The 72089-nt window shown below is 37.4% G+C and overlaps 2 protein-coding genes across 2 annotated transcripts; both read left to right on the top strand.

The window, feature by feature from the left end:
- The first annotated feature begins 20898 nt into the window (after positions 1 to 20898).
- On the top strand, positions 20899 to 22521 carry LOC138870317 (uncharacterized). Its single transcript, XM_070148110.1, has one exon. It carries the CDS (start codon positions 20899 to 20901, stop codon positions 22519 to 22521), a length of 1623 nt encoding a protein of 540 aa, XP_070004211.1.
- Positions 22522 to 23406: 885 nt separating this feature from the next.
- Positions 23407 to 23898, top strand: LOC138870316 (uncharacterized). Its single transcript, XM_070148109.1, has one exon. The coding sequence runs from the start codon at positions 23407 to 23409 to the stop codon at positions 23896 to 23898; it is 492 nt and encodes a 163-aa protein (XP_070004210.1).
- The last annotated feature ends 48191 nt before the right edge of the window (positions 23899 to 72089 follow it).

Raw genomic sequence — 72089 nt, 5'->3', positions numbered from 1 at the left:
CCGCCCATAGAACAGAGGCATACATTTCAGTCTTTAATTTTCAAGCATTGAACTTGGGAGCCCGCCCAGATAACAGAGGCATACATTTCAAGTCTTTAATTTTCAAGTATTGAAGTTGGGAGCCCGCCCAGATAACAGAGGCATACATTTCAAGATCAAGTCAGAGAACAATAAAACAGAGGGTTACAATAGGAATCCCCAGCAGGAAACAATAAAATTCCCCGGCACCGGGAAGCAGAAGGTTGCAACAAGAGGTCACAGCACAAACTCAAGTGCATGTGTCAAAAGAAGAAAAGCACCGGAAAAAATGCAAGCAGACAAGAAAGCAAGGCAACAAGAAAAATTGCAGTATAGCTTAGCTTCTTGTTTTCTTTTAAGCACGGTGTAACAAGGAGATCAGTAAGCAGTAGTAATAGCATGCAACAACAGTAACATTGCAGTCCAACGGTAGTCCCAGCTACCAAAATTTCCCGAACTACATTGACCTGATTCCTGTTTAGCCCAGGATATGTAGGAAACCTTTGAAGCAAAGGTTCGGTCAAATCTTTTTCAAAAAAAAAATGCTTCACACGGAGTACTCGGATGGGCAAAAATCGCTCGCTTTATCTTTGCACGAAAACCCTTCGTGTCTTCGGGCAAAGAGGGGCAGCTGTAAGCACGTGATTTTTGCCCAATATGAGAATTACTCCCAAAAAATCCAAAAATAAAATGATTTTTCTTTGGTGTGCAATTTTGTGATATTTTGTGATATTTTGAATAATTATTTGTATTTGTCTGTGCGTGTTTATTTGATAAATTAATAAAAAATACAAAAATATGTCGCATTTTGCATGTAGGATTTAATTCTATAGTTGTTAGTAATTAAATTTGTTTTACAAAAATTAAAAATTACAAAAATAGGCATCGTTTGCATTTTTAGCATTTAATGTCCAAATATACAATTTTATGCTTAATTATTACTTAATTGTGCGTTAATTGTTATTGGGAGTTAATTTGCGCTTTTATAACTTAATTTAATTCTTAATAATAGTTTAAGTATTTTTATAATTTAGTTTTAGAGAAATAAAAGAAGAAAAAAGAGCGAAAATATAAAGAAAGTCGGAATTGGGCCTCTTCTTCGATTTCAAGCCATAGGCCCAAAAAATGGCCCAATCTTCCCTACGACCCAGTCCATTTCGAACTGGGTCGACCCAGTCCATAACCCAAAAGACCCAAACCCTTTTTGTCTTACATTTTACAAAACAAAACAAAAACAAAATGAAGAAAACCCTAAAAATTGCAAAACTCACCCGCCCCCCCTTTCTATCTTGCTTCTTCTTCTTCCTCAAGAAAGACAAGCTCCATCAATGGCTACTTCACCATCTCCACCACAACCACCCCTTCACCACATAACCATGGCTGCCCTCAAGCTTCACCATTGTCGTTTTTGTTTTTGCGCCATAGCTGCCCGCGTTTGCTTTCATCTTCTTCGTCGAGCTCAAGCTTGAGCTCGACATCCATGGACGACCACTGCTTCTCTAGCAGCCATGGCTGCATTCCTCAAGCACCCGAACCACCACCAAACGACCATCGTTGTCATGCCCGCTACTACTGTGCCATGCTACTGCTTTTGCTTCCTCCGTCGAGTTGATGCCGCCCGTTTCTGCCACTGCTGGGTCGTCGCCGCTGCTGCCTCGTCGCAACAGTGACGCTGCCGCTGCTACTCCTTCCTCCGCCGCTGCTTCTGCTTCTCGACGTCGTGCTGCTGCTCGTCACGGCAGTAGCTGCGGCTGCTTCTACTTCTTCTTCGTCTTCGTCGTCCTTCGTTCGAGCTTTGGTCGAGGCTCGGACAGATTTGCTTAAAATAAAAGTGCGTCGTTGATTCATCTCCGGTTAGTTGTTTTTGAGTTTTATTTTTGTCCATATTTTGTTTGATATTTTCCGGATTCAAATCGTTAAATGATTTAATCCTTGTTTTGTTCGTTGTTCGTCGTTGAAATAAATTTTAGTTTGTTCATATGTTTCGTTAAATTAATTTTCAGATTTCAAAATAGAAGTTTAATTAGTTGTTTTCATGTTTATTTCATGTTTGTATTATTGTTTAAGTAAGTATTTGTTAGTTTGATGTTTGTTAGATTCAAATTGAAATTTAATCAACTATTTCTTCAATTTGTTTCATGTGTTTATGTATTGTTAGAAATTGTTAATATTGTTAAGTTCAAGTTTAAGTTCATAATTGTTTCTTCGTCGATCTTGTTATTTGTTTAAAGAATTTAGTTGTATTAAAGGAATATATTGTTTTAATCGTTTAATCCGTCATGTTTGTTGTCTTAAAATAGATTCATTCATGTTCATACTTTGTTTGGATGATCTTGAATCCGAATTTTGTATAGTTTGATTTCTTGTTTACCATTTATGATTATTGCTTGAATTGTTCTCATAATCTTGTTTAAAGTTTAATATAAGAATTGTTTGTTGTAATGTTGTTAGAGTTGATTTTAAGTTCAATATGATTGAATTTAGAAATCTTCATACTTTGTTTGTTGTTGTTGTTGAATCCGAAAATAGGATTGTTTGTTGCTAAAATATTGTTCAATCAAATTTTAGTTGTTCTTTGTTGTTCAATTCGTGTTCATGTGATTTGTTGTTGAAATGTTGTTAAAATCGTGTTCATGTGATATTGTTGTTATGATGTTCATCCATGTTCATATTGTTGTTTGAACATTGTTAGAAATTGATCATATTGTCTATATTTTGGTTAAGTTTGATTAATTGATGTGTTATAGCTGATGAGTAGTTTGGTAAATTTGTAATACGTTCAGGGGTAGTTTGGTAATTTCAGTAAGGTCGTGAGGGGTAGTTTAGGAATTGTACATTTTGAAATTGTTTATTTGAAGCATGGGGGACAAAATGAAATGGGGTGGTGTGATATGTTTATTTAATGTAATGGGGATGAGTGGAAAGATAATGGGTTGGGTAGAGAAAAAGTATTGATTTAATTGATTAAAAGATTTATGGGATGAGATTATATATATGTGAAGTCTTGAACACAAGACATAACAGAAATAGAGAGAGAGACAGAGAGAAAAAAAATACACACACAGATAGAGAAAAAAAACGGACAGAGAATAGAAGAGAGAAAAATTCCGAAAAATATTTAAGCTTTCAAAATAAAAATAAAAGCTAAAAAATCTACTGCTTTCTTTCTTTGTTTGAAATTAGTATTAATGGTTGTTGTTTCATTTAAAGCTTAAAGCTTTTGTTTTTGGGATTACTACTCCACCGGTCTGTTACCGGTTTGTTACTGTTGCTGGGCAGTTGTTGCTGTTGCACTGTTATTACTGTTGCTGATTTTCATCTTCATTTTCTTTTGCTTTCAATATCAGGTACATATCTTTTAAACTCATGTTGTGAAGAGCTTCAACATGGCAAGTAAATGAAGTTTGGAATTATAAGGATGTCTTCTACTCATTTAAATTTTATTAGTTTAAATTTCAGTTTTGTTTTAGTTGGTTAATATAGTATTAAATCAATTAGTAGATTAGTTCTCTTTCTTAATAACTAATGGCTTAGTTATTTTAGGAACGCGATCAACTCATTTCTTTTAATATATGAAATAATGTCAATGATTTTTTTTACAAAATATAGAGTTAAGTGTTTGCAAATAGTCGCATAGGCAGAGAATAAGAATTGGTTTATTTATCTCAAACTCAATCTTTGTAAACAAATTAACCAAACAATTATAACTTTGGACTAAAAACAAGTATATGAGAAGGATATGGGATTTACAAGCACGAATTGCAACATTTTATGTCAAGGATATGTAGAAATAGAATTCGCATTAAATATAACAATAAAAATTCTTCAGAAACTATTAATTTGTTTATCAAATTAATTCTTTTTCCAGTTTTATATGCGATTCGATTTTTGGATATGTTAATGTTGTATCCACGATAAAAATGGTAGTATTTTTAGTTACATGTTGTTTGTTTCTTTTTCATATCATTAATTCTTTAAAATTTGAATAGTTTTGAGGTATATAATTCATACGCGTAAAATAAGACTTGTAGCAACGCCTAATAAATTTTGAATTCTTTGTCAAGAAATTTGGTGGCATCCCAATCGGTAATTCTCCATGATTCTTACATTTAAAAATAGATGGATGCAATAAACATTTATGGAAAATCTATACTACTATTAAGAATCTTTTGCGTGATTAGGGATGCGTTCGCGTAACCTGATTATATTTCTAAAAGCAATTCGGATTATGCGTTCGCGCAACTTCGAACGAACATTTAATAAAAAGGGGGCTCTTCGGAGAATATCAATATTAATTTCATATAACTCGAGATGTGCGGTTCAATATTTAATTATACAAGAGCGACGAACGTTCTTAATTTTATTTTTAGCACAATTTCGAACTTAAGTCTTCTTTTTTTATATATAATAAAAAATTTCGAAAAAGAAAAAATAATAATTATTATATTATCATTGTGTATACGTACGCGTGACACGATTTTCACGTTAAAAAATATTAATATATAAAACGAATACACGTACGCGTGATTCGATTCGAAGAAGGGTCTTTAATTATAAACAATCTAAATAGAAGCGGTAACAATAAAATCATGCAATAAAAATGTATTTAACAAATCAAAATAATCAAGCCGAATATAACAGTTGAGCGACCGTGCTAGAACCACGGAACTCGGGAATGCCTAACACCTTCTCCCGGGTTAACAGAATTCCTTATCCGGATTTCTGGTTCGCAGAATAATAAACAGAGTCATATTCTCCTCGATTCAGGGATTAAAATTGGTGACTTGGGACGCCTTAAAATTCCCAGGTGGCGACTCTGAAACAAACAAACAAATCCCGTTTCGACTGTCCTTTAATTGGAGAAAACTCCCTTGCACCCTCGCGGGGGCGGAAAAAGGAGGTGCGACAGCAGTAGAGGGATGATATTAGGGTGCAAGGAGCATGTAATGAGGAAGGGTAAGGAGATAGGCAGAAAAAGAGAATATACTCCAAAAGAAGATGAGGAACAAAGATGCTACTATGATGAACATCATGCTCAAATCCTGTTGGAAGAGAGCATGATGAAGCTTATTTCTAACAAAGTGTTCTTTTTTGCAGGAATAGTCTCTAGGCCCTATTGTTCACTGAAGTTCTTACTAGTGGTATTGGTGATTTTCACCCAACCTAGTGGAATGAAGGTAGAAATAGGATACAACCTAGAGGAACCAAGGTACAAAATTCAGACATCAAGCAACAGGACATATAGATCATTATGGCACATTAAGCCAGGGGTGCACAACATAAAAAAATTCACAAGGAAAGGAAAACTACAAGCAATCGAGAAAAGAAACATTCAAATGGTTAGGGTCACACCTGAACACACATTGTGGACAGTTGAGGTACATAAGCTCAACTGGATGAAACAATCGTGGACATCATACAGTGGGAATTGGTTAGCAGATCTTCAGTTTACATGGATTTTACACGACCTTATGAGGAGCTTGCTGCTGGTGGTATTAGTACTTTGTACTCAGTCCAACACAAGTGAATTATGGGGGAGTGTAATTACAGTTCAGGAAGTCATAGGTACTCAGTCATTAAGCTGGTACTGTTCGCGACTTTTGGACTACAGCAGAAGAAACATTTAGGAAATGGAGCTCATGCAATGCTCGCTGCAACTGGAATGGACAAGGCAAGGCACAGGACAACCTTGGTTAGGTTTTTCAAACAGGAGGGGATCAACAAGGAACAAGAATACAACACATCAACACAACAGAAAATGCAAAGAAGGAATTCAGAAGTGGAAATCAAGCAGACATATCATAATGGCGGAGGAAAACTACAACAAAGTAGAGGCAGATGGATGCGAAAAGCTGGAACACTGTTACATTGGTAATGATCTCAGAAGGACATTTTGGCACTCACCCTTGATCTGGATATCATTTACAAATATGGCTAGATTAGTTACACATTTTGTGATGCCAATGTTGAATTCACTACTCAATATTGGTAATAGGATTAATGTAATCTTCATTTGTTATTATTTTCATAACTTAAGACCTCCTGACATAATGACACAGACGCAAAAACAATGTATAAATATATGGAGACATTCTTAGAAGAATCAACAAAGGGCTTATGGGAAGCCTATAAGTCGGAATTTCCACAAGACTTTCAAATGTAAATAGCAATGGGACCAAATCCTTATAATTTTACAAATAAAATACATAGCTTGATTACAGGCGAAGATCCAAATAGTGGATTAGTAGTATTACAAAAGAACGCTTTGATAAAATTAGAACATCTAAGTATAAGCAGTTGGTTTCATATAAAAAAAAATTCAATGATTATTTTTATTACTATACTATTAGTGGAAATGCTTTTGATCAAGATCTAGGTAAAAAGTTATTTAATAAACTACGAGGAGTCTTAGGAAGAGAAATAGAAGAACGATGGTATAAAAGAGAAGGTGTAATACAAAATCCACATGCAAAACGGTCTATAAGGCACAAAGTACAACATATAATAGAAATACTACAAGAAAAATGTACCAATTTACAGATACAAAAACAACTAAAACAGAATAATATGAGTTTCAGTAGATCAACTGTGTATACAACACAAAGCTATGACAAAAATGAATATAGAAAGAAGAAATATAGAAAATATAGACCTCAATACAACAAGGGATACAATAGAAAAAATTATTATCTTAGAAAATCATCAGCTAGAAAACCCTACCTAGATAGGAATAGACATGTTAGAAAGTATAGAACAGATAAAAACTATAAAAATAAACTAGAATGTTTTACTTGCGGTAGTGTAGAACACTTAGCAAATACATGCCCAAAAAGAATTAATAATAAAACAAGAAATTCACAGTTAATAGAAGATTTTCAAGAAACCCTAATAAATGTAAATGAATATATGTCAGATAACGAAAGTACATACTCTATAGTAAGCGTAGATATAGAAGAAAAAGCTCAAATAGATACCTCAGAATCAGAAGAGGAAGAATTAATAACTGAAATAGGATTAGAAAAATTAGATTTAGAAAAAAATACCTTTGTAAATATATCAGAAGAATGTAACCATAATTTTGAAAGAAATAAAGGATTAGATAGTAATCAGTATTTTATATGCAAATGGTACCCTAGTAGAAATAAAAGAGCTAAATGTAAATTATGCTATCTAGAAGGATGTATTTCATGTATAGAAAAAGATTTTGAAACAAAAATAAATAAAGAAGAAAAATACCAAGAAATAAATGACCATACCATGAATTTGAGAACAATGACATTAGAAGCTAGAATAAATGAACTAGAAAAAAGAATACAGAAAATGGAAAAAGGAAAAGAGAAATTAGAAGATATAAAAGAAAATATAACAACAGTAGAAGAAGAACTAATGAGTACAGAAAATTATGATAGACTAATATGTAGTGAAGATAAAAAATTAAGTACAATAATTTTTTTAGCAAGAATCGAAATAGAAGATTATGAAATAGAAACGTTAGCTCTAGTAGATTCCGGGTGCACAAGATGTATAATAAATAAAAAGATAGTTCCCCCAAATCTAATCAAAACCTTAGAAAAGCCAGTTGCAGCTATGCAGATGGATGGAACTCATAATATATACAGACATTATATAGATAAATCACAAATTAGCTTTATAAATACATGTTTAGATTTCTATAAACCCAGCTACAAGGTGGATAAAATCTGGGTAAGAGACTGAAACATAAATGTAGATTTTGTACTAGGATTAAGTTTTATATTACATAATAATGGTAGCTATCTACTCAGTAGAGATGGAGTAATATTCTTTAAAAATATTACACAAACACCAGTACAGACAATAGAAACTGCAACCAGGATAAGAACACGACTGAACGCGAGCTTGCAAGAAAATTAAAAAGAATGTTGTAAAGAGTGTAAAGATAAAAATACATGTTGTAAGATTAAAGAAGAATCTAAAACCTTAATACTAGAAGAAAATGAAGATAGAGATATATTAGAAAAGGACTATACTTTAATAGATATTGAAACAGAATTATACAATTTTAAAACAGGACTACAAAAAATAGGAATAATAAAGAACGAAAAGGATCTAGATAATATAATAAAAATATTAGATGAAATAGAAATAATAGGGAAAAAACCTTTAAAACATTGGGAAAACAATAAAGTTATGTGTAAACTAGATATAATTAATCCAGAATATATAATTAAAACAGCTTCAATAGAAGCTACAAATCAAGATCTAGAAGACGTCAAAAGTCAAATTAAAGAACTTATAAATTTAGGAGTAATAAGAAGATCCACTTCTAAACACATGTCAACAGCCTTTACGGTTAGAAACCATAGTGAGATAGTAAGAGGAAAAGCGAGAATAGTAATAAACTACAAAAGACTTAATGATAACACTAGAACAGATGGATATAAATTACCTGATAAAACAGAATTAATAAATAGAATACAAGGAAAAAGGATATTCAGCAAGTTTGACTGTAAATCAGGGTATTGACAAGTAAAGATGCATGAAGAAAGCATTAAGTGGACTGCATTCACTTGTCCAGAAGGACACTTCGAATGGCTAGAAATGTCATTCGGACTAAAAACAGCTCCACCAATTTTTCAACGAAAAATGGATAATATATTTGGAGAATATAAGAGGTTTGTTTTAGTATATGTAGATGATATACTGGTATTTAGTAAAGATATTAAAGAATATTTATGACATTTACAGACAATATTTAGATTATTTGTAGATAATGGAATAATAATTAGTAAAAAGAAGATGGAACTATGCAAGAATTATATAAATTTTCTAGGAGTAATCTTAGGGGATGGAAAAATTAAATTACAACCCCATATAGCTAAAAAGGCCCGAGAAATGCCAGATAAATTAGATAGTACCAAAGAGCTACAAAAGTTTTTGGGAATAGTAAATTTTGCGAGAAACTTTATTAAAGACTTAGGAAAAATAGCAGGACCATTATATGCTAAAACAGGAGCTACAGGACAAAAACATTTTAACATAGAAGACATTAAATTAGTACAAAAAATTACAGAAAAAATAAAAAATATTCTTGATTTAAATATGCCACTAGAAACAGACTACTTGATAATAGAAACAGATGGTAGTTTTGAAGGATGGGGAGCAATTTTAAAAGTAAAACCAAATAAATATAGGGATAAGGGCACGGAAAAAATATGTGCTTATCAAAGTGGTAAATATAAAGAAAAAGGAAATATGAGTAGTATAGATGCAGGGATATTAGCCGTAATTTACGGATTAAATAGTTTTAGATTATATATATTAAATAAACAAGAAGTAACAATTAGAACTGATTGTGAAACCATAGTTAAATTTCACCTAGAAGATAAATACAAAGAATAGTAGTAGAAGAAGATGGTTAAATTTTATGGATACTATATCAATATATAATATGGTTTTTGAACATATTAAAGGAAAAGATAATAATTTAGCAGATCAGTTAAGTAGGCTTAAAATTACTGTTAATTAATAAACAAGTATTTTACATGTACAGCATGAGACCAACAGTTTCCAAGACTGAAGACAAAGGGAAGGGCATTGCCTCACCCTCAGACAGATACTCGTAGACAGTATTAGGTAATCTTCATTTTAAGCCACATCCTTTGGGAGAACAGACCAATATGGAAAGAATAAATTTTGGAAAACATAATTTAATATTTTTCCACCATCAAATATGTCATTTAGAGTCCTACCAGAATGTGTCATAGATAGACATCAACGGTGTTTAATTGATAATTTATGGATAGCATACAATAAGAAAGACACAAAATATTTTATAGCATCTCTTAATGCCTTAGGACAATATTTTACAGATAAAAACCAAGACAAAAGATTTAAGTATTATGTGGTTATACATGGTAAGACAAATGGTATTTTTCAGACATGGTTAGAAATACTAGATTCCATTAAAGATATAGAAAAACCACTTTTTAAAGGTTTTAATGATTTTACTGAAGCATTAGATTATGCAAGAGGAATACTAGGACAAAACTACTATATCTCCCCGGCACTCAGACAAAACCCGAAAAAAATCCCTCAATACAATATCAGAAGACAATGACAAGATAATATTCTGTGATCATTGCTCATCAATGACAGAAGCCTTTAAAAGAATAAACCAGAAAAATGAAACTCTGGCACAAGAAAAGACAAAACTTATGGAGCAGGTAAAGGTATTGGAGCACAGGGTACAAGCGTTGAGATTTGAATTATCCCAGACTCAAGCTATTTCTCAACAAGATACAGAGATGAACAGTCCAAAACAGAGTTCTCCATCTCAAACAAAAATGGATGAGAAAGATGTGCATTCCCTAATGAATGCAGCAAAATCCATTGTATCAGATAATGATACAGCTAGTCCGGTTCAAACGGTAGCCGGTAAAGGCACATCAAATCCATTTATGGCTGTCACTTTTCCAAAAAGTGAAGATGAAGGTTCATCGAGAAGAAGACTACCGAGAACATTAACACAGGGAAAAGTGTTAAAAAAGAAGAGTGTAATTTCAAAAAAGAAAAAATGAAAAAATAGAAAATATAATAAAACAGACATTAGAAAACTTTTTTCAAGACAAAGAAGAACAAGACAAACACATGGTTAAGAATTCAAGTCCAAGACTAAGTCCAAATCTAAGTCCAAATCCAGAAAGGACCCAAAGTTCAGGAGAAGATGATAACTATGAAGACAACCTAAATTATCAGGATGCTCAAGATCCATATGAAGATGAGTCAGAAATGAGTTTCGATTCAATAGCTATACATAATTTAGACACATAAAAACAAAGTCCCAGTTAAAACAGCAATTAAAGAGCACCAAAGACAAAGGAAACAAGGCTAGTATACAGAGCAATAATGACAGCATACGAATGAGAAAAACAAGAAGGAAAAGAAGATGTGACAGAGAAATACTAGCTGTGCTAAAAGACAAAAGTGACGAGTGACATAAAGTAAAGAATATGTGACAAGAGGTAAAGTTAGTTGTGCTAAAAGACAAGTTAAAATTTTGAGTGGAAGAAAAAGTTACAAACACGGAAGGAATCTCCGACCAAGCCATGTGAAGATGGGGCCCAATGAAGTACCCTGCAAGGCTGGACAAGATAGATTTCGGAAGAGTTTGGAATCCGTTCCAAAATTTAGCTATAAAAAGGAGAAGGAAGCAGAAGAAAATAAAAATCGAAGAGAAAAAACACTCTGAAGAAAACCCATCCAACCAACTCCCCTTTCCATCATCAACCCCCTTTCCAAAACCCTTTGTAAAATATTTCCTTATGAATACTTTAGTTGTTCCTCCTGTTCCTCCTCTAAGTTTGTAAAATAAATAAGGCCTTATGCTCATGTGTGATCGTTTTTAATTACCAAAGCTCAGTAGACTTTTTCGGGTTTCCCGAAAGGGAAATCTCTCTCCTATAAGCATGTAAGTTACTCATGTTTTATCTAAATTATGTTCCTATTACCCCTGTTTATTTTAAAAAATTTCTTATCCTGTATAGTTTTATGTTTCATGTTCATATGATCGATTATTAGATATCACTCTAAGTATATGGTTAGCTTCCCAATTTCTTAACAATTATGATGGATTAACCTGTAAATTCCTAGGAGAAACTGGTTAAGTAAAACCCGAAAACAATTAAGAAGGGTATAAGTGTTTAACCATGGCCGGGGTGAAGTTAAAGAAATAAGAGTTAAGAAAGTATTAAAATCTTTAAAAGATTGGGAAGAAGAGATGAGCAGAGTGGATTAAAAAAAAGTAGTAAAGGGGTAATTTCAGTTCATAATTTAGATAATATGGTAACTATACAAGTCTATAGAATAAAAGAGAGAGAGTACCGAGTAGGATTTTCACAACATAAGAGTTCAATCGCAAAAAAATAATTTTATTGTTAATGTCCAACAATCGTAATAACTATACAAATCCAGAAAGCTTTGCTAGGAGCCTTACTCAAAGTTTGGAAGAATTTATAATAGACGTAGAAAACGGGTTTTATTCATTAGTAGATTTGGCCGTACATTTTATATATCTACAAGACAATAGTAGTATCTGTTCAGATATATATAGAAAACAACTACATCTGATATTGTTAATATTATCATACCATCAGTCATATCATCTATATCATCTAAGAAGACGATTTAGACGATTTTAATTTCGACTTAAGACGATTTTAATTTCGACTTTATACAATCTACCCCTCTTATATTGGTATATATGAATTTGAAGTACTGACTCTTGAACACTTCATGGAACACATAGATATGTCAATCTCGATCAGATTGTCCTCCTCATTCACTTCATTGATATGTATCTGTCAAGAAATTAATCACCTAGGCTAGGCTACTGAAAGATAGATTCTGGGGGCTAAACCTTTTGCGTGGTGCTGAAAATATATCTTGGAGTCTTGTTGAGCCAACAAATTGGCACACTTGGAAGGTATATCTTTTTTGTATTCGTTGCAAAAAAGAGTAGAAATCATAGAAAATAAGTTGTATAAAGATAGAAAATAAGAAGAATTAACCTGAAAAATCGTTCACCTAACTGCTTAAATTAAGAATAGTCCCAAAATATATAATAATGCATATATAATTCATATGTACTATGAGGTCGTTTGGTAGCCGGTTAGAGAGGAGTTATCCATGTATTAAAACTAGAATAACTTTATACATTGTTTGGTTAAAAGAAGGGGAAAAAATAAGCTCCACATAGAAGCTAGCATAAGTTATATAATATTTGGTTGTTTTTTCCTCTTTTCCACATAAAATGTAGCATTGTTAATACAATATTTGGTTCATGTTTTTCTTTCCCGCATAACTAATACATGTATAAGTTATGAGGGAATCTATGTATTATTTATGCAGGGTAGAAGGTGGAATAATTAACTCATACATGTATTAGTAATACTTGTATTAAAGCACGAAATAACAAGAATACCCTTTATTCAAACTTGAATTTTTTTGTTTAAAAAAATATATTTAAACTATACTAACAATTTTAATAAAATAAAGTAAGCTAATAATAAATAACACTCAGATCCCAACATAATTCAACCTTGCATAACTTATCCATGCATAACTAATACATGCATAACTAATCCCTGCATTACTTATTCCTGCATAACTAATACATACATAACTAATACATGCATAACTAATACATTTATAACTAATACCTGCATAACTCTAATCGGCAACCAAACGACCCCTATGTGTATAACAGTATATATTCAATATATAATTTATGTACACTGATTAAAAAAGTAAACAGTAAATCGGTCGGCTATTTATGTAAAGATCCCTATAAATAATTGGCCTTTTTTAAAGGAATTTTTACCTCCTATAACAAAGGTTAACACCTTATTTATTTTAAATAAATACCATTTAAAAAAAATTATATTCTATAGATATCTTTTAATGTTTATAGCAAAATATCTAATTTTGGTTATTTCCTACCCCTAAGCCACTAAATACGCTATTTAGTTACACTATTTTCTTTCTCTCTCTACTTTGATACATGCCATTCTCTTTATATTTAATTTGTGCAGTCATGATTCTTCCGGTGTTCAGGAAAAAACTGTTCTTCTCAACGTCGAAAAAAAATCCAAAAAGAACACTTTTACGGATTCATTCATGCTCAGAGATACATATTCTGAAACTTCTTTCGCTATTTGGACGAGTGATATGAGAACAATTTCGCAACTTTTAAATCTCATTTTTGGTTAAATCTTTATTCTCTTTTTGAGTCAAATCTTGTCTGATAGGGTATAGATTAGAGAAAGAAGAGTCCTTATTCTGCCACCATTGCTCGACGACGTCATCTTCTCGAGGTTCATCTTCTGGAGAAAGAAGAGCCCTAATATTGGATAAATTCGAGGTTCTCAACTTCCGTCTGTAGATATGTAATTTTGACCTGCGCATTAGAATTACTTTTAATATTCCTAGTATTTTTAGGATATTTATTTGAACTTATTTCTATAGGATTTCACTTTATTATTAAATTTAATTATATTTTATAAAGCACAATAAAATTCAAAAATACAAAAATAGTTTCATGTTTTATCCTATTTCTATTTAGTTTAGATTATTAATATTTTTATAACAATATATTTTATTTTTACTATGATTTTTACCTTTATTTTTGAATAATAATAATTTATAATATATATATATATATATATATATATATATATATATATATATATATAGTGCATTGTATGATATATTTTACTTTAATCATAATTAATTTTAAATCATTTTTTATAAAGAAAAGGTTTAAGTTTCTAAAATTGATGGATTTAAAGGGTTAGAGTCCCAAATTTTGGCCCAATTTCGGGCAAGAAGAGGCCCAAATCTGGGCAGCCCATCCCTTTCCCCTTAACCCGACTGAGACCCGCCCAAACGACCCAGTAACCCGCCTACTTCCCACACTAAATCCTAGTCCTTCACCCTTTTGATCCAACAGCCCAAATTAATTCCCCACACCACATATAAGAACCTTATTTCCCCAAAAAAAAAACCCTAACCCTAATCTTCAAGACCTAAGCAGTCGCACCACACCCCTTTCCCAGCCTTCAGCCCGCCTCCAACTCGCCAGTTTTCCGGCGAGTTCACTCAACGAGTCCCATGGTCCCCCCCCTCATCTTTTCCTTCTTCCACGTCATCCCTTTCGTACCAAATCTCATCATTTCAATCCGATTCACGCGGATTTTTTCTTTTATTTCTTTTGTTTAAACAAAAAATCCGAGTCCTTGAAATAAATGTTGGAAAATGGGAGCCGTTGGATTAAATTTTGATCCAAGACTTTCATTTTCTATTTTTTGTTAAAAATGGGATTTTCGGATCTTGTTGGGGGCCACACATGATTTCTTGCTGAAGAAGGAGAAGCTTCGAGCGAGAGTTATATATTGGAGGATTTTCGGACAAAAATAGGGAGGAGAAAAAAAGAAAAAAAGGCGGAGAAAAGGTCTAGGGTTCTTTGAGTCCTGAGATTTTTTTAGTGTTTGCTTTGCATTCCAGAAAAATGAAAACAAAAAGAAGTTTAAGTTTGATTTTTATTCTGAGTTTTGTTTCATTTCGAAAAATTAGAAACATATTAAAAATCTTAATTCATTTTTTGGATTTCGCTTCAAATATGGACCTTGATTGAGGTTGGTTGAAGCTCGTCGGAGTTGAAGTTCATTTGCCGTTCGGGTTCCTATTCGAAGTTCTTGTTCTTGTTTGCGATTCACTTCAGTTCCTCATCGCTGAACTTTCTTGTCCTCGCTTCTGGAATTAATTGAAATTCTGAATCTGTCTCCCCTGTCACGTTTGATTTTAGTTAGATTTGATCCCCCTCCGTTACTTGCATTTTGCTTTACTTCTGTGTTGAAATGTTTATGGTTTCGAACCTGTTTAATTTGGACTGCAATATGACTTAACTTTGTAATCGCTGATTTGGTACTCGATTGTGTCGAGTTTTACATAAATGGGCAGTGTATTCAATTGGCCTTCTTGCTTAAATTCCAGCTGATTTGTCTGCTCGGCCAGTTTATGGTTGGTTTTGTTCGCCATTGCTTCGATGTTACTAATCTTGATTAGATCAGTTTGAATTCATGACTAAATAATTAACGTTTTGTTGAAGTTTAGCAGATTCGCCTTTGAACTTAAACCAACTTGATTTCCTTTTACCTTGGGATTGAATTGACAACTCTATCTTTCCTGGATAATGATCTGAAAGTGCAACTTTTGTTTTGTCTATTGTCTGTAAATGCTATTCCCCTCATATGTTAAGTGAGTCACTGGATTATCTTGTCGTCTCGGACAGTTTGGGACAAAATCGATCCTTGAAGCCAAAGAAAAATCAAAAATCAGTTTTCTCATGAGATGAGTTGCTTGTTCTTGTTTGTAGACCCATCCTCTGTGCTGATATATAGTGAAACATGTTTTTTGAATGTTGTCTAAGCTAGTTGTGTTTTGGGTTTACTTTTGTCCTCTTAGAATAGTTTAAGTATTTGGCAGAAGCCTGGTCATTATTTGCATTACATTTCATCCATGTTCACTCCTAAAATTGTTCAAATTAGCGTATATGATTTTTGAAAGTCACGTAATAACAATATCTAGGAAGATGGCATACTAACTCCTAAACTGTTCGTATAAGACTTAACTCACGTTGTCCTCTTCTCTCTGTGTGTATTGGAATGTTATATTGGGATAGGCTTTTACTATTTTTGTTACTTTTTCAACGCTGAATGCTTACTGCCTTAGACGTCTATTTGTATGTGCTTGTTTTGGTTGATTGGATGAATGTTTGGTTCACGCACGGGCTGCGAGAAGTTGGGTTGGTCGGACAAATGCATGAAAGAAGAAACTCAAAAGGGAATGAGCATGAAATTAATTTCTATTGCTTTTAGTTTTATTTTGTTACTTTTATTACATCTTCCGCTAGGAGCATGCTTGGGCCGACAACATTTTGGTATGCAAGCCTTAGGATTTTTATTAGTTCTAAGGCGAGAGGTCGTTCCTTTAGTTAAATTTATCCAGGGAATGCCCTGAAGGATTTGTATATATTTTATTCTGGGAATGCCCCGTAGTACTATGTAATTGGGGGTCATGGCGAACATCGTAGAAGAAATAGCATAGGATAATTTAGAACTTTAGTTTTTCTTCTTGTTTTAATTTTCTATCATTTAGGTGGGGACGACCTCGAGCCTCTTTTGTGTTTATTTTTCTTTTCTGTGATTTTACCTCAACTTGAATATTTTAAAAGCCGACTAGATCAAGTATGCAACCGTACTAGTTACGGGACTTGGGGAGTGCCTAACACCTTCTTCCCGAGTTAAATGAATCCCCTTACCCAAACCTCTGGTGCGGACTTAGTTCTGAGTCCAAGTGTTTTAAAGGAAAAATCTTTTCTAAAAAAACGGTGACCTGACACACCGATATCAAATGTCAGGTGGCGACTCTGAGTTAATTCTTTTGAACACTATCTTTTGTCACTTTCAAAATTGGAAAACCCTTTTGAGCTTCACATAATCCTTTTATTATTTTTTAAGAGGGTTAGTGAGGTTTGGAATGAAAAAGGGGTGTGACATCTCTGACGACTCTGCTGGGGACACTTGCGGGTTTGAGCTAGTACTTGATTTTGTTGGCTTTTAGAATATTTGGTTGAGGTTTTTATGCTTTTTCATTAGCTTTACTTAATTTTTATTATGTTTTTATATCTTGTTATTTGCTAATTGTTTATGTGTTTACAGTTTTTACTTTATGTGTTTACTGCTTTATAACTGTCATCATATGCACTACTCAGTCAATTCTTTCTGCAACAGGTCTCGGAGCACGCGTCGCGTGCACGAACTCTTTGTTGAGTCACCCTTGATTTAGGAGGTGGGGGGGCGTCAGACATATGGAGTGGGTGGAAAGCTTGAGCAGCCACCATCGACCATACACTCCCCCGAATTGCCTTGTTAGTGAACCCCAAACTTAGGTTAGCCTTTAGGTCATTTTTATTTGCATCATGTCATTTAGACCTAGTAGGGCTCGGTCCCAGGTACCGTGTCCCTTTGTAGGAAGCCTGTCCAAATTTTGTCAAAATGGGTTCGTGGCCCAAAATGAAATTTAATCATCCTATGTGCTAAATGTTGCATATGTGAGGGTAAAAAGGTCATTTGGCGGACCGATGCTTGGGAAAGAAGGGTGAAAATGAAGAAAGTAGGGTCCACTCACATTTCTTTTCATAGTTTTCCAAAAATCAAAATGAAAATGAAAAATCCAAAAAAAGATTTTACACTTTTCCATTATTTTCCAAAAAATAAATAAATTTAAAAATAGAAAATCCAAAAAGATTTTACATTTTCCATCATTTTCCAAAAATTCAAAATTCAAAAAAAAGAAAATCCAAAAATATTTTACATTTTCCATCATTTTCCCAAAATTCAAAAAGGGAGAAAAAGAAAAATCCAAATAAATATTTTTCAATTTTCATCAAAAATACAAAAAAAAATAATTGGTTTTTCCAAATTAGTTGACTTTTTTAAAGGCTTCCTCCCATGTTTAATCTTCCCGAACTACGCGAACCTGATTCTCGTCTTCCGGGGAGGGATACGTAGGCAACCCACATAGGGCCCGGTCTTCCTAGTAGGTCCTAGGTTCTTGGCTTCCGGGATCGTAGCCAAATCTTGCATGTATGACCATATTTGGCCACATTGGTCGTTTTGAAAAAATAGGAGTATTTTCTCAAAGTAGTTTGTTATCTCATGTTTTAGAGCCCTGAGTCTACAATAAAGTGTCCTCTCGATTCTAAGGTCCACACCCTGTTAAATTTGCGTGTCTAGCCACTTTTGGCCATATCAGCCATTCTTGCAAAATAGGGTTATTTTCGCAAGAGTTGCTCAATTATCCATGTCTTAGGATTTTGAGTTTATAACTCGGTGTCATATCACTTTAAGGTCCGTCCATGTCGTGTTTACGTCCCTAGCCACATTTGGCCACATCGTCCATTTTTGCAAAAAAAAAGGGTCCATTTCCGCAAAGTAATTTTTAAGACCATAATTGTCGGGATATTAGAGTCATGTAAGCTTTAAATGGAGTGTTTCTCATGCATTAGGGGTCAACTTTGTCAAGTTTGCGCTAATAGCCACTTTCAACCACTTAGGCCATTTTGCAAATATAGCCAAGTTGTGTCCTGCATTTGTCCACTAGGAAATGTGGTGGGGTCACGTACTGTCCCGAGTCGCTAACCATGTTTGCTTCATTCAGGTATGGACCCGCTGATTCAATCCAAAGTGCTTATGGTAGTAAAGATTCCTAGGAAGTTGATCAAGTGGTGGAAAATGTTTTCATCGTTAGAGAAGCATGAGTTAATGTAGAAATTGGGCACCCTAACTTCCCTTCTTGATATCACACCCCGCCCGGACTTAGTGGAGGCGATGCTGACTTATTGGGATTCGCAAAATTTGATTTTCAGATTTGGAGAGTGTGAGATGACTCCTACCTTGGCGGAAATGTCTGGCCTCACTCGTTTAAGCTATATAGGCAAGGACATGATACTTCCCCGAGACCACTCTAGGACAGGATTCCTCAGCGACCTGGGCCTGAAAGATAATAAGCATTTAAAATGTCTCGAGCAGTCCTGGATATCCTTGGATTATTTGTTTGCTAGATTTGGACCACAAGATAGTTTTGACGTCTTTTGGGATGAGTTCTGCACAACCAATGCAAAGTGGCAAAGACGTCGCCTCGAAGCTTTCAGCCTTGCTTTGTTGGGATTATTGGTTTTTCCATTAGATGAGAGGCACATTAGCACCCATCTGCAGTCAGTGGTAATGACATTATTTCATGAGAAGCAACGCAAAACCGTTACTGTTGTGCCGATGATCTTAGCAGAGTTGTACCGAGCCCTGAGTGAGGTTAGGGGATGTGTCAGATATTTTGAGGGATGTAACCTTTTGTTACAGCTGTGGATGATGGAGCATTTGCACACCACTTCCTTACTTTGTCCCATCGACCATGCCTTGAGGGATCGGGTGGTATGCATCGAACGTAGGACGAAATCTCCTAAGTTTACGTACCCAGTAGGCGTCACGGCTTGGATTGAGTCCCTTGGTTTGAGGACAAATGGGAATGTTTTGTGGGCTTACCTTTGGCTACCTTTGGATGATATCTTGGTAGGGTGCCTCATGCAGCCTTTCCTGATGCTGATAGGACTCAAGTGTATCAGGCCGTACACTCCCATTAGGGTAATGCGGCAATTGGGCAGAAGACAAGAGGAGCCTCCAACTTTGAATCTTCGGCGGCACATCATAAATTTTAGCAAAAAGGCGGCTGATGAAATCAGGTATGTGCAATACTAGAACAATGCAAAGAGGATGAAGAAAAATACATTAGTAGAGGACGTTGGCAGGCCCGAGTGTACTCAGGAGTACTTGATTTGGTTACAGTCCGTCCCGCCAGGGGTCAGCACCCCATTGCCAGCACAACTTAGGGGTCGGGCAGTTCAGACAGATGATTTTGAGGAGGCATCGGACCAAGATCCTTGGGATAAGCTTGAGTTGATAAAGTCTCAGTTAGCGGGATTGGCAGCAAACGTGGAGCAGCATGGCCAGTATTTGTTTAGGGTCGGCCTTCAGGATGCGGGGGCACACGCTAGGGCCTTTATTCTAAGCATCAATGTTTCTTTACGAGGAATTTTACAGAGTTTGAGCATGACAGACAACCCAGGATCATCCCAGCCAGGACCGTCGCATTTAGGAGAAGCTTGATGAGTCATTCTATTTAGGTGTTTTGAGATTGTCGTATGTTGTCTTTTACTTTTGTGTCTTGTCTAGAAGTACTGAGTCCTTTAGGTAGTGTCAAAGTCTGTCGTAGTGTAGTTGAGTCTGTCAGGTCTTTTATTATCGCACTTCCTGTTGCATTTTAATATCGAAAAGTTTTTAAATGAAAAATCCCAAAAAGATTTTGTTTTTAATTTATTTTCCATCACTTTTCCTGAACTACACTTGGTCTGATTCATGAGGGACATGATACGTAGGCAACCTACAACGGGTTCGATCAAATCATTTTTGGTTCAAAATAAAAAGAGAAAGAAAAAGAAGAGGGTGATAAGAGGTGTTGGAAAAGAAAGAGAAGGAAGGATTGAAATGAGCAAATCAGAATGATGCCATATGACCCTGCGACCCTTAAAGCCATTTTAGAACCGTTAATTGTTGCTAGGTGCATTGTACGTAATATGATATTATTATTTGATGAATGCCCTAACTCTAACTTGGTGGTTTTATGTTGTTGTCCTCTGTTGTCTCTATTAAGTTTCAGGAAGGTGGTTAGTTTGTTGGCATCTTGGCAAGTCATCCATACAACACCCGATCAAAGCGTCAAATAGTCATGGCTAGCAAGGAAACAAACACTGGAGTTGTAGACCCACCAAGGGAGATTGTTGAGTTGGAATCGGAACTGCAAGAGGAGGTCCGAAGGTTGAAGCATCAGATGGCAAAAATGTATCAAGCCTGGATTAAGGGACACCCTCCACCCTCGTTCCCTACCAACTACACAAAAAACTCTGCTTTCATTCCACCACTCTCTCAATACCAGATGCCCAATATCATTGATCTTTCCCCACAACACGCACCTGGCTTTACCCTTTACCACAACTACCTCGGTACTTTAGCCCAAACTGTTCATGCTCTGCCATCCAAAACAACCTCGTACCCTGCTCTGACATCTGCTCATATTTTTGTACCCCCTCCACAAGCTACCCTGCACCGATCCTCTAGTGAGCCCGCATTCCCCGCTAAAGATGCCTACTACTATGCATCGGAGCCCACCTTCAAAGTCCCAGATCCTTACTCTTACACTCCCCAATTTGAGCCTCATGTTGAAACTGACAAACCACCCAAGAACGCAGAGCAAGAAGACATGTTTAGGAAGGTACATAGTCTGGAGAAATCATTGAGAAATATGCAAGGGTTGGGAAACCAAGTGAGTGTGGCCTATAAAGATTTGTGTGTGTTCCCCGATGTCCAATTGCATGCCGGGTTCAAGATGCCCAAGTTTGACTTGTATGACGGATATGGGGATCCTGTAGCGCATCTGAGAGGTTATTGCAGTAAAATGAGAGGCGACGGGGGAAAAGACGAATTACTGATGGCGTACTTCAGCCAAAGTCTGAGTGGGGTAGCTTTAGAATGGTACACCCGCCAGGACGCCAGCAGGTCGTACACCTGGGATGATATGGCTCAGACCTTTGCCCGGCACTTTCAGTACAATATAGACATTGTTCTAGACCGACTATCTCTGACCAAGGTGGAAAAGAAACCCAGTGAAAGCTTTAGAGAATATGGGTTCCGATGGAGGGAGCAAGCTGCACGAGTCAATCCTCCGATGGAAGAGGACGAGATGGTTAAATACATTCTTCAAGCCCTGGAGCCCACTTACTATGGCCACTTGATCTCAGCCATTTGTAAGTCTTTCAATGATGTGGTGAAGATGGGAGAAATGATGAAAGAGGGGCTGAAGTCGAGTAAGATCATGAGCTATTCTGCTATAAAAGCAACCAACCAGGCAATCCAGAGTGGTACCAGAAGTTTGCTAGGCAAGAAGAAGAAGGAATATGTCGCTATGGTTGTCTCTGGATCATGGCATGGCCAGAGGGGTTCACCTCATCAATACACCCATCCTCGACCCCGACCTCAAGCCTACACCCAAGCTCCATATAATCCACCTCAAAATTACTTTTCCCTGCAAAACCCCCAATACTTAGCCAGGCCATCCCAATACCTTGTTCACCATGCACAATTATATCCTCAACCCCCTCCTTACCCGCAATGGCATGCTCCAGCTCTGCAGAATATCTACCCAACTCCACAAAATACCTATCCACCCCCACAACCCTATCAAAACCCCACTGGTTCAAATTTTCGATCAAGGCCAGAGTATAGGAGAGAGAGGAAGCAGCGGAAACAAACTTTTACCCCGCTTGGAGAGTCCTATGCTAGTTTGTTTCAATGATTAAGGCAGTTGGACGTCTTGAGGCCGATTGAGTCAAAGATACCGAATCCCCCTCCAAAGAACCTCGACTATTCCCTAAGATGTGCCTATTGTTCTGATGCTCCAGGGCATGACATAGAGAAGTGCTGTCGTTTGAAAACGGCAATCCAGGAGCTTATTGATACCAACCAAATTGTAGTCCAAAATCCAGACGCACCGAACATCAACCAAAGCCCTTTGCCAGCCCATGTATAGACGGATATGATTGAAATAGTTCACAAGGATGAGGAGCCCAGGAAGTCTTCTAAGTTCGTCATGATGATTCGGGCCAGTGAAAGTAATTTGGTTAAAGCTCCTGACTCTACCAAAGCGAAGCCCTTGATAGTTGAAGGGGTGACAGAAAAGCCGAGCTCACTCAATTTGAAACCACCAGTGTTGGTCGTGAAAGGGCTGTCAAAAGATGTTAGGGCAAGTCCGGAAAGTTCAAAAGTGGTAGTACCAGGGATTCCAAGTAAGCCTATCATAGTTGTGAAGGGGGCTCCTGCTACCCCTATCATCATTAAACCAGTAACCCAGCTTCCAGTGGTGGATGCCAAGGCTGTTCCGTGGAATTATAAACAAGTGATAGTGACATACAAAGGAAAAGAAATAGAGGAAGAAGTTAATGAAATTGGAGGATTGACTCGTTCTAGGAGATGTTTCACCCAAGAAGAATTAAGGAAAGCCAAGCTATTCAAGGATAACCCAATGCCAGTAAAGAAATCGGTCACCGAGGAAGAGGCTGAGGAGTTCCTGAAAAAGATGAAAGTGCAAGATTATTCCATTGTGGAGTAGTTATGGAAAACACCAACTCAGATTTCTCTTTTGTCTTTGTTGATACATTCAGATGAACATCGCAAGGTCTTGATGAAGATTTTAAATGAGGCACACGTTCCTGTTAAAATCACAGTGATTCACTTGGAAAAGATAGCTGGCAAGATCTTCGAAGCAAATAGGATCACTTTCTCGGACGATGAAATTCCTATGGAGAGTACAAAACACAACCGAGCTCTTTATCTCACCGTGAAGTATGAAGATTCTGTTGTCTCAAGGGTTTTGGTTGATAATGGATCTAGTGCGAATATTTATCCCCTGTCTACTCTGCAAAAACTAAAGATTGTCACCGAAATAATCCACTTGAACAGTGTGTGTGTTCGAGGCTTTGATGGGGGAGGTAAAGATTCTGTTGGAGATATAATGCTCGAATTGTCAATAGGGCCAGTTGAGTTTACCATGGAATTCCAAGTGTTAGATGTGGTTGTCTCATACAATTTTTTGTTGGGCAGGCCCTGGATACATGCTGCTAAGGCAGTTCCGTCTTCTCTGCACCAAATGGTGAAGTTCGAATGCGACAGGTAGGAAATAGTTGTGCACGATAATGAGGACTTGTCAGCTTATAACGACACAATTATTCCATTTATCGAAGCTAAAGATAATAAGGGACCTTGGGTCTATCAGAATTTTGAAACAATGTCTGTTGTGAAAATTCCTGAAGGAAAATGCATTCTAGGTCCTAAGCTATCCTTCGCGTCCGTCATGGTTGCGAATGAAATGTTGAAGAATGGTTTTCTGCCGGGCAAGGGTTTGGGCTCATCTCTGCAGGGTATTGTGCATCCAGTGCGCCCTAGTGGGAATCTTGGTACATTTGGTTTGGGATTCATGCCCACAGAGAAGAATGTGAAAAGGGTTAAAAATCTGAAACAGAAGGTATGGTCGCTCTCCAAGCCCGTCCCACACATCTCTAAGTCTTTTGACAAGCTAGGGACCGAAAAACCTCCAACCTCCTCAATCCCAAAACCTGTGGTCGATGTTGATGAAGAGCTGATCAAGAGGTTCCAAAGTCTGTTCGAAGAAGTCAATATGGTAGAAATTGGTGAAGGCTCTAGTAAAGTAAATGTGCAGCTCGTCGGCCCAAACGTGAAGCTTAGAAATTGGGAAGCTACTCCTCTCCCCACCAGGAAGGAGTTTTGGTAGTTTGCTTTGTTTTCCTTTCTGTTATCTGGGTTATTCCAGGGTTGTAATCCAGATTTTCAGTTTTTGCTTGTTTTGATGTTCAAACCCTTCTATCCTTTTAATTTTAATGAAATGCAGTTTTCCATTTTCCGTTATTCTTAATAGTGTTTTATTTTGTTCTTTTTTCTTTTGTACAGTTCTTTTTATGCTGGTTGTAGTGACATGACATACATGAAGAGTTTTCAGCAGAGTCTAAAAGCCAATCTAATTCTGAAATAACAATCCAAGAAGTAGAATATGATGATGAAATAGAATATGATGAAGAAGCAGCATTTGAGGAAATTAGTAAAGAGCTAAAACAATTTGAAGAAAACCCAAAGACTAATTTGAGTGAGACTGAAGCAATCAATTTAGGGGACCAGGATGATGTTTGGGAAACCAAGATAAATGTGCATTTAGAATCGCAAGTTAAGGAGGAAATAATCAAAACATTGTTTGAGTACAAAAATGTCTTTACATGGTCATATGACGATATGCCGGGCCTGAGCACTAATCTGGTAGTTCATAAATTGCTAACTGATCCATCATTCCCTCCTGTCAAGCAAAAGTTGCGAAACTTCAAGACCGATATGAGTGTGAAGATCAAAGAAGAAATCACAAAGCAGCTTACTGCAAAGGTCATTCGAGTCACTCGATATCTCACTTGGTTAGCCAATGTTGTGACAGTACCAAAGAAGGATGGTAAGACCAGGGTCTGTGTTGATTACTGTGATCTTAACAAAGCAAGCCCAAAGGATGATTTTCCATTGCTGAACATTCATATTCTGATCGATAATTGTGCCAAGCATGAGATTGGGTCTTTTGTGGATTGTTACGCGTGATATCACCAGATCTTGATGGATGAGGAAGATGCAGAAAAGACAGAATTCATCACGCAATGGGGAACAAACTGTTATCGGGTAATGCCATTTGGTTTGAAAAATGCTGGGGCAACTTATATGAGGGCGATGACCATCATATTTCATGACATGATACATAGGGAGATCGAGGTTTATGTAGATGATGTGATCATAAAGTCAAAGAAGCAGTCTGACCATGTCAAGAACCTGAGGAAGTTTTTCCAAAGGCTTCGCAAATACAACCTCAAGCTCAATCCAGCGAAATGTGCATTTGGTGTCCCATATGGGAAATTGCTAGGATTCGTAGTCAGTCGATGCGGTATTGAGTTAGACCCGTCGAAGATCAAAGCCATTCAAGAGTTACCATCGCCAAAGAACAAAACAGAGGTGATGAGTTTGCTTGGAATGTTAAATTACATCAGCAGGTTCATTGCTCAGCTCACGACAACCTATGAGCCCATCTTTAAGCTGCTGAAGAAGAATGTTGCGGTCAAGTGGACTGACGAATGTCAAGAAGCATTTGATAAGATTAAGAGGTACCTGTCAAATCCACCTGTTCTGGTCCCACCAGAGACTGGAAGACCTTTAGTTCTCAATTTGACAGTCTTGGATAATTCTTTTGGCTGTGTATTGGGTCAACATGACGTCACGGGAAAGAAGGAGCAAGCAATCTATTACCTCAGTAAGAAGTTCACTCCCTATGAGGTTAAGTACACTCTGCTTGAGAGGACATTTTGCGCCCTGACTTGGGTGGCGCAAAAGTTGAAGCATTATCTATCATCCTACACTACTTACCTCATTTCCCGCATGGATCATCTAAAGTATATCTTTCAGAAGCCTATGCCCATGGAAAGACTGGCAAAGTGGTAGATTTTAGTTACGGATTTTGACATCATCTATATGACTCGGACCACGATGAAATCCCAAGCCTTGGCAGACTACTTGGCCGAGAATCCGGTGGATGATGAATATGAGCCATTGAAGACTTATTTTCCTGCTGAAGAGGTCATGTGTGTTGACGAGGATGACCATGATGAAAAGCCAGGTTGGAAACTCTTCTTTGATGGAGCTGCTAACATGAAAAGTGTCAGAATAGGGGTTGTACTTATCTCTGAAACAGGGCAACACTACCCTGTAACAGCCCAGTTTCGATTTTATTGCACCAACAACATGGCTGAGTACGAAGCGTGCATTCTGGGTTTGAGGTTAGCTATAAACATGGGAGTCCAGGAAATACTTGTTTTGGGAGATTCAGATTTGTTGGTTCACCAGATTCAAGGAGAATGGGAAACTCGAGATTTATAGCTCATACCATACCGACAGTGCCTGCATGATCTTTGTCAACGATTCAGGTCGGTTGAATTTAGACATATTCCCAGGATTCATAATGAGATTTATGATGCCTTGGCTACTCTGGAGTCAATGTTACATCATCCGGACAAGGCTTATGTTGACCCCGTGCATATACAAGTTCATGATCAACATGCTTATTTGTCACGACCCGGATTTCCCACCATCGGGTGTCGTTATGGCGCCTACTATCAGAGCTAGGTAAGCCAAATATATAAAGCAATTTTCCTGCTTTCTTCCAAACAATATAATAAACGAGATAAAATTTAAACGGAAGACTTTAAATCTAAAGCAACTGAGAACCAAAAGTGCGGAAGTTTGAACCAAAATGCTACCCAGAATCTGGTGTCACTAGCTCACGGACTACTACAGAATACTACAATCAATGTCTGAAAGGAAAATACATCATGTTTTTCTGATACAAGATAAACAAACGAAAAAAATGGAAAGGGACTTCGGCCTGCGAACGCCAGCTAGGCTACCTTGAGAGTCCCTGGACTGAAGATAGCTCCCAGAAGTCCTACTGCTGCGGTCCGTAAGCTGCTCCCTGATCTGTGCACAAAAATGCACAGAGTGTAGCATCAGCACAACCGACCGCATGTGTTGGTAAGTGTCTGGCCTAACCCCGGCGAAGTAGTGGCGATACTAGACAGTACCTACCACAATTAACTTGTACAGATATATATACAACAAGTGCAAGAAAACAATAACAAGATAATACAAAATAAAACTGGGAGGTGACATGCTATCGGGGAGTAATAGATAAAAATGAAATATCGGAAATAAATAAAAGAAACTCCGGTTTACATGATATATATATATATATATATATATATATATATATATATATATATTGGACGGCGTGGCACAGGATCCCATAATATCATATATATGTGGATGGCGTGCCACAGGATCCCATAATATCATATATAAGTGGATGGCGTGCCACACGATCCCATAATATCATATATAAGTGGATGGCGTGCCACACGATCCCATAATATAGTATATAAGTGGACGACGTGCCACACGATCCCATAATATAGTATATAAGTGGACGGCGTGGCACACGATCCCTTTTAACAATATATAGATGGATGGCATGCCACACGATCCCTATTTCCATATACCATATGGTAGGCATACCACCCGTTCCCATTTCATCTTTATAACAGTGCACAATATGTCACCGGCAACAGAGGCCAATAACCAAGTGGACGGCGTGCCACACGATCCCAATTCATATCATATATAAGTGGACGGCGTGCCACACGATCCCATAATATCATATATAAGTGGACGACGTGCCACACGATCCCATAATATCATATATAAGTGGGCGGCGTGCCACACGATCCCAATTCATATCATATATAAGTGGACGGCGTGCCACACGATCCCATAATATCATATATAAGTGGACGACGTGCCACACGATCCCAATTCATATCATATATAAGTGGACGGCGTGCCACACGATCCCATAATATCATATATAAGTGGACGGCGTGCCACACGATTCCAATTCATATCATATATAAGTGGACGACGTGCCACACGATCCCATAATATCATATATAAGTGGACAGCGTGCCACACGATCCCATAATATAGTTCATAATATCTGACTTCATATAGTAGACCCCTTCAGGGGAGAATAACAACTCAATACCTTTAACCCGGCAAGGGTACAGCTAACAGCCCAAAATATCCCGACAAGGGAGAATATATATATCAGTCTACACATCCCGGCAAGGGAGTATTCACAACACATTCTCCTTTTAAATCATTCTTCCTCAACCGTTCACATTATATGAAACTTATCAAATAAACAAGGAGCTTGTGTCACATTATTCGAATTAAAAGCAATCAAGACTCACGGTCATGCTAGACTCCGGTGCATAGATAACCGTCACCATGCCTATACACCGTACTCCACATTAGCAAGTAGCAAATAACATCCTAATCCTATTCCCTCAAGCCAAAGTTAGAACAAACACTTACCTCGAATGCTCCAAACTCAACTCACGCTTCTAGTATAGCTTTACCTCTTGATTCCACCACCAATCCGCTCGAATCTAGTCATAAGTTACTTAATCACATTAATAATTACTAAATGAATCATCCCCAATGCATGAAAATAGATTTTTCAAGGTTTTTCCCAAAAAGGTCAAAAATACCCCCGGACCCACGTGGTCGAAACTCGAGGTTCGGACCAAAACCCGGTTACCCATTCCCCCATGAATCCAAATATATGATTTGTTTTTAAATCGGACCCCAAATTGAGGTCCAACTTCTCAATTTGTAGAAAACCTAGGTTCTACCCAAAACACCCAATTTTCCCCATGAAAATCTTTGATTTGAAGTTGAAATTATGTTAAAAGATGTTAAGGAATAAAGAAATTAAGTTAGAAATCACTTACCAATCGTTTTGGAGAAGAAAAGTTGTTTGGAAAATCGCCTCTTAGGTTTTGTGTTTTTGAAAAGTGAAAAATGACTGAGATTTTCCGAACTTGTATACCTTTCTGAGGACCTGGCGCGGACCGCACAAAAATGTGTTGCGGCCGCTCCGAGTGGGAGAAAAATTGGGGCTTCTCTGAACCCTTCTAGCGCGGACCGCACTGTTTTGGTGCGCGGCCGCACTGGTTAACCTGAAATCCTAGCCCTCAGACTCTGCCACGCGGACCGCACAGAAATGCATTGCGGCGGCGCAGCTCTAGCGCAGACCGCGCGGAAATGACCGCGGCCGCGCTGGTGTCTGCAACACCTGAACCTGCATTTTCTTAAGTCTAAAACCTCCCGCGCCCTACTCAAAACTCACCCGAGCTCTCGGGGCTCCAAACCAAACATACATATGATCTTAAAAACATCTTACGGACTCATTCGTGCGATCAAATCGCCAAAATAACATCATATACATAGTATCAAGCCTCAAAACACATGATTTTTCTCTCAACTTTCATAAAACTCAAATTCCCCACTTTAAGTCCGAAACACGTCATAGGACGTCCGTTTTTAGCCAAACTTTATAGATAGTTCTTAAAACATATTTAAGACCTGTACCGGGCGTCAAAACCAAAATACGATCCCAATACCTATATTTTCTAACTCCTTTTCGCTTCAAATTTTCATATCAAATTTCAGAAAAACAATTTCTTTGAAAAATTCATTTCTCGGGCTTGGGACCTCAGAATTTGATTCTGGGCACACGCCCAAGTCCCATATTTTTCTACGGACCCTTCGGGACCGTCGAATCACAGGTCCGGGTCCGTTTACCCAAAATGTTGACCGAAGTCAGTATTATGCATATTAATATCGAAATTCATCAAATTTTTCATATAATTCACATATTCTATCATAAAAACTTTTCGGCTACGCGCCCGAACTGCACATGCCAATCGAGGCGACTAAAAGCGAGGTGTTCAAGGCCTCGGGAGCACGAAACAAGGAAGAATTATGGTGATGACCCCCTTGGGTCATCACATTATTGTAATGTGGTGGAAGAGGAAATCGATGGCGAACCTTGGTTCCACGATATCAATGAATACATCAAGTTGGGGGTATATCCAGTACATGCTACAAGTGACCAAAAGAGAACCATTCGACGTCTAGCTAGTGAATATTTCTTGAGTGGAGGAATCTTGTACAAGAGGACTCCGGATTTAGGACTACTGAGGTGCATAGATGCTAAAGAAACTTCAACTATCATGGCCGAAGTGCATTCTGGAGTTTGCGGGCTGCATATGAACGGGTATGTCTTGGCAAAGAAGATACTTCGAGCAGGTTATTATTGGCTCACCATGGAACGTGATTGTATTAGTTTTGTTCGCAAGTGTCATCAATGCCAGGTACACGATGATTTGATTCATTCTCCCCCATCTGAGTTACATACAATGTCTGTACCTTGGCCCTTTTTTGCTTGGGGCATGGATGTTATTGGACCAATTGAGCCGACAACGTCAAACGGGCATAGGTTTATTCTTGTGGCCATTGATTACTTTACCAAGTGGGTCGAAGCTGTAACTTTCAAATCTGTGACCAAGAAGGTAGTGGTTGATTTTGTTCATTCAAATATCATTTGTCCATTCGGAATTCCCAAGGTGATCATAACAGACAATGCTTCTAATCTCAACAGTCATTTGATGAAAGAGGTATGCCAACAGTTTAAGATCATGCATCGAAACTCCACTCCGTATCGCCCCAAGGCAAATGGAGCTGTTGAGGCTGCTAACAAGAACATAAAGAAGATACTTCGTAAGATGGTGCAAGGTTCTAGGCAATGGCATGAAAAGTTGTCTTTTGCCTTACTAGGTTATCGCACTACTGTCCGCACTTCAGTAGGTGCGACTCCTTATTCACTGGTATATGGAACTAAGGCAGTTATACCTGTAGAAATTGAGATTCCATCCCTTCGGATCATCACGGAAGCCGAAATTAATGATGATGGGTGGGTCAAAACCCGGATCGAGCAGTTGAGTTTGATTGACGAGAAAAGATTGGCTGCAGTATGTCATGGTCAATTGTATCAGAAAATAATGGCAAGATCATACAACAAAAAAGTGCATCCTCGGAAATTCGAAGTGGGCCAGATGGTATTGAAATGCATCCTTCTTCATCAGGTGGAAGCCAAAGGCAAGTTCGCCCCAAACTGGCAGGGGCCATTCGTTGTGACAAGAGTGTTGCCCAATGGTGCTTTGTATTTAACAGACATAGAAGGTAAATGTGTAGATATGGCTATCAATTCTGATGCAGTTAAGAGGTACTATGTATGATTTTTTTGCTTACCTTCAGTTGTATTTTGTACTTGGCATATTCAAAGTTGAAATGACGAAGACATTTTATTCCGCTACCCAGACATTTTCATCCTTTGTTACCCCTTTTGAGCTTTATTTATTTTCTTTCATACCCTTCTTTTGGAATCAGTAGTAGAAGTAGAGAATGAAAAAAAAATGATGACGAATGAGTGAAAATAAGAAAAACTAAAAAAGGAAAAAGAAAAGAAAAAAAGAGGAAGAAAAGAAGGAAAAGAAAAAAAAAAAAAAAAAAAAAAAGAAAAGAAAAAGGGAAACAAAAACAAACAACTTTATTTTTGAACTACATTCGACCTGATTCCTTTTAAGGAGACGTAGGCAACCTCACAGTTTGGTCCCATCAAAATAAAAATTAAAACTCCCTGGACCCAAAGAAACTGGGGCAGAAGTTTTGATTTTGAAAAGATCTGATTCCAAAAGTTATAATTTTGACCCCTTTTCATCATAAGTTAGTTTGAGCCTTCATGCCACCCTTTCTTTCTAACCATGTCCAAAACCCTACATTACGGTCCAAAGAAAGACCTTCCAATCAATCTTTGAGGATGCCAGGTCAAGCGAGATAGAGGTATGATTTACATCATGGGTAACACTTTGTTCATGGGCGCAAGAGAGAAAATTTAAAATGAGAGAGTCTTATTGGTGAAAACTCTCACGGGCACCGTAAGGCGATGGTGAGCTGAGAGAAAATTTAAAATGAGAGAGTCTTATTGGTGAAAACCCTCGCGGGCACCATAAAGCGATGGTGAGTTGATAGATGAACAAATGAGAGAGTAGGTGAAAACCCTTTGGGACGCTACAAGTCGAATGAGGCTCATGACTTTACAGAGAAATTGGATCAGTGAAAGCCCAGTTTTGAAGTATGAAGACAGGACATGAACTGAAAATATGATTGGTTGGACGGATTAGGCTGATCAATCCGAAATGCATGTCATGATCATTGGAGCTGGTTGCTTCCCTCAGATAAGTCTTCTTTTCTCATTCTTCTTCATATAGTCATCTGTGCTCAAAATTTTCCTTTGTTCCTTTTGTCAAAAATCATTTCACTTTGCTCTTTGAGTCTATCTTTATGGGTCTCTTTTGAGTCAGCCCTTGTTGAACAAGCAGGAAAGGATTTCAAAGCCTACTACCAGCTTCTAAATTGCACAAATCGGAGTCCGGCCAGGCACATCACAAATTGACTTGATTTAAAATAAGCAGTATGGTGATAATTGAGGTTCAGGCAATCAAGTGAATCTTGAATTTTGAGAAAATACAAGGATTCAACAACTTTCAGAATGAAAACACAATGCAACAAGTGAGGGTGAAAGATTCAGGTCATGCAGAGGTTTTGTGGTCCAGTTCCAATAAAAAGGTCAAACAAATCCTTGATAGCCCGAAGCAGCTAATCAGAATGAAGCATGGCAGTGGCGGAAGCAGATACTCAGCAATGATGCCACAAACTAAGCACCACGTTTTCAAACTAACAAGATTTTTATTAAATAGGTGGCTCCAAGATGAGAGCATGGTTTAGGTAAGTTCATTCTCAGTTCTCAGGCCCCTCTTGGATAATGAGATTTAATTTTAAAAGTTTTCAGGACCCTCCTGGATAATGGAATTTAGTTTTTAAATTTTTCAAGATCTTCCTGGATAATGGGATTTAGTTTTTAAATTTTCAGGACCCTCTTGGATAATGGATTTAATTTAAAAGTTTTCAGGACCCTCATGGATATTGGGATTTAGTTTTAAAGCTTTCAGGACTCTCCTGGATAATGGGATTTAGTTTTACGTTTTAGCGTAAGTTCTACCTTTAGGAAATATAATTTAGCTTTAAAGTTGTCACTTTTAAGATGAGATTTAATTTGAACCTTTCGGGGCCCTCCTTGATAATGAGATTTAGCTTTTAAATTCTTAGATCTCTGTAGGTAACATGGTCCGATTAACACTCACAAATATGCCCAGACCCCAAACTGGGGAACAAAAATTTCTTTTGTTTTGTTTGTTTTGTTGTAATGGCAGGCGCCCACCTAGATAACAAGGAAATACAGTTCGAGTTTTTGGAAACCAGGCGCCCACCTGGATAACAAGGGAATACATTTCAAGTTTTAGCAATCAGGCGCCCACCTGGAACAAGGGAATACATTTCAAGTTTTGGCAATCAGGCGCCCACCTGTATAACAAGTGAATAAATTTCAAGTTTTATCAATCAGGCGCCCACCTGGATAACAAGGGAATACATTTCAAGTTTTATCAATCAGGCGCCCACTTGGATAACAAGGGAATACATTTCAAGTTTTGGCAGTCAGGCGCCCACCTGGATAACAAGGGAATACATTTCAAGTTTTGGCAATCAGGCGCCCACTTGGATAACAAGGGAATACATTCCAAGTTTCGGCAATCAGGCACCCACCTGGATAACAAGGGAATACAGTTCGAGTTTTTGGAAACCAGGCACCCACCTGGATAACAAGGGAATACAATTCAAGTTTTGTTAATCAGTCACCCACCTGGAGAACAAGGGAATTTATTTTAGAGTTACTTTCAATACAACAATTCAGGAAGCATCAGGAGCCCGCCTGAAGAACAGGTTCCATTTTTCAATCTCATGTTGAAGATCAAGTAGAGATTCACGAAAGATTCAAGACGAGAAGTAGATAGGATCTTGTATTTTTCTTTTACTTTTGCTGTAATTTTTTCCTTTTATTTTGATGTAATGGCAGGAACCGCGGACCGGAACCTCGACGGCACTCCACTCGGCTCTCCACCTCGGTACACTCCATCGCTCTTCTCACTCCGAACTACACGTGGCCTGATTCCTTTATAGCCAAGGATATGTAGGTAGCTCAGATAGCAGGGCTCGGTCACGTTCTTTTTTTCTTTAGTTTTCGTCTCTATAAATAAGGGTCAGGTCAAAAATATGTCTTGTTGTTCTTTGTCTGAAAACTCTTTGTATTTCCAGACAAAGAGGGGCATCTGTAGATATGTAATTTTAACCTGCGCATTAGAATTACTTTTAATATTCCTAGTATTTTTAGAATATTTATTTGAACTTATTTCTATAGGATTTCACTTTATTATTAAATTTAGTTATATTTTTTAAAGCACAAAAAAATTCAAAAATACAAAAATAGTTTCATGTTTTATCCTATTTCTATTTATTTTAGATTATTAATATTTTTATAGCAATATATTTGTTTTTACTATAATTTTTACCTTTATTCTTGAACATAATAATATATATATATATATATATATATATATATATATATATATATATATATATATATATATATATATCGTGCATAGTATGATATATTTTACTTTAATCATAATTAATTTTAAATCATTTTTTATAAAGAAAAGGTTTAAGTTTCTAAAATTGATGGATTTAAAGGGTTAGAGTCCCAAATTTTGGCCCAATTTCGGGCAAGAAGAGGCCCAAATATGGGCAGCCCATCCCTGAGACCCGCCCAAACGACCCAGTAACCCGCCCTATTTCCCACACTAAATCCTAGCCCTTCACCCCTTTTGATCCAACAACCCAAATTAAATCCCCACACCCCATATAAGAACCTTATCTCCCCAAAAAAAACCCTAGCCCTAATCTTCAAGACCTAAGTAGTCGCACCACACCCCTTTCCCAGCCTTCTGCCCGCCTCCAACTCGGCGGTTTTCCGGCGAGTTCACTCAACGAGTCCCATGGTCCCCCCTCATCTTCTCCTTCTTCCACGTCATCCCTTTCGTACCAAATCTCATCATTTCAATCTGATTCACGCAGATTTCTTCTTTTATTTCTTTTGTTTAAACAAAAAATACGAGTCCTTGAAATAAATGTTGGAAAATGGGAACCGTTGGATTAAATTTTGATCCAAGACTTCCATTTTCTATTTTTTGCTAAAAATGGGATTTTCGGATCTTGTTGGGGGCCATACATGATTTCTTGCTGAAGAAGGAGAAGCTTTGAGAGAGAGTTATATATTGGAGGATTTTCGGACAAAAATAAGGAGGAGAAAAAAAGAAAAAAGGCGGAGAAAAGGTCTAGGGTTCTTTGAGTCCTGAAATTTTTTTAGCGTTTGCTTTGCATTCCAGAAAAAATGAAAAAAAAAGAAGTTTAAGTTTGATTTTTATTCTGAGTTTTGATTCATTTCGAAAAATCAGAAACATATTAAAAATCTTAATTCATTTTTTGGATTTCGCTTCAAATATGGACCTTGATTGAGGTTGGTTGAAGCTCGTCGAAGTTGAAGTTCACTTGCCGTTCGGGTTCCTATTCGAAGTTCTTGTTCTTGTTTGCGATTCACTTCAGTTCCTCGTCGCTGAACTTTCTTGTCCTCACTTCTGGAATTAATTGAAATTCTGAATATCCAGGTTCATTTCTGTCTCCCCTGTCACATTTGATTTTAGTTAGATTTGATCCCCCTCCGTTACTTGCATTTTGCTTTACTTCTGTGTTGAAATGTTTATGGTTTTGAACCTGTTTAATTTGGACAAATTGGACTGCAATATGACTTAACTTTGTAATCGCTGATTTGGTACTCGATTGTGTCGAGTTTTACATAAATGGGCAGTGTATTCAATTGGCCTTCTTGCTATTCCAGCTGATTTGTCTGCTCGGCCAGTTGATGGTTGGTTTTGTTCGCCTATGCTTCGATGTTACTAATCTCGATTAGCCCAGTTTGAATTCATGACTAAATAATTAACGTTTTGTTGAAGTTTAGCGGATTCGCCTTTGAACTTAAACCAACTTGATTTCCTTTTACCTTGGAATTGAATTGACAACTCTATCTTTCCTGGATAATGATCTGAAAGTGCATCTCTTTGTTTTGTCTACTGTCTCTAAATGCTATTCCCCTCATATATTAAGCGAGTCACTAGATTATCTTGTCGTCGCGGACAGTTTGGGACAAAATCGATCCTTGAAGCCAAAGAAAAATCAAAAATCAATTTTCTCACGAGATGAGGTTCTTGTTCTTGTTTGTAGACCCGTCCTCTGTGCTGATTTATAGTGAAACATGTTTTCTGAATGTTGTCTAAGCTAGTTGTGTTTTGGGTTTACTTTTGTCCTCTTAGAATAGTTTAAGTATTTGGCAGAAGCCTGGTCATTATTTTCATTACATTTCATCCATGTTCACTCCTAGAATTGTTCAAATTAGCCTAAATAGTTTTTGAAAGTTCATGTAGTAACATTATCTAGGAAGATGGCATACTAACTCCTAAACTGTTCGTATAGAACTTAACTCACATTGTCCTCTTCTTTCTGTGTGTATTGGAATGTTATATTGGGATAGGCTTTTACTATTTTTGTTACTTTTTCAACGTTGAATGCTGACTGCCTTAGACGTCTATTTGTATGTGCTTGTTTTGGTTGATTGGATGAATGTTTGGTTCACGCACGGGCTGCGAGAAGTTGGGTTGGTCGGACAAATGCATGAAAGAAGAAACTCAAAAGGGAATGAGCATGAAATTAATTTCTATTTCTTTTAGTTTTATTTTGTTACTTTTATTACATCTTCCGCTAGGAGCATGCTTGGGCCGACAACATTTGGGTAGGCAAGTCTTAGGATTTTTGTTAGTTCTGAGGTGAGAGGTCGTTCCATTAGTTAAATTTATCCGGGGAATGCCCTGAAAGATTTGTATATATTTTATTCTAGGAATTCCCCATAGTACTATGTGATTGGGGGTTATGGAGACCATCGTAGAAGAAATAGCATATGATAATTTAGAACTTTAGTTTTTCTTCTTCTTTTAATTTTCTATCATTTAGGTGGGGACGACCTCTAGCCTTTTTTGTGTTTATTTTTCTTTTCTGTGATTTTACTTCAACTTGAATATTTTAAAAGTCGACTAGATCAAGTATACAACCGTACTAGTTACTGGACTTGGGGAGTGCCTAATACCTTCTCCCCGAGTTAAATGAATCCCCTTACCCAAACCTCTGGTGCAGACTTAGTTCTGAGTCCAAGTGTTTTAAAGGAAAAATATTTTCTAAAAAACGGTGACCTGACACACCGATATCAAATGTCAGGTGGCGACTCTGAGTTAATCCTTTTGAACACTATCTTTTGTCACTTTCAAAATTGAAACTCTTTCGAGCTTCACATAATCCTTTTATTATTTTTTAAGAAGGTTAGTGAGGTTTGGAATGAAAAAGGGGCGTGACATCGTCATCTTCAATACAAGATTCAAGTTTTAACAGAGTCCTTGTTCTGCCACCATTGCTCGACGACGGATTCGCCGGAAATTTGGGTTTGTTCTTGAACAAAGACGACGGAGTTTGAGGCTGAGCAACTTGATTTTCTGTTAATATATTTCAATGTATTTTCAACGTATCATGCTGTGTTTTTATGTATTTAATTATATTCAATATCTTTTTTTCATTGTAATTCAATGTATCTCACTGTATTCCATGTATTTCATTGTATTCACTGTCGTTTTTTCCCATTGTATTTCAATGTATCCCGCTGTATTCTATGTATTTCATTGTATTCACTATCTCGCTATATATCATAAATGTATTCATATATTTTTTTAATTAATATAATTTATGTATTCAGATGTATTATATAATTTCTCTGAAGATTGCTATGCTTTTGGGGTATTTTTCGGTTGAGAATCTTTTTTATAACCGGAAATACAAATTTTGTGTGTTATAATTGAGTTTGTTGAGTTATATTAGGAGTCTATTATGTTAATTGATACACTTTCCGTTTAAAAACAATGTAATCTCCTATTTCACGCCATAAATATAGTCGAATACGGTCGAATACATTAATCTGTCCAGCTGTAATCCCATGTTTAATGCAATGAATATAGTCGAATACACTCGAATACAACAACTGATTAGCTATACTTCCCTGATTCACGCCTATTTTTGCTATTGTATTCATGAATACAATATAAATATATCTAATACATCTTATAACAACAGAAAACGTATCTACAATCCGTAATATAGCAAATGATATCTATAGATAGCTAATTACCACTAAAAGATAGTGCTTTATGAAAATTTCTCTATCTACAAGCCCAAATGAGCAAGTTGGATTTCAGAGTCCATAAAACAAAAGGAGCATAAGCAAATTTGGGAGAAATTCAAAAATAGCCAGATTTACAACTGGTCGTTCAAAAATAGCATAGTTTTAAAAGTAATCGAAATTTAGCCACTTTCATGTGAAGATAAATCTGAGCGAAAACACTGTTCAAATCCCGAAAAATACACTAGTGTATTATACTGGAGTTCCAGCATAAGTATGCTTGAACTCCAGCATATTATACTGGAGTTCCAGGATAAGTATGCTGGAACTCCAGCATAATATGATGGAGTTCCAGCATAAGTACACTAGGACTCCAGCATAATATACTAGAGTTCCAGCAAGTATAATTGTCCAGTGTAATATACTTGAGTTTGGAGCACTGGTGCTCCAGTCTCCAGTATATTATACTGGAGTAAGCAAAGTATACCGGTCCAGCATAATATGCTGGAGTTCATACACAGTTGCACCGAACTCCAGTATATTATGCTGGACCAATCTCTGTTGCAGCAAAATAGTGGCTATTTTTCATTGACTTCGTAAGCGCTGGCTATTTTTGAATGACCAGTCCGAAAATTGGCTATACCGTGCTATTTTTACGCAAATTTTGTCTAGAACAAATTTTTAGTTCTTCTAAAAACTAAAGAAATTGTTTTCAGCGAATATGTAAACCCGTATTATTTTTACCTTTTGCTAACCAAAATCGTTCAAACATTCCTGATTTATGTGCATATACCTTAGCTACTAAAATTTCCTACCAAATTTGTGATTACCTGATTACCAAACGTCATAAAATAAATTTCACACGTGTAGGGGACAATGAAAATTTTGATAAGAGAATTTGAAAAAAAATACATAAATGCCACAGTTGAGATTTGAAGATGTACTTCTTCAATGTCAAAAGTATTCAGAAATTTATATATGTACAAGTATAATTTTTCGACGAGAGAAATTCAATTGAATACCTTTCATTGCACTGCATGTGGTTCCGGTGCCGTTGGAAGGTTTACCCCTATTATCTTGGACACAAAACATAACAATAAATAGTTCTAAAATCTTATGTATGATAATAAAAATTATATATACACAGTGTAGTTTGTAGTTACATAAAATTTCAAGTGATTTCACGTCCATTACTACCCAATCGCATTCCCTATACTCTTTCAACTATGTTAAAAGTCTAGGTATAAGTCTTAAACTATTGAAATAGTTTGATATTAATCTGTCCAATTTAAATTCATTGTTCAGTACATGGTCGATATTCTCATGTACCTAAATTTTTGTCACGAATCGGATTTTACATCCTCGAGAGTCGTGATGATGCTTACTAGTGAAAGCTAGGCAAGTCGACCGTTGAACAAATGATCTTTTTCCCATTTTAATTCTTTAACAAATGTGAATCAACAACTTATAAACAACGAAAAATTTAAAACAAGCGGAAGAAACAATTAAACCCTTTAAATAATTCCAACATGATTTCTTAAACAAAATTACCCAAGACTGGTGTCACAACTCCACAGACGGTCTACGAATTCTACAAACAAGATCCGAAAAATAAATGCAACACTGTTTCTGGATTACATAAGTGAAACAAGAAGAAAAGATAGAGGGAGACGCCAGGGCCTGCGGACGCCTGCAGGACTACCTTGGATCTCTGTATGGACCGAAGGCAGCCAGCCAAGCTAAGGTCCAAAAGCTGTTGCTCCCGGATCTGCACACAGTGCAGAGTGTAGTATCAGCACACCCGACCCCATGTGCTGGTAAGTGCCTAGCCTAACCCCGACAAAGTAGTGACAAGGCTCGGACCGGACTACCAATAAGCCTATGCAGTTATATCATACACATCGAAAAATAAAACAGAAATATACAATTAAGGATGGGATGGGGAACATGTTGTGTGGGAATATCATTTACCAACAGTAACTCAGGAGAAAGGCATAAAGAACAATTTAAAATTCGCGACAGAAAGAATAAGGAAACCGTAACCAATCAATGACCACTTTTATCATTTATTGTTGCGGCACACAACCCGATCCAAATCATAAAAATACTATTGCGGTGTGCAACCTGATCCATATCATTAATGACTGTTGCGGCGTGCAACCCGATCCAATTATAATATTGTTGCGGCGTGCAACCCAATATAAATATAATATTCTTGCGGCGTGTAACCCGATCCCAATATACAATTAAACACCAATCACAAAAGAGTCCTAGCAAGGGAATAATAAGGAAGCAACACTATCCCAACAAGGGAATCGACAATATAAGTAAATACGTTCCGACAAGAGAATCAGCTATAACCAAACTTATTCCAATATTTAACTTCACAAAAGAAACCTCAACTAGCACCAATACTCAACCATAAGCAATTTTCACGAGAATAATCATAATTCTTGCCCAACACAGAGAATCAGCAACTTAGGCATTCGTAGTACTTATTAAGAGCACAACGATTTTAATTTAAAACTCACGGGCATGCTTGACACCAATGTATAGATACTTGTCACCATGCCTATATGTCGTACTCAACAAATAACACATAGCAAATAGGACACAACTCCTAATCCTTCAAGCTAAGGCTAGACCAAACACTTACCTCAAATTTTCACGGCTCTCAAGCCTCAAACACTGCTTTTCCTTTAGAATTCGCCTCCAAATAACTCGTATCTAGTCCAAATTGAGTTAACAACATTAATAAATGCTAAAGAATTCATACCCAATGTTTAGTTATAGGTTTTCTATCATTTTTTCTCAAAACGTCTAAAATTGACCCCGGGCCCGCTTGGTCAAAACTCGAGGTTCGGACCAAAACCCGATCACCCATTCACCCACGAGCCCGAATATGTAATTAGTTTCGGAATCCAACCCCAAAACGAGGTCTAAATCCCAAGTAATCAAAAAGCCCTAACTCTACCCAAATTTCCTAATTTCTACCATGAAAACCCTAGATTTTTGGATGAAAATTGATGAAATGCAATGGGAAATCGAAAGAAAAAGGTTTAGAATCATATACCTATATTTTGCGGAAGAAATTGGTCTTTGAAAATCGCCTCAATGCTCCCAAATTTCGAAAATATGAAGTAAATGGGTTCTGCCCATTTTTTGCTTCTATTTTAAAATCACTGGGCAGGCCTTCATCGCGTTCGCGATAGGCCTGTCGCGTTCGCGATAGTCCTGTCCCATTCGCGATGGGTCAGACCCAGATGGCCATCACGTTCGCGTTCAAGGGCTCGCGTTTGCGGAGCTTCAGCTCCTCGAGCCTTCGCGTTCGCGGTCCGGTGGCCGCCTTCGCATAAGGTAAAAATCCCTCTCCCCCTGCCCAGGCCCAAAGGCCTTCGCGTTCGTGATAGCAGGTCCGTGTTCGTGAAAGGAAGCACCCTCAAAGCTTCGCGCTCGCAACCTGTTTCTCGCGTTCGCGTAGAAGAAAAATTCCTTTAGCCTGACTTACCCTTCGCGTTCGCGAGAGTCCTTCCGTGAACACAAAGAACAAAACTCCAGAACACCAGAAACTGAAAACCTACAACCTTTTCTAAGTTTAAAACCTTCTGAAACCTATCCGAAACTCACCCGAGCCCTCGGGGCTCCAAACCAAACATGCATACCAACTCAAAAACATCATATGAACTTATCTGTGCGATCAAATCGCCAAAATAACATCTTAAACAACGAATTTAGAATAGAAATCTAAGAAACATCTCAAAACTTTCAAAGTATCAATTTTCACAACTACGAGTTCGAATCGCATCAAACAACTTCAATTTCTTACCAAATTTTACACGCTCGACTTAAATCACATATAAGACATGTACCGGGCTCCAAACCAAGAATACGGTCCCGATACCATCAAATTTCAAACACATTTCATTTCCAAAAACTCATAAATATTCCAGAAAATAATTTTCTTTAAAAATTTATTTCTCGGGCTTGGGACCTCGGAATTCGATTTCGGACATACGCCCAAGTCCCATATTTTCGTACGGACCCTCCAGGACCGTCAAATCATGGGTCCCGGTCTGTTTACCCAAAATATTGATCGAAGTCAACTTAAATTCATTTTAAAGGCAAAATTCATCATTTTTCACAGATTTTTCACATAATGGCTTTCTGGTTACGTGCCCGGACTGTACACGCAAATCAAGTTGAGGAAAGAGGAGGATTCTAGGACTTGGAACGTAGAACTTACTCGTAAATCAAGTGATGACCTTTTGGGTCATCACATCCTCTACCTCTAAAACAATCGTTCGTCCTCGAACGGACATAAGAAGAAAGTACCTAAGTCGGAGAAAAGATGCGGATAATGGCTCCGCATATCGGACTCGGACTCCCAAGTCGATGCCTCAGCAGGCTGACCTCTCCACTAAACACGAATAGAAGGAAAACTCTTCGATCTCAACTGACGAATCTGCCGGTCTAGAATAGCTACCGGCTCCTCCTCATAGGACAAGTCCTTGTCCAACTAGATAGTGCTAAAATCTAACACGTGGGATGGATCGTCGTGATACTTCCGAAGCATGGACACATAAAACACTGGATGCATGGATGATAAGCTTGGCGGCAACGCAAGTCAGTAAGACACATCTCTCACTCGATCAAGAATCTCAAACGGGCCAATGAACCTAGGGCTAAGCTTTCCCTTCTTTCCAAATCTCATCATGCCCTTCATAGGCGATACCTGAAGCAATACCCGCTCACCGACCATGAATGCCAAATCACGAACCTTACGGTCGGCATAACATATTTTCCTGGACTGAGCTGTACGAAGCCTATCCTGAATAATCCTGACCTTGTCCAAGGCATCATGCACTAGATTCGTACCCAACAACCGAGCCTCTCCCAGCTCAAACCATCCAATCGGCGATCGATACTGCCTACCATACAAAGCCTCATAAGGAGCCATCTAGATACTCGACTGGTAGCTGTTATTGACTAAAGGCAAAAACTGATCCCACGAGCCTCCAAAGTCAATGGCACAAGCTCGAAGCATATCCTCCAAAATTTGAATGGTCCGCTTGGACTGCCCGTTCGTCTGAGGATGAAACGTTGTGTTTAACTCAACCCGTGTGCCCAAATCTCACTGAACTACTCTATAGAAATGTTAGATAAACTGCGTACCTCGATCAGAAATGATAGACACGGGCACACCATGAAGACGAACAATCTCCCGGATATATATCTTGTCGCACCTCCTTTTTCCGCCCCCGCGAGGGTAAAGGGAGTTTTTTCCAATTAAAGGACAGTCGAAACGGGATTTATTTATTTATTTCAGAGTCGCCACTTGGGAGATTTAGGGTGTCCCAAGTCACCAATTTAATCCCGAATCGAGGAAAAGAATGACTCTGTATTACAGTCTGCGAACCAGAAATCCGGATAAGGAATTCTGTTAACCCGGGAGAAGGTGTTAGGCATTCCCGAGTTCCGTGGTTCTAGCACGGTCGCTCAACTGTTATATTCGGCTTGATTATCTGATATAATACGTATTATAAACTTATGTGCAAATTTTATCCTTTAGCCGCTTTTATTATTTTTTATTTATTGTTATTATTTTACGAAGAATTGCAACATTGTGAAAACGTATTTCAAATCACGTCGCAATCAATGCACCCGTGATTATCGACACATTTCGACTCCGTTGAGATTTAGATTTGGGTTACATAAATGCACACCCGTATTTAAGAAAATAACATTATTAAATACGCGCCTAGAGCGACTAGCGTATCATTATTTTGGGTAGGGCCGTGAAATTTGCTAAAACGGCTCCTCCCTAATTCTAAGCGATTAAATGTACATTTATTGAGGGCCCCGCAATCTATACATTTCATTAAGCGAGGCTCATCTCATTTATTTTAAATGGACAAATCTTAAAACGACTACATTTTTCTATAAAAATTAGTCTCTAAAATAAAGAAAGAAAATCCTAATTAATTACTAGCTTTTTATTATTTTAAGAAAACATGACATGCTAATTGCTTGATTAATACAAATATTGATGAAAAAGGAATTTTACTCTTAATTTCGAAATTATAAATAAAATAAAAATTCAACAACTAATATTCAAAATAAACAAATATAGCTAGATTAAAACTCAGCATTGTTATTTTTTTAAAAAAATATTATTGAGATTAATTATTCACAATCATTTGAAACTAGATTTAACCATAATTACTAAAGCTTATTAGAAAGTTTATTAGACTTAAACGTTCTTCTAATCTTGCTTAAGCTCAAGTCATGCCTTAATGCCTAATTTACGATGTTTAATTTAAATTCGTGTCTTAGCTAAATTTAGCTACTTGTTCATGATCAACCTATAATCTTGAAGCCTTCATAACTAGTGAATTAACCTATTTTGCCGAACTGATTTATTACAGACTAACTTATGATATTATTTTCTTATTCCAGTTATTATTTAGTAATTCATGAAATAGCTTAAATACAATCAACAAAAGGAACAAAGAAAAAAAAACGAAATTAAAACTTCAAATTTTCATTCTTCATATGTATTCATGCTTCATATTTCGGATTACAATAACCAGCTTTTCAGTTGTGTACCTGATATTGGAAGCAAAAGAAAATGAATATGAGAATCAACAGCAGCAGTAAAATCAGTACAACACAGCAACAAAAGCCCAGCAACAGTAACAACCCAGTAACAGACCGGTGGAGTAGTAATCCCAAAAAACAAAAGCTTCAAGCTTTGATGAAACAACAATTAATTCTGATTTCAAACAATGAAAGAAAGCAGAATATTTTTTTACTTTTTAGTTTGAAAGTTTAAATATTTTTCGGAATTTTCTCCCTCTTAAATGTTCAGCCTTTTTTCTCTCTCTTATTTTTTCTTCCAGATTCGTTTCTCTTATCTGTGTTTTTTTTCTCTCCTATCTCTCTTCTGTTCTATTCTGATTTCAAGAATTCTTATAACCCATCCCATAAATCTTTCCATTAATTAAAATCAATACTTTTTCTCTACCCAACCCATTATCTTCCCACTCATCCCCATTACATTAAATAAACATATCACACCACCCCATTATATTTTGTCCCCCATGCCTAACATAAAATAATACAAGATTCCCCCCACTAAATTTTGTCTTGTCCCCCCTTTATATTAAATAACCATATCACAACCCACCCCATTTCATTTTGTCCCCCATGCTTCATATAAACAATTACAAAATGTACAATTCCTAAACTACCCCTCCGACCCTATTGCAAATTACTATTTTACCCCCGAAAGTACTATAAATTACCAAACTACCCATCAGCTATAACACATCAATTAATCAAACTTAACCAAAATATAGACAATATGATTAATTTCTAACAATGTTCAAACAACAAAATTCATGAACATGATTTCTTCAACATTTCAACAACAAATCACATGAACATGATTTCAACAACATTTCAACAACAAATCACATGAACACAAATTGAACAACAAAGAACAACTAAAATTTGATTGAACAATATTTTAGCAACAAACAATCCTATTTTCGGATTCAACAACAACAACAAACAAGTATATTTAGATTTCTAAATTCAATAATATTGAACTTAAAATCAACTACTCTAACAACATTACAACAAACAATTCCTATATTAAACTTAAACAAGATTATGAGACAAATTCAAGAAATAATCATAAATGATAAACAAGAAATCAAACTATACAAAATTCGGATTCAAGATCATCCAAACAAAGTATGAACATGAATGAATCTATTTTAACACAACAAACATGACGGATTAAAACGATTAAATCAATATATTTCCTTTAACACAACTAAATTCTTTTTAGACAAATAACAAGATCGACGAATAAACAATTATGAACTTAAGCTTGAACTTAACAATATTAACAATTTCTAACAATACATAAACACATGAAACAAATTGAAGAAATAGTTAATTAAATTTCAATTTGAATCTAACAAACATCAAACTAACAAATATTCACTTAAACAATAATACAAACATGAAATGAATATGAAAACAACTAATTAAACTTCTATTTTGAAATCTGAAAATTAATTTTAACAAAGCACATGAACATGAACAAACTAGAAAAATGATTTCAACGATGAACGACGAACAAAACAAGAATTGAATTCTTTAACGATTTTGGATCCGGAAAATATCAAACAAAAATATGGACAAAAATAAAACTCAAAAACAACTAACCGGAGATGAATCAACGATGAACTCGAACGGACATGGACTGTTTTGACAAATATCAACCAAAGCTCGAACAAAAGCTTGAACTCGACTTTATTGAGTAACGTCGAAACAGTAGCAATAATTTACGCGAAACAGAAGCAACGTTTGGTTGTTTGTTCGGAGAAGATGAAGCAGCCACAACATCGTGGCCATGGCGGAAACGTGAGCAGCAGTGACGAGCAGCTCGACGTGAAGATGGAGGGGAAGAAGCAGCGTTGCGGCAGCATCGGCGGCGACAGACAGCAGCAGCGGCGCAGCAACGACAACCATGGCAACAGCTGTCCGCCGAGGAGGACGACGGGGAGAAGAAGAAACGTCGACAGAAACAGCGGGGGCAGAAACGGGCAGCATCAACGCAGCTGAAACAATCTCAAGCTAGACGGGGCAGTCATGACGAGGAAGCAGCTGCGACAGGAGTGTTTGGAAGTAAGGTTTGAGCTGGTCGACGAGCAAAACGCAGCAACAACGTTGCTCGTCAATGGCTGACGGTGGAGGGGTCTGGTTTTCCGGCGCTTGGACTGATCATTTGGAGGATGGTTGCCGGGCAGCCATGGAAGGGAAAGTAGCCATTGATGGGGAGGTTGTGTGAGGTTTGGAGAAAAAGATAGGAGGAGGGGGGCGGATGACAAAATTAAGTCTAGGGTTTTCTTCTTTTATTTTTTTTTGTTTTGTTTTTGTTTTGTAAAAAATGAAAGACAAAGGGGGTTTGGGTCTTTTGGGTTATGGACTGGGTCGACCCAGTTCGAAATGGACTGGGTCGTAGGGAAGATTGGGCCATTTTTTGGGCCTGTGGCTTGAAATTGAAGAAGAGGCCCAATTCCGACTTTCCTTATATTTTCGCTCTCTTTTCTTCTTTTATTTCTCTAAAACTAAATTATAAAAATACTTAACTTATTATTAAGAACTAAATTAAGTTATAAAAGCGCAAATTAACTCCCAATAACAATTAACGCACAATTAAGTAATAATTAAGCATAAAATTGTATATTTGGACATTAAATGCTAAAAATGCAAACGATGCCTATTTTTGTAATTTTTAATTTTTGTAAAACAAATTTAATTACTAACAATTGTAGAATTAAATCCTACATGCAAAATGTGACATATTTTTGTATTTTTTATTAATTTAGCAAATAAACATGCACACACAAATACAAATAATTATTCAAAATATCACAAAATTGCACACCAAAGAAAAATCATTTTATTTTTGAATTTTTTGGGAGTAATTCTCATATTGGGCAAAAATCACGTGCTTACAGCTGCCCCTCTTTGCCCGAAGACACGAAGGGTTTTCGTGCAAAGATAAAGCGAGCGATTTTTTGCCCATCCGAGTACTCCGTGTGAAGCATTTTTTGAAAAAGATTTGACCGAACCTTTGCTTCAAAGGTTTCCTACATATCCTGGGCTAAACAGGAATCAGGTCAATGTAGTTCGGGAAATTTTGGTAGCTGGGACTACCGTGGGACTGCATTGTTACTGTTGTTGCATGCTATTACTATTGCTTATCGATCTCCTTGTTACACCGTGCTTAAAAGAAAACAAGAAGCTAAGATATACTGCAATTTTTCTTGTTGCCTTGCTTTCTTGTCTGCTTGCATTTTTTTTTCCGGTGTTTTTCTTCTTTTTGACACATGCACTTGAATTTGTGCTGTGACCTCTTGTTACAACCTTCTGCTTCCCAGTGTCGGGGAATTTTATTGTCTCCTGTTGGGGATTCCTATTGTAACCCTATGTTTTATTGTCCTCTGACTTGATCTTGAAATGTATGCCTCTATTCTATGGGCAGGTTGGCAAGATTTCAACAACTTTTAAAAACGCCTTTCCTCTCTTCAGGCGGGCTCCTGACTTCAACAACAACTTTGAAAATAATCGTCATTCCTCTCTTCAGGCGGGCTCCTGACTTCAACCAATACATCGCCATTCCTTTCTTTAGGTTGGCAAGATTTCAACAACTTTTAAAAACGCCTTTCCTCTCTTCAGGCGGGCTCCTGACTTCAACAACAACTTTGAAAATAATCGCCATTCCTCTCTTCAGGCGGGCTCCTGACTTCAACCAATACATCGCCATTCCTTTCTTTAGGTTGGCAAGATTTCAACAACTTTTAAAAACGCCTTTCCTCTCTTCAGGCGGGCTCCTGACTTCAACAACAACTTTGAAAATAATCGCCATTCCTCTCTTCAGGCGGGCTCCTGACTTTAACCAATACATCGCCATTCCTTTCTTTAGGTTGGCAAGATTTCAACAACTTTTAAAAACGCCTTTCCTCTCTTCAGGCGGGCTCCTGACTTCAACAACAATTTTGAAAATAATCGCCATTCCTCTCTTCAGGAGGGCTCCTGACTTCAACCAATACATCGCCATTCCTTTCTTTAGGTTGGCAAGATTTCAACAACTTTTAAAAACGCCTTTCCTCTCTTCAGGCAAGCTCCTGACTTCAACAACAACTTTGAAAATAATCGCCATTCCTCTCTTCAGGCGGGCTCCTGACTTCAACCCATACATCTCCATTCCTTTCTTTAGGTTGGCAAGATTTCAACAACTTTTAAAAACGCCTTTCCTCTCTTCAGGCGGGCTCCTGACTTCAACAACAACTTTGAAAATAATCGTCATTCCTCTCTTCAGGCAGGTTCCTGACTTCAACCCATACATCGCCATTCCTTTCTTTAGGTTGGCAAGATTTCAACAACTTTTAAAAACGCCTTTCCTCTCTTCAGGCGGGCTCCTGACTTCAACAACAACTTTGAAAATAATCGCCATTCCTCTCTTCAGGCGGGCTCCTGACTTCAACCCATACATCGCCATTCCTTTCTTTAGGTTGGCAAGATTTCAACAACTTTTAAAAACGCCTTTCCTCTCTTCAGGCGGGCTCCTGACTTCAACAACAACTTTGAAAATAATCGCCATTCCTCTCTTCAGGCGGGCTCCTGACTTCAACCCATACATCGCCATTCCTTTCTTTAGGTTGGCAAGATTTCAACAACTTTTAAAAACGCCTTTCCTCTCTTCAGGCGGGCTCCTGACTTCAACAACAACTTTTAAAATAATCGCCATTCCATTCTTCAGGGGGCTCCTGACTTCAACAACAACTTTGAAAATAATCGCCATTCCTCTCTTCAGGCGGGCTCCTGACTTCAACCACTAAATCGCCATTCTATTCTTCAGGGGGCTCCTGACTTCAACCAATACATCGCCATTCTATTCTTCAGGGGGGCTCCTGATTTCAACCAATACATCGCCATTCTATTCTTAAGGGGGGCTCCTGATTTCAACCAATACATCGCCATTCTATTCTTCAGGGGGCTCCTGATTTCAACCAATACATCGCCATTCTATTCTTCAGGGGGCTCCTGATTTCAACCAATACATCGCCATTCTATTCTTCAGGGGGGCTCCTGACTTCAACCAATACATCGCCATTCTATTCTTCAGGGGGGCTCCTGATTTCAACCAATACATCGCCATTCTATTCTTCAGGGGGCTCCTGATTTCAACCAATACATCGCCATTCTATTCTTTAAGGGGGGCTCCTGATTTCAACCAATACATCGCCATTCTATTCTTCAGGGGGCTCCTGATTTCAACCAATACATCGCCATTCTATTCTTCAGGGGGCTCCTGATTTCAACCAATACATTTTGTTGTGATCTTAGGAGAAAGATTCATCCGACTAAGATTTTATTATATTATCTTGGGAGAAAAATTTCATCAGACCAAGATTTTGACTCTAGGAGATAAATCGTCAGACTAGGTCCATTTTGTTGTGATCTTAGGAGAAAGATTCATCCGACTAAGATTTTATTATATTATCTTGGGAGAAAAATTTCATCAGACCAAGATTTTGACTCTAGGAGATAAATCGTCAGACTAGGTCCATTTTGTTGTGATCTTAGGAGAAAGATTCATCCGACTAAGATTTTATTATATTATCTTGGGAGAAAAATTTCATCAGACCAAGATTTTGACTCTAGGAGATAAATCGTCAGACTAGGTCCATTTTGTTGTGATCTTAGGAGAAAGATTCATCCGACTAAGATTTTATTATATTATCTTGGGAGAAAAATTTCATCAGACCAAGATTTTGACTCTAGGAGATAAATCGTCAGACTAGGTCCATTTTGTTGTGATCTTAGGAGAAAGATTCATCCGACTAAGATTTTATTATATTATCTTGGGAGAAAAATTTCATCAGACCAAGATTTTGACTCTAGGAGATAAATCGTCAGACTAGGTCCATTTTGTTGTGATCTTAGGAGAAAGATTCATCCGACTAAGATTTTATTATATTATCTTGGGAGAAAAATTTCATCAGACCAAGATTTCTATCTTAGGAGAAAATTCATCGGACTAAGATTTGATATCTTATCTTGGGAGAAAAATTTCATCGGACCAAGATTGTATCGGGAGGGAAGTTCATCAGATTAGGACTTTTTATCCTAAGAGGAAAATGTAAAGATCAATGATTTGAGAAACTTACCTTCGTAATTTCTTCTTTTCTTTTCTCCTTCCTTCGCTCTGCTTTGTTCTTTCTTGCTGGGGATAATACCACTGTGGGAGTCTCCTTTCTTCCCCTCCTTCAAATTCAATTTTTTTTATTATTTTTTTTCTTTTTGGGGTTTTTTTCAAAACTGCTGGGGATATAAGTGTTATATTCTTGGGATAATGTTGTTTAGGATAACGCTGCTGGGGAGTTTTATCCTTTCAAATCGATGCTTCATTCTTCTGGAAGCTGTTGGGGATGATAATGGTTTTTGCTTTTCTGAGCACACATGTTATCCCTTTGTTATGTCTGCTGGGGAACAACTTCTCCATTGAAACTTATTATATTGGGGCAACACTGGTTCAAAGACCACTTCCCTTGAAACTGGTGTTATCTTTATTCTTCCTCGAATGGGTACCTGACTTCCAGAAAATTTTCCAAATGAAAGGAAAATTTTCTGCCCTAGTTTGACAGTCTCCCTTATGGCATGCATTTATGTAATCAATGCCATTTCCTTTATCTGTTTCAAATTAAACAAAATTTGTTAGTTTAAAACACGGTGGTTGGTTGTGATACTCCTACTGGGGATGACTTTCCCTTTCTCCTTCCTTGCTCTGCGTTCCACAACTTGTTGGGGATGATATTATTTGCTGGGGATATCCCTCTTCTTTTGTGGCACAGCTCGGTAACTGGCATTTCCCTGACCTTGTAGTCTCATATGAATTTCCCAAATCATGCTTATTGCTCTCCTTGTTTGTCCACGGGCCTTGGCCTTGAGGTTTTGATAACCTTTGATTTCGGCAAGGATATCCCTCTTGACACTCGTCAATCCTTTTGTCAATCTCCTTTTGCTGGAGATATCTTTCTTGACACTGGCCTTGCGCTTGTTCCTTGCTGACTATACCATTTGTATGTACTAGTCAGATCTTATCTAGGAAAGCTGATGGCCTATTTTGAAGTCATTTCCCACTGGTTCTGACCAAACAGACTCTACTGGGGAAATTTCTATGAAAGGAGAAAGATAAAAAAGAACAGAATAAAAGACAAAGGAAAAAGATGACTCTTTAACAAAAGAAATTATAACTAAAAACCTATCAAACGCAGACACCGACTCTAATGGTCATGACATGCATATGTGGCCTATCCTCCGTCGTCAATCGTCTTTCAAGATCTTCCCTTGACTATCCTCCACCTGATTCCCAATCTTATTCGACTTGTAGTGCCCAAAAGGTTTTCACCATCAAGTCTCTCTCATTTGGTTTTTCTCTCAGCTTTCATCGCCTTATGGTGTCCGTGAAGATTTTCACCGATAAGACTCTCTCATTTGTATCACTTTCCCGCTGGGGATTTGGAGTGTTGCCGGTACGACTCTCTCTGCTGGAGATTAGAGTCCTTTCTGTTGTGGAACAGAGTGTTATGTTCACCGGTAAGACTCTCATTTGTCTGACTTGGTATCTTTTGCAGACTGGTCAGAAGGTCTTTCTTTGGACCGTAATGTGGGTTTTTGGATAGGCTAGAAAGAAAGGGTATTAAAGGCTCAAAAACAAAATAAATTTTGGGTTAAAAATTACAACATTCGGAATCATATTTGTTTATAACAAGCGCAACCCTTGCCCCAGTTTCTTGCTTGGGGATTATTTATTTATTATTTATATTTTTTTTAATTTTTTTGTTACACTATGCACACCATACACATTATGCACACTATGCACCCTATGACCGAGTCGTGAGGCGCCTACGTATCCTCTTTGAGGAATCAGGTCAAACGTAGTTCCCAATTCCTCTTTTTTCTTCTGACTTTCTTTTGTTTTTTTTAATCATTTTTCTCTTGTTTTTTTTTTGTTGATTTTTTTCTTTACCTTCCAGGCTCGTATTTCCTAGTCGTTGCTATTGATTCCGAACGAGGGGTATGAAAGAAAATAAAATAAGGCTCAAAAGGGGTAACGAAGGATAAAGTGTTTAGGTAGCAGAACAAAATGCCTTCGTCATTCCAGTCTTCAAAACATGCCAAGTGCAAACAACACAATTGAACATAGATTTATAGTCTCTTCCGACGGTGCTGGTCTTGACAATTATATTAAACACTTGCTTTTCATTTGTCCTTTCTAAAGCACTGCTGGGCGACACTCTCACTCTCATGAACGACCCTCATGCCAATTCGGCGAATCTTGCATTTAACGGTTTTCTTTGTGTTTTACTTGCCCTAATTCCACATGACTCGAGCTTCAAATAATCTCAAACTGTTCTTATTTCCCTTAAATGCTTTGATCACCTTCCCAGGGTTTTATAATTAACTTTTAAGGCTAGGCCCAAACTGTGTGCGCATGTCATGTCACTAGAATCGGCGTTGAACAAAATGATAAAAGGACTAAATAAAAAGATGAATGAAAATAATAAAAGACCGGATTTTGTATTAGACTACCGGTGAAATGGTTTGAATAACAAAACCCAACAACACAGACCAGAATAAAATCCTAAAACACACTGGACAAAACATAAACAAACCGCTATGACAAAAATGGACAGATAGGAAGGTTTGACACAAAACAATATCCGAATTACAATCCTAATAATCTGAACAACAGAAATGACAACAAAATAAGCCACCGAAACCTTTTCTCTTGCTAACCAAGGAACGGAGCGTCCTTCCATTTTATCAAAAATGGCATCTCAGCCACTGAGCTTCGCATCAGAGTTGCCTAGACCATTGCCAACTTCAATATCATCAACCCTAGTCAACAATTCCCCAATAGGATTCGAGTGCTTCTGTCATCAGGCCTGATCCCCGCAAAGTGTGCTTTTGGATCCTGTAGTTCCGGCTTACCACACACCAACCACCTTTTTTCTTTATGATTCAAAACAAAACAGGTTAAAATGGACTTAGTCGATCCTCATTATTAATGATATCTTTTCCTTTTTTTTTCTTCGATTTTTTTTCATTTCATTTTCTTTTCTCGATTTTTTTGTGTGTGTGGTCAAATCTTATGGAGATTGCCTACGTATAATGACCCCGCATGAATCAGACCTTGCGTAGTTCGGACCAATAAAAGATAAGCAATACTAATCATTTTTTTTTCAATTTTCATATTGGGTTTCAAAGGTTTAAAAATGACCTACAAACTTGAAAATCAAACGACCCACATATTATAATCAAAAGTTTTACAAACTCCAAAACAAACGGCCAGCTTCCTTTCTCCGTTTGACAAATGCAACCAAACGGTTATTTTTGCAAATGTGGCCCCGTCCAAATTTTGAGGCCGGAGAGGATTATTTTATGACACTTTACACACTTGTCCGTTCTTTTACGAAAATAGCCTTTCGACAACTGAAAGATACTCTGAGGCTATTTCGGCAAGAACGGTTTAAGACGCGGCCGAAGCTGGCTCGGCTTATTATGACAAAATTCAAACGGTATTCACCTGACCGCCGACTATTTATTTTTTTTTCAAATTACAATAAAAATCAGGTGTTGCAAACACGGCCCTTCAGCGCCTCGGGGACGAAGATTTTTAAGGTTGTGTGCGTCAACTGGACCAAAATCCTAAACATGACCCAAAAGGTGGCTGTTTATGCAAAGTCAGCCTTCCGGCGTCCTTTTCGGGAACATTCGGCTATGTCTTGACAAAACAGCGTCACCCGACTTCTTTATGACAAAATTAAAATTTGACATATTTTTTTTATTTATTTAATGGTTTATGGCTTATTATAGCAAAAAGAGGGTTGGACCCGATGAGGGTTGCCTACGTATCTCACATCCGATGAGAATCAAACCCGCGTAGTTCGGGCAGGTCATGAATAAAGTAAATAAACTAATTTTAAATTATTATTTTTTTGAATTTGTAAAAGAACTGCTTTAAAAGAAGAAAGGAAGTATTTTTTTTTTTGGATTTTTGATTGATTTTCTTTTTGAAAGAAAGACTTCTAAGAATTCCTTTTCTTTTGATTTGAACTTTGAGAATTTCAAAAGTAAAAGGAAGATATTTTTTTGTTTGAATTTTTATTTGTTTTCTCTTATTCTAAAGAAGAAAGAAAATATTTTTTGTAATTTTACCTCTAATAATTTTTTTTTTTGAATTTTGAATTTTCTTTTCAATTTTTTAAAGAAGAAGGAAAATATTTTCGGATTTGTTTTATTTTATTATATATATTTGTTTTAATAATTAAAAAGACTTTCTAAAGAAGTCAATAATGGAAAATATTTTTGGATTTTTTGTTTTGAAAATTGGGAGTCTAAAAAAAACTTTTCTAGACTTTTTGGCAGGACAAATATTTTTGCAACAAATAAAGATATATATACATTTTTTTGGAAATAAAGAAAAACTTTTTGGATTTATATATATATATATATATATATATATATATATATATATATATTTGCAACAAATAATAAAACCACTTTCAAAGCACGACTCTTTTCATTTTCATTTTGAATTTTTCAGAAACGAATAAAAAAAACTATTTTAAAAGTAAGACTCTTTTTCATTGTCATTTTCAGGGGAAGACAAACTATTTTTCTTTTTATATATATATATATATATATTTTTATTTTTTTTTAAAAAATAAGACAGAACAAAGACTTTTTTTTCTTTCTATTTTTCCTTTGCTTTTAGTAAAACAAACTAATAAAACATTTTTTTTCATTTTCTCAAAATTTCGGCAGAGTTTTGACAGTATTTGGGTATTGTTTTTTTTTTTCAAAAATAAACAATCAATTCCCTAACCGCTATTTCTTTTTTTTCAATTTTAAAATATTATTCCTGATATTCAAAAGTCAGTCAACACACAAATCCGGATCAAATAAATGCGCAAGTAGCAGCAAGTAAGGTGCATCAGGGTGGTCATTTTCATTTTTTGATACACCTGTCCTAGACAGACTCAACCCCTGTGTTGAGCCTCCAAAGTCAAATGCACGTGATGCAAACAAACGTTCCTACTAGGGATCCAGCATGAAGCTGAGTTATTCTAAGTGAAAAACTTGAGGCATATTGTTCTAGCCCTGGCTTACCCAAGTGGACAGCTTGAGCCGAAGTGGGGGCAACATACCGGGAGCACGAAAGTCTGCCCGGCCTAGTTACTTGTCCCAACTTCGTCTTATTTGGTATGACTTCTAACAGAAAGGTGGGCCACGCGCACGTGTACACCATAAATTCAGAAGATTCAGAAAGAAGAAGGGTTTCGTAGCAGTTTTATATACACAATTCAGATAATTTTAAAGCGGTAAAAAGCAACATTTAGCACATTAAGCATAAATCATGTAAAAATCAGATAATAAATAAAGCCAACTATAACAATTATTTCAAGCTCGAATTCTTGAACCTTGAACCAGTGGTTTTGGGTTTTATCCCCAGCAGAGTCGCCAGAGCTGTCGTACCTCCTTTTTTCGCCCCCGCGAGGGTGAAGGGAGTTTTTTCCAATTAAAGGACAGTCGAAACAGGATTTATTTATTTATTTCAGAGTCGCCACTTGGGAGATTTAGGGTGTCCCAAGTCACCAATTTAATCCCGAATCGAGGAAAAGAATGACTCTGTATTACAGTCCGCGAACCAGAAATCCGGATAAGGAATTCTGTTAACCCGGGAGAAGGTGTTAGGCATTCCCGAGTTCCGTGGTTCTAGCACGGTCGCTCAACTGTTATATTTGGCTTGATTATCTGATATAATACGTATTATAAACTTATGTGCAAATTTATCCCTTAGCCGCTTTTATTATTATTATTATTATTATTTTTTATTTATTGTTATTATTTTACGAAGAATTGCAACATTGTGAAAACGTATTTCAAATCACGTCGCAATCAATGCACCCGTGATTATCGACACATTTCGACTCCGTTGAGATTTAGATTTGGGTTACATAAATGCACACCCGTATTTAAGAAAATAACATTATTAAATACGCGCCTAGAGCGACTAGCGTATCATTATTTTGGGTAGGGCCGTGAAATTTGCTAAAACGGCTCCTCCCTAATTCTAAGCGATTAAATGTACATTTATTGAGGGCCCCGCAATCTATACATTTCATTAAGCGAGGCTCATCTCATTTATTTTAAATGGACAAATCTTAAAACGACTACATTTTTCTATAAAAATTAGTCTCTAAAATAAAGAAAGAAAATCCTAATTAATTACTAGCTTTTTATTATTTTAAGAAAACATGACATGCTAATTGCTTGATTAATACAAATATTGATGAAAAAGGAATTTTACTCTTAATTTCGAAATTATAAATAAAATAAAAATTCAACAACTAATATTCAAAATAAACAAATATAGCTAGATTAAAACTTATTATTATTTTTTTTTAAAAAAAATATTATTGAGATTAATTATTCACAATCATTTGAAACTAGATTTAACCATAATTACTAAAGCTTATTAGAAAGTTTATTAGACTTAAACGTTCTTCTAATCTTGCTTAAGCTCAAGTCATGCCTTAATGCCTAATTTACGATGTTTAATTTAAATTCGTGTCTTAGCTAAATTTAGCTACTTGTTCATGATCAACCTATAATCTTGAAGCCTTCATAACTAGTGAATTAATCTATTATGCCGAACTGATTTATTACAGACTAACTTATGATATTATTTTCTTATTCCAGTTATTATTTAGTAATTCATGAAATAGCTTAAATACAATCAACAAAAGGAACAAAGAAAAAAAACGAAATTAAAACTTCAAATTTTCATTCTTCATGTGTATTCATGCTTCATATTTCGGATTACAATAACCAGCTTTTCAGTTGTGTACCTGATATTGGAAGCAAAAGAAAATGAATATGAGAATCAGCAGCAGCAGTAAAATCAGAACAACACAGCAATAAAAGCCCAGCAACAGTAACAACCCAGTAACAGACCGGTGGAGTAGTAATCCCAAAAAACAAAAGCTTCAAGCTTTGATGAAACAACAATTAATTCTGATTTCAAACAATGAAAGAAAGCAGAATATTTTTTTTACTTTTTAGTTTGAAAGTTTAAATATTTTTCGGAATTTTCTCCCTCTTAAATGTTTAGCCTTTTTTCTCTCTCTTATTTTTTCTTCCAGATTCGTTTCTCTTATCTGTGTTTTTTTTTCTCTCCTATCTCTCTTCTGTTCTATTCTGATTTCAAGACTTCTTATAACCCATCCCATAAATCTTTCCATTAATTAAAATCAATACTTTTTCTTTACCTAACCCATTATCTTCCCACTCATCCCCATTACATTAAATAAACATATCACACCACCCCAATATATTTTGTCCCCCATGCCTAACATAAAATAATACAAGATTCCCCCACTAAATTTTGTCTTGTCCCCCCTTTATATTAAACAATTATATCACAACCCACCCCATTTCATTTTGTCCCCCATGCTTCATATAAACAATTACAAGAATTGAATTCTTTAACGATTTTGGATCCGGAAAATATCAAACAAAAATATGGACCAAAATAAAACTCAAAAACAACTAACCGGAGATGAATCAACGATGAACTCGAACGGACATGGACTGTTTTGACAAATATCAACCAAAGCTCGAACAAAAGCTTGAACTCGACTTTATTGAGTAACGTAGAAACAGTAGAAATAATTTACGCGAAACACAAGCAACGTTTGGTTGTTTGTTCGGAGAAGATGAAGCAGCCACAACATCGTGGCCATGGCGGAAACGTGAGCAGCAGTGACGAGCAGCTCGACGTGAAGATGGAGGGGAATAAGCAGCGTCGCGGCAGCATCGGCGGCGACAGGCAGCAGCAGCGGCGCAGCAGCGACAACCATGGCAACAGCTGTCCGCCGAGGAGGACGACGGGGAGAAGAAGAAACATCGGCAGAAACAGCGGGGGCAGAAACGGGCAGCATCAACGCAGCTAAAACAATCTCAAGCTGGACGGGGCAGTCATGACGAGGAAGCAGCTACGACAGGAGTGTTTGGAAGTAAGGTTTCAGCTGGTCGACGAGCAAAACGCAGCAACAACGTTGCTCGTCAATGGCGGACGGTGGAGGGGTCTGGTTTTCCGGCGCTTGGTCTGATCATTTGGAGGATGGTTGCCGGGCAGCCATGGATGGGAAAGTAGCCATTGATGGGGAGGTTGTGTGAGGTTTGGAGAAGAAGATAGGAGGAGGGGGGCGGATGACAAAATTAAGTCTAGGGTTTTCTTCTTTTATTTTTTTTTGTTTTGTTTTTGTTTTGTAAAAAATGAAAGACAAAGGGGGTTTGGGTCTTTTGGGTTATGGACTGGGTCGACCCAGTTCGAAATGGACTGGGTCGTAGGGAAGATTGGGCCATTTTTTGGGCCTGTGGCTTGAAATCGAAGAAGAGGCCCAATTCCGACTTTCCTTATATTTTTGCTCTCTTTTCTTCTTTTATTTCTCTAAAACTAAATTATAAAAATACTTAACTTATTATTAAGAACTAAATTAAGTTATAAAAGCGCAAATTAACTCCCAATAACAATTAACGCACAATTAAGTAATAATTAAGCATAAAATTGTATATTTGGACATTAAATGCTAAAAATGCAAACGATGCCTATTTTTGTAATTTTTAATTTTTGTAAAACAAATTTAATTACTAACAATTGTAGAATTAAATCCTACATGCAAAATGCGACATATTTTTGTATTTTTTATTAATTTAGCAAATAAACACGCACAGACAAATACAAATAATTATTCAAAATATCACAAAATATCACAAAATTGCACACCAAAGAAAAATCATTTTATTTTTGAATTTTTTGGGAGTAATTCTCATATAGGGCAAAAATCACGTGCTTACAGCTGCCCCTCTTTGCCCGGAGACACGAAGGGTTTTCGTGCAAAGATAAAGCGAGCGATTTTTGCCCATCCGAGTACTCCGTTGAAGCATTTTTTGAAAAAGATTTGACCGAACCTTTGCTTCAAAGGTTTCCTACATATCCTGGGCTAAACAGGAATCAGGTCAATGTAGTTCGAGAAATTTTGGTAGCTGGGACTACCGTTGGACTGCAATGTTACTGTTGTTGCATGTTATTACTACTGCTTACCGATCTCCTTGTTACACCGTGCTTAAAAAAAACAAGAAGCTATGGGCCTCCTCTAAAATCAACTCTCGGAGTCCATCAATATTAGGCACACAAACTCGACCCTGCAATCTCAAAACTCCATCCTCTCCTAAGGTAACCTGCTTGGCACCACCGTCCTGCACCATGTCTCTAAGGACACACAAATGAGGATCATCATACTGCCGATCTCGTATACGCTGCAATAAAGAAGAACGAGCGACTGTGCAAGCTAATATACGACTGGGATCCAAAACATCCAATCTCACGAACTGATTGGCCAAAGCCTGAATATCCAAAGCAAGCGGCCTCTCACCGACAGGAATATATGCAAAACTACCCATACTGGCTGACTTTCTACTTAACGCATCGACCACCACATTGGCCTTTCCCAGATGATATAAGCTGGTGATATAATAGTCCTTTAATAGCTCCAACCACCTTCTCTGCCTCAAATTTAGCTCTTTCTGCTTAAACAAGTACTGCAGACTCTTGTGATCCGTGAACACCTCACATGCCACGCCATACAGATAATGCCTCCAAATATTCAACGCGTGAACAATGGCTGCTAACTCCAAATCATGGACTGGATAGTTCTTCTTATGAATCTTCAACTGCCGTGAAACATAGGCAATGACCTTGCCATCCTGCATAAACACCGCACCAAGTCCAATACGAGATTCATCACAATAAACTGTGTAAGGCCCCGAACATGTGGGCAATACCAACATTGGTGTCGTAGTCAAAGTTGTCTTGAGCTTCTGAAAGCTCGCCTCACACTCGTCAGACCACCTGAACTAGGCACCCTTCTGGGTAAACCTTGTCATCGGGGCTGCAATAGATGAAAACCCCTCCACAAACCGACGTTAATAGCCTGCCAATCCCAAGAAACTCCAGATCTCTATATCTGATGCTGGTCTAGGCTAGTTCTTGACTGACTCTATCTTCATCGGATCAACATGAATACCCTCTACTGATACAACGTGACCCAGGAATGAAACTGAACTCAACTAGAACTCGCACCTCAAAAACTTGGCATACAACTGACTGTCCGTTAAAGTCTGAAGAACCACTCTAAGATGCTGCTCGTACTCCTCCCGGTTGTGGGAATAGATCAGAATATCATCAATGAAGACTATCACAAACGAATCCAAGTAAGGCCTGAATACTCGATTCATCAAATCCATAAAAGCTGTTGGGGCATTTGTCAACCTGAATGACATCACCAAGAACTTATAATGCCCGTACCGAGTGCGGAAGGCTGTCTTAGGGACATCGGATGCCCTAATACTCAACTAATGGTAGCTAGATCTCAAGTCAATCTTCGAAAATACCTTGGCACTCTGAAGCTGATAAAAAAAATCATCGATCATCGGCAATGGATACTTATTCTTGATTGTAACCTTGATCAACTGCCGTTAATCTATACACATTCGCATCGATTCGTCCTTCTTCTTAACAAACAACACCGGCGCACCCCAAGGCGAGACACTAGGTCTAATGAAACCTTTTTCAAGCAAGTCTTGCAACTGCTCCTTCAGCTGTTTCAACCGCCTGATTGGAAGAAGATTTTGCTCTGATGCCATGATTCTCAGCTGCTACTCTAAGGTACATTTGATTTCTTCTAGAACTTCCATCTCAAGCTGAAACGTGTCTGTTGATACCCAATTTTTCTTCATATATATATATATATATACACTTGTAAAATAGCATATATGCAGTTATAAGCGTGCATAAGCATTTTTATAATTTTTCTATAATTTTAAAAGCTCCAAATTGATTTATTTCTTCTTTTTTCATTTATTAAATTTCCAATAATTATCTTTCAAATTATTTTGTGGTTATTTAGTCATCTAAATTCTTTATTTATGCCAAAATAGTATTTAAATATTTTTAGTGCATTTGTTGTAATTATATTTATATTTTTAGGCTAAATTGCATATCTTTGCAATAATAGCCCATGTTAATGTATAATTACATTATTGATGCATAAAATCGTCTTTTATATTTTGAAAATGTTAAACAACTATTTTAAATTATTTTAGTACTAGAAAATAATTTTTGGAAATTATTTATTATTTTTATAAATTATATAACTATTAAAAGTGGCTAGTTAAAATCTAACCTGTTTTATTTTTAATTTTAGCCCCAATTTAACCCAATTACCAGCCCAATTCCCAATTAATTTACCCAGCCCAAACCCTGATCTGGCCCCAATACCCTTTAATCTCGACTGTTGATCATAAATATCAACGGCCACAAACGATCCTTCCTAAAATAAACCCAAAAGACCCCCCCACCAAACTCTATCATTTTACACTACTCGCCACCCTAAAACCCCTCTCTGTTCTCAAACACTCTCCAATCTAACCCTAATCAAACCTCACTGACCCTCGTCCATGGCTGTCTACGATGATCTCTCACCACCCCTAGGACTCCAATGGTCTCCCTCATATTAGTCTTGCCATCTCCAGGGTCCTCAAGGGACCAGGGTTAGTTGGCTTGCATCTATGGTTCCTTTATCGCTTGCTTCAGGCCGTTCCAGTGTGATTCCGAGTAACACCGTCCTATATTGACTATGATCTATGGGTTTCTTAGCATGTTTCTTTACCTCTGTGTTGTTCTCTTCGAAAATCCTAATTTTTTTTCTAAACCTCATAGATCTATACAGATCTAAGATGATTTGGGTTTGTTTCATGTGAGTTTTACAATAACCTTGAGATTCTTTACAAGAATCGTGTGATTTTCAAGTGATTTTCAACTTTTCCTAAACTAGGGTTTCCGGAATTTCTTTTTACAAAATATTTGATGATTTTTTGTGTTTAATCTTCTACTTCTCATATGTTTTGACTGATTTTGTAAGTTTGCTACAACCTTAGCTCACTTGTACTGAAAGCCCTAATTTTTTGGGGTTCTTCGTTTGGTTTCTGAGTACTGGTACATCTGAGTGTGTTCTTGGTTTGGGTTCTTATGATTTCTTGTGATTTTCTTGTCCCAATATGCTTCTACTGAATTTCTTAGTTCAACCCTTTCACTGATTCTATATGTTTGTGTCCATCCTGACTATTCATGTCAAGACCTGTATCTTTCTCATTGAATCAGTGTTGTTTAATTTTTGTTTTGTTAAAGTTATGTGTCGATTCCTGACTATTCATGTCTTACCTTATTTTATATGCTAAACTTGCCGACTCTTTCATGACTTTCTCTTTGATTAAACCTTTGATTATTCTTAATTTCTTATTTTCTGGTTTGATTTGAACACTTTCCCTTAAACTTTTGATTCTTACCTCTCTACTCGATTTGATTGAATTACTTGCCTTAATTAAATTTCCCTTGCCTTGTTTGTATTTTGCTGATTGTTTTATTAACTGAAACTTCTGTTCATTTACCCCTAATTACCTACTCTATACCCAAGCTTTACTTGATTATTTTCGTTAAATACCTAGCATGCTTTACCATTGATTTGGTTATCCCTTGATTAAGGGAAGGACTTGCTGATTTACATATGTGATTGATTCCATAAACTTCCCTAATTTGCTACTTAATTGATCTCGTACCTTATTTGTTAAGCTTTTAATTACTATATAAAACCCTCTTATTTTAAGTTGTGGACAACGACATAATTCAAAAATCACTACTCCTTACACTCCAAAGTTCTCTTTCTCTTCTGCTACTTGTGATACTCATTGATCTATCCGGCTGAAAGTCAAGGCTAGATATTGGAACTTTATTTGCTTTATATTCTGCACCCTTTCTTCAACTGGTATGTCTCTAGTTTTGTTTTGAAATATAAACCTTATGTGTATCATTCTTGCACTAGTTCATTAGTTATGAATTCAACTTGTATTCATGTTTACTTCTTTGCTCAGCATGGCTAAACTCTGTCATGTTCAATGCATGCCTTATATTCTGCACTCTTTCATGCTTAATTCTTTGCCTAGCATGTCTAAAACTCTATCATGTTCAATGCATGCTTTATATTCTGCACTCTTTCCTGCTTACTTTTTCACCTAGCATGTCCAAAATGTATGTTTAATCATGTTCAAGACATCCCAACTATTATCTATGTCTTAACTACTTACTGTCCACGATTAGCGTGCTGAGTCTCTAAGATCCTAAGTGTTGTATGCAGTTTTTTGATTATATGTTTCCTCTATACCCTATCCATATACCCCCCAAGGTGACTCTTATGTGCCCCAATCCCTTTATTCCCATGTGAAATCTGTTTGTTAGGTGTTCTTTTCTGAATCTGGATGTCTCTTATGACCAACTGATTGTCTGCTGCTTTGGTACTCTCATCAAACTGTTTCAGTACTAATGGTTTTCAAAAAGTTCTTTTCAGTCTTAAGACCTTTCTATTAAACTCTTTAAACTGTTATGCACTTCCACTTATTTTTAGAATACTAGGTTTTGCCCCTCTAACATGAGTACTGCCTTGAGATCTCTCTGAACTATGGCATATTAGAGCTGGTCTTTTTACATAGCACCTAAGTCAGTTATTATTTGAGAAAAGGTCTAGGTGTGAGCACTGCTCGGGATCCTCGAGGTCTTTAAGGAACTCTAACACACCTAGACATGAGATTGTCTTTGAAACTTTGGCATTTGAGGCTATTGGAGGCTTGAAAGTCATTTAGGCCTACTGCAAGCTCCCTATTGATTAACTCCTGTTGATTTATGTATTTTTGTTTAATTCATTGGTCTGTAATAATTATTGTAAACAACATTGGGGTGATTAATGAAAAAGGGTGGATAGTCATATATATGTTGGGTAACTTGGGTAGATACCATGCCTATAGGGCTGTGTTAATTCAAATGTGTTTGCTATGTTCGCTTTACTTCCACAATATTAGAAATCATGTCTATAGGATCTAAATGGCTTTAATAATAGAGATCATGCCTATAGGGTTAAAATCAGCTTTATAATTAGATATCATGCCTATAGAGTGTAAAGTAATTGAAATTCAGTTTTCATTACATCATGTATTCAAACTCGCTTCCTTAGAAATCATGCCTATAAGGATCTGAATCAACTTTTAATAATTAGGTGCCATGCCTATATGAGTTAAAATTAGTTCTAATAGAAATCATGCCTATAGAACTTAAAACTAGTTTAGTTAGAAAAATAGTTTAATTCATGTTTGTTTATTCTGAATTGGATTAGTCAATTAATTTGTCGCCTCTTTAATAAGTTTTCAAATGCTGCCTTAAGTTAATTTTCTAGAAAGCATGCCTATAGGATCTCAAGTTGTCGTTTTACAGTCTTACTGCATTCCTAATTAGTATAGATACCATGCTTTTAGGACGTCACTGTTATGCATTTAGGCAAGCCTCTAGGGCGATTAAAATTCTGCAACTATAAAATTGTGCTATGTTATTTAAGACTGTTCAGATTTAACAGGTCTAAAGTTAGTAAGCAAGATAAATAGGTCTTTGACACTTTGTCCTAATTCAATATTGTATAATTCCCCCTTACTTAGATATCATGTTCTAGGATTTTCTCTTAAATACCTGATAGTTGTTTGAAGACGTGCATTTACTTGTTATATTTGTGGAGGTGACTGTGAGCCTGTAATTTGTTATCTTTAAATGTAGTCCTAATTGTTTTTGATTAAAACCTAGACTTTTATCCTTTAAAACCTTAGGAAGTTCTAGAACTACCCTAGTTAGAGGTCCTAAATACCTCCAAGGCCACAAGGAAGGGACGAGTAGTGCATGCATAGGACATCTATCAAGGTTATTAGAACGCTTTAGGCTATGACCAAAGGGAGGGAATTGGGTAGTAAGGATATGATGACTACACGCTAATGTCACGTGTAGCCTCTCATTGAGAAGTGATTACCGGGCATTGTTTGGGGTGATCCTGTAGGCTAACCAACCTAGGACCCCTCTTTCCAATTCCCGATGTTTAAACTTTACTTTTTTCTATATATGCAACTTGTTCAAGTCTTTTCCTTTTGTCTCATTACTTTAGTCATACAATGTCCACAACATGCCTTTATTTGAAACTTATTCAAGTCTTTCCCTTTCCCCTTATTTCGATATAACTGTCTATTTTTAAAAGCATTTATGATTTTTTTTATTCCTCAAACTGACTTGTCTCATTGATTTTTTTTCATAATTGTCTTTCAATTACTTAAATACTGTGTTTATTTTTTCCTACGTGCAAATACCTGACTACATGCTATTTATTGCTGCATAAGTCATGCTCCACATCATATTCCATTCGTGTGTATCAAATCCTATAGAAACACTTGATGAGTGGTTGCGCACTTTCTATTTATTACCCTTAAATTTGGAAAGGCTTATTTGCGGTAAAACTAGTTGATCAGCAGTGCAGTCAATGGTTCTGTGCCTTCCCCCTCAAGTTGTCCACTTGAGGGTACCAGTCTAGACCCTCATGGTAACCTTACTTTGATTAAAATTATGCATGCATCATGGTCAAACCTAGTCAGATTAATATGTTGTCCAATAATAATCCTTTAAGACAAGCCTAATCCAAAAGTCCACCGGAGTTTCCATAATACCATCAAACATAACCATGTTTTGTGCATTAATTTAGAGAACTAGATTCCAATATGCTAATCATGAATGTATAAATAGTCGAGTCTGGTAAGGGAGAAGGGCCTAACCTTTTTTTTGTAGAAAATGAGGCACGAGTCCCTAAATTTGGTATGGTTAGCAATATTCCACCATTGCTGCTAGATAGGTTGGAGGACCTTTCCTCAAGTGACAAGAAACATGTAAGAAAGTACCTGGGTAACTTGCCTTCTCTACTAGACATTGAGCCAAACAAAAGGTTGATTGAGGCCACCACTTTATTCTGGGATAGTGAAAGGGTTGTGTTCCGTTTCGGCGACATTGAAATGACACCACTTCTAGAAGAAATTGGAGGGCTTACGGGGTTGACTTGAGATAGCCCCAGGTTATTGGTAGTGAAGAACCGTACTAGTAAAGGGTTTTAAAGATGATAGGGTTGAAGAAAAATGCTGACCTGGTATGCCTGAAGGAATCTTACATACCCTTCGAATATCTATATGAGAGGTATGGCCATAGCAAGTCCTATCGTACCTACCATGATGAGCTCTCTCTCACTTCTATGGGCCACATCCACCGCAGAGTGTTCGTGTTCATTGAATGCTTCTTGGGCTTTATAGTGTTCCCAATGAAAAAAGAAAGAATCCACACTAGGTTGGCCATGGTTGCAAAGACATTAATGGAAGGGATCAATGGACAGACATATACTATAGTCCCCATGATCATAGCCGACATCTACAGATCTTTGGAGCGATGTCAAAGAGGGGTCTAGCATTTTGAGGGTTGTAACATGTTGCTGCAGTTGTGGTTATTAGAACATCTTCAAAAGGACCAGTATCGGCAAGAATTTTCGCGAAAGGCTTGGAATGACCATATTGCCTTCCATCACCCAAAGCGGATGACCTACATTCCGGACAGGTTTGCTCAGTCAGAAAGTGCCAAAGAGTGGGTGGAGTTCTTCGACAATATGAACAAGGAGCAAGTGCAATGGATGTTTGAATGGTTTCTAACAGACGAATTCATCATCAGATCCAGGGACGCCCCACACCTGGTACTGAATGGGTTGAGAGGGATATACCCTTATGTCCTTATCCGAGTTATAAGGCAAGCAGGCAGGAAACAGTTTGTACCAAGGGTCGCCAAGATGAGTCATTTCAGAGCAGACTTTCAAGACGATGACGTCCCTTACAAGTGCCAAGCTCAGCACATGTGGAACTGCAAGATCATTATTGAAAAGAACACCATCGAGCCAGACAAGTATCATGCAGGGTGTGGACCTCTCTACCCGGCATGCTTAGAAGACAATCTAAAGGGAATGGTGATGCCAGGAGTCGGTCGAGGGAATAGAATCATAGACGAAAAAGTTGAAGCTCAAGTCAAATACAACAGGCTGCGCAAGAGGGTCCACCCTGAGAATGAGCACCGGGAAATACATGAGAGGAATGTGAGGTTGATCAAAAAATGGAAAGAAATGGCAGTCTCTTCCAACAGGAAGTTGGAATAAATGGAGCAGGAATAGTAGAGCTAGAAGGTAAAGTCATAAAGAGGATCGAGGATTGCCAGAATGCTGAAGGAACTGAAGGAGGACATCTAGCCATAGCCTACTTACTGATGGGTGTGCGCGAGCTGGGGGACTTGTATAATGGAGTTAGGAAGATCGAATCTAGGGAAGGTCCTTATAGGACCAAGTAGGCTAGATTTATTTGCTTTCCTAAATGTAATATGTCCAAGTGCCAGTAGTGACTTACTTTTCTATTGTCTTAGTGTTATTTTGGGAATTGCCTATTTTTACATTATGAAATGAAGTATTTACTGGCATCTAAAGTTCTCCAAATCTACTTGTCGCTAGGCCTACCTCAGGCATAACGAGGCTCCCAAATGAATTTTCATTTCGGCAATATGTGTTTAAATACTGAAAATATTTCAGAATCCTCACTGACATGTTGCCTTTTTGTTTTTCCTTATTTTGATTATTTCCGTCCCCTTAGGTTGGTTCAATCATACTGGCATCATTAGCGTATCATACCAGATCTAGAGGCCCTCCACCTCCTCCTCCTCCAAGCAATACAAAAGGCAGGGGAAAGGCAAAAATGGACGACTTAAGTGGTATCCGAAAGGAGAATGTTGAGAACACTTAAACTTCAAATGGACAAAGAACCCAACACCTCCCCAAAACATACAAAACCAACATCCACAAAATCCCCCTTCACTAAATTAATACGCAACTCCACCCCAAAATCTCAATCCCTTACCAATACCAACTCCGCCACAACATCACCATCAACCCATTCAGTATCCGCCAACCACCACTTACCACACTCCCCAAAATACACCACAACCCATTCCCGATCCTCAAAACTCGACCAATGACCATCATTACACCCAAGTCCCTGACATCCATCAAAGCAACCCTATATATGTGAAAATTGTACCTCACTCTTTCCAACCAATCTCCTATACACCATTATCTTACGAGAAAGTCTTGCTCATTAAAAACATGGCTGAAGAACTCAAGAAGTTGACGAGTCGAGTTTAGGGTGTTGAAGGCGACAAAGGAATAAAAGGTTTGAACTATAAAGACCTATGCATACAGCCAGATGCAGAACTGCCAGAGGGGTACAAAAACCTCCCAAGTTCAAGATGTTAGACGGTATGACTGATCCTAGGGTTCATCTGAAGACCTATTGTGACAAGCTTGTCGGGGTCGGGAAAGATGAGAAGATCCGAATGAAACTCTTTATGAGGAGTCTTACTGGGAATTCTTTGTCTTGGTACATCAGCCAAGATCCCAAGAAATGGTCCAATTTGGTGAGTATGGCGTCGGATTTCATGGACCAATTCAGGTTCAATATAGAGAATGCACCGGATGTTTTCTACATTCAGAATCTTAAGAAGAAACTTACTAAAACTTTCCACAAGTATGCTACTCGTTGGAGGTTGGAGGCGGCCAAGGTCAGGCCACCTTTGGATGAGGAACAGATGAACAAGTTCTTCGTCAGAATACAGGATCCACAATATTATGAAAGGTTGATGGTTATCGAAAATCATAAATTCTCTAATATCATCAAACGCGGAGAAAGAATCGAAGAAGGAATCAAGAGCAGGATGATAACAAATTGGGAGGCACTACATGCCACAAATAAGACATTACAATCAGGCGGCATATCGAAGAAGAGAGATGTTGGGGAGGTAATGGTAGCTCAGGGCCCAAAATATCCACTTACCTATCAAACACCTCCACCCACATATCAAACACCTCCACCCACATACCAAGCACCACCACACACATATCAACCCTCATCTCCCAGATATTCCCAACCAGCCACTGTCCATCACACCAATAACTCTCAACTGGCTCATTTCCAATCACCCCCAACTCGTCAAAATTATCCATGACTATGACCAAACTTTGACCGCAAGCCACCCAAACAATATACTGCCATTGCTGAGCCCATTGACCAGTTGTATGAAAGGCTGAAAGTCGTGGGTTACGTCACTCTTGTTCTCACTGTGGCATTAGAAAATCCATCCCAATGGGTCAATCCAAACAAAACTTATGTGTACCATTCTGGTAACTTATGTGTACCATTCTGGTATGAAGGGGCACACCACTATTGAGTGCCACACACTGAAGGATAAGATCCAGACGGTAATCGATAACAAGGTCATACAGGCCAAGGAAGTTGCACCCAATATCAGCAACAACCCCCTCCCTGATCATAGAAGTGGTGGGGTACATGTGATAGAGAAGAATGAAGAATGGGACTCTAAGGGGTAGATCGGGCTTATTTGAGAAGGAGATGACTTTAAAGTTGCATTCACACTCACTCCTATTGTAGTACAGACTTAGTCACCAATCGAGGTTGAGGTAGCTGCATCGGTTCCATTTGAGGTAGATATGGCTCCACCTGCGGCCACCCCCGCCCCATTTGAAGTAGAAGTGGTCACGCCTTTCACAATGACAATATCAACCACACCTCCATTCGACTCAAAAGCAATACCCGAGGATTACATTATTGAATCTCGGCGAAAAAGGAAGACAAAGATAGAGGAATTCGATGCTGCACAAGGAATGACTAGGACTGGAAAAGTCTATACACATGAATACTTGGGAGGATCAAGTAAGGATGCCACTACCAGGAAGCTTGTCATTGAGATAGGGCCAGATGACCTGTGGAGAAAAGTAAAAGCAAAGGAGTATTCCGTCATTGACCATTTGAACAAAACCCCAGCTCAGATATCCATCCTGTCATTATTGCAAAATTCAGAGGCATATAAGAATTCTTTAATGAAGGTGTTGAGCGAGGCTTATGTACCTAATAACATCACTGGCGGAGAAATGGCCAACATGGTAGGGAAATTACTAGAAAGTCATAAGATTATCTTCCATGAAGATGAGCTACCGCTTGAGGGGTTGAATCACAATCGAGCATTGCATATCACAGTGCAATTTAAAGATAAATTCATTGTTTGGGTCTTCGTTGACGGAGGTTCAAGCCTCAATATTTGTCCGTTGGACACTCTGAAAAGGTTGGACAAAGGTTTTTATGAAATACGGGTAGGAAGCATGAATGTGAAAGCTTTCGATGGGTCCCAAAGGGCCACAATAGAGGAAATCAACCTTTGCTTGCAGATGGGGCCAACTTGGTTCGACATCGAGTTTCAGGTGCTCGACATACCAGCCTCATATAATCTTCTGTTGGGCCGACCATGGATCTATGCCGCCGGAGCTGTGCCTTCTACACTACATCAAGCCGTGAAATTTGAATGGAATCATCAAGAGGTGATCATTCACGGAGATGGGAGTAACCCCATTTACACTAGTCAAACCATCCCAGCTATTGGACATAGAAGAAGGCTAGAAGGGGAAACTTATCATCACATTGAGCGTGGCAATGCCATTGAGAAGGACAAATGGTAGAGTAGCAAAATAGAAAGCATATTGGCATGGTCTGGGTATGATCCCGACAAAGGGATGGGGAAGAACCTCCAAGGTATCACTAAACCAATACGGCTGAAGGGTCATGGTACTACTTTTGGGGTCGGATATCAGCACACATGGCAATAGTATAATGATTGGTCGCCTCTATGGCGTGGACCATATTACCCTCTCGAGTAGCTCGTACCAAAGCTTTTCACCAAGCTGATACAATATGGGGGACTGCAGAAGAGGAAGCATTAGCTGGGCTGGAGAATCGTTTCTTAGAGGATGAAGACATGGACTGCAGTGCCATAATTGAGGAGGAGGAGGAGGAGGAGGAGGAGGAAGGCCTCACTA

Source organism: Nicotiana sylvestris, chromosome 6 (genome assembly GCF_000393655.2).
Source record: "Nicotiana sylvestris chromosome 6, ASM39365v2, whole genome shotgun sequence".
Lineage (NCBI taxonomy): Eukaryota > Viridiplantae > Streptophyta > Magnoliopsida > Solanales > Solanaceae > Nicotiana > Nicotiana sylvestris.
Note: the sequence above shows the minus strand (reverse complement) of the source record. Positions and strands in the feature narration are given on the sequence as shown.

What these genes read in the sequence shown, in the direction of transcription:
- LOC138870317 (XM_070148110.1), top strand. Translation starts at nt 20,899, where the DNA reads ATGGCTAGCAAGGAAACAAACACTGGAGTTGTAGACCCACCAAGGGAG.
- LOC138870316 (XM_070148109.1), top strand. Translation starts at nt 23,407, where the DNA reads ATGAAGATTTTAAATGAGGCACACGTTCCTGTTAAAATCACAGTGATT.